Source organism: Charadrius vociferus, unplaced genomic scaffold (genome assembly GCF_000708025.1).
Source record: "Charadrius vociferus isolate BGI_N301 unplaced genomic scaffold, ASM70802v2 scaffold472, whole genome shotgun sequence".
In the NCBI taxonomy this organism is placed as follows: domain Eukaryota; kingdom Metazoa; phylum Chordata; class Aves; order Charadriiformes; family Charadriidae; genus Charadrius; species Charadrius vociferus.
The window spans coordinates 796,158-858,373 of NW_009647735.1; the positions used below are offsets into that span (position 1 = coordinate 796,158).

The 62,216-nt window shown below is 43.2% G+C and overlaps 2 protein-coding genes across 2 annotated transcripts in view; both read left to right on the forward strand.

Annotated features, from left to right (window-relative positions):
• Nucleotides 1-6,147, forward strand: part of LOC104283572 (sodium/hydrogen exchanger 2-like) — a 29,020-nt gene extending 22,873 nt beyond the window's left edge. Inside the window, exons 11-12 of the mRNA XM_009881772.1 lie at nt 3,858-3,924; nt 6,011-6,147. Coding sequence (XP_009880074.1) covers nt 3,858-3,924; nt 6,011-6,147 — 204 coding nt within the window. The remainder of the gene's footprint in view (nt 1-3,857; nt 3,925-6,010) is intronic.
• Nucleotides 6,148-16,011: 9,864 nt separating this feature from the next.
• LOC104283506 (transmembrane protein 182-like) lies at nt 16,012-31,350 on the forward strand. The gene is made up of 5 exons (XM_009881681.1): nt 16,012-16,164; nt 18,248-18,365; nt 20,404-20,502; nt 23,113-23,250; nt 31,121-31,350. Exons 1-5 carry the CDS (start codon nt 16,012-16,014, stop codon nt 31,348-31,350), a joined length of 738 nt encoding a protein of 245 aa, XP_009879983.1.
• The last annotated feature ends 30,866 nt before the right edge of the window (nt 31,351-62,216 follow it).

The following is a 62,216-nucleotide window of genomic DNA, read 5'->3' on the forward strand; positions in this document are numbered from 1 at the left end:
TTATTTATTCTGGAGGTGATTTTTTGTTTTTAAAAGCAGCTACATTTCTGGGCAGACTTGAAGAAAGTAAAACAGAGAGAAGTGTTGCATACCGGATTCCTGAGAGAACCATTTTGAGTCCAAATTTACTGCTGGTGCAGCTCCACATTGGTTCATGTTCTGAAATAGGGGAGAAACAAGGTAAATACAGTGTCTGTGACTGGTGAAGACTTTTTCTGACTTCTGGAAATCAGTGAGAGAAGCTGAGCCAACATTTCCTCGTGGAAAGATGAAATGGTCCAGGAATGGTGCATGAGGAGCAGGCTTGGTCTTTTCAGTTTCTCTCATCCTCTGTAACTTTTGCTGTAGAGGAAAACCCCCACCGTATTTTGCTCCCAAACCCCCAGCTCAGCAGCAGTAATTGCTGAGCCATCCCTAAATTTCACCTGCTTCTCCAAATCTTGAGCTAGAGCACTCTCCGAGTGCAAACTGTGGTCTCTAATCTGGGCAGCAAGGCTCCGTCACTAAGGAGAACAGAACGACCTTTTAAAAAGAAATAATTTATCTTTCTTTATTTAGATAGTAATTTTCCACGACAGCGCAAGGACTCGGGACTGCCGCAGGCTTTCTTCCACTCTGATTTCTTTGTTCAAATACCAGTCATTGAAGAGCTCACCAAGAACGGCAGTAACACACCAAATGCCACTGCTTCTCAGCCCTCCATTCACAGAAAGGTGTTCCGGCTCTTGCAAACAACTTAAAAGATTTAATTTGATCATTTACATGCTGATTGGTACTTACAATTCAAAATAGATAGGCGAGAACATGGCATGTTCCTGTAGAACATTTGGTATAATTAAACTTCAAAAGAACAACATCAAACTCGGGCTGATTTTGAGCACGATGTTACATACTTTAAGGACAGTTGATTGTTAACCCTTGCGCTCCTGCTTTCCTCTTCTCTGCTGCTCCCATTCGGTACGGCGGTGTGTTTGGTAGGAAATTCAGCACCTCTGGGAAGACCACTTCTCCTGTTACTGTGAACGCTCACAGCTGGCCTTTCAGAGGACAGAATATTTTGGGGGGAATTGCAAAAGCAGCAAAATTTGCTCTGTCTCTATACTGGTTTATGGATGGTGGTGAGTGCTCCTATGGATTATGCAAAATGCCAATTGGATGCTGAATACTACGGTCTCATCGGAGTAATTTGTTGGTGCTAATGACGGATCTGTACAGCAGCTACATTTGCTTTGTGCCGGTCTAAGTGAAGTGGATGTAAATACTGAGAGCTGATTCCGGTGACATCTGTAAGGGTGACACCAAGCCCAAGAAGTATCCCTCTGCACCCAAAAGGAAAAGCCAGGCGTGTTTTGTGTGATCAGCAGCTTATCTGCTAACGTTTTGGAATAGCTGCCTCATTTTACTGCAGAGAGAAGTAAAGCAATACCCAAAAATGATGGGATAATGTTCTAAAAGTGCCCTGGAATATTAACATGAGGTGGGAGAGTGGGTGAATGCTGTTACTTCACGCTGTAGGAGGACAGATTACAGAATTTGTCAGCAGAAAGAAGGAACGCTGCTAAAAAGTAGACTTCAACCCATTAAAAGTGGCTCGATATTTTAAATTTTGGGGAATAAATTAAGCCACTCAGATTTAGTTTCATGCCAAGTTGACAAGCAAATGGCATTTTCCTGTTTGAAAAAGAGATGAATGAAAAATATAGCTAGTTAGACCTTGAGATTTTTCTAATTGTCAGATACTCCATCTTTTGTAGTCCCAAAGGGAAGGGTTTGGTCTTCCAGGTTTTGAGTGAGCAAGAAAAAATCAGACGCTGTCATGCATGCCACACATTTTTCTATTCTACATTTCACCACGAGATGGAAGCATTACAACTGTGTTTGCAAACCCAACTGGAAATCAAGGAAACGTGAAACAAACTTCCAGGAAAGGGCCACTGAAACCCCTATGGTGCTGGTGAAACGCCTGCACGTCTTCTATTGCCAGTCTATTTGAAAAAATCTTTGGCGATGCATTCAATCAATTAAGTGCTATCAGCTGAGTGAAGAATTAAAAAATCCCTTTGGTTCAGTAGAAACACTGCTTTTCCTGCTCACTGGCTGTCTGCATACATATTTTTCTTTTTTAGCGAAGTTGGTTAGTCCTTTGCTATTAAAATATGAAGCTGTGGCAGCTCAGTTAGATTCATCTCATAATATATCAGGTGCTGGTTGGTCTTTTCCCACTGTACCAGTCACCACAAAAGAAGGTATGCATGGAAGAACACCTTTCTGTAGGTCTCTGGCTCCACCAGGCTGGGGAGGAGCCAAGAGTGCAGTTCATCTCACCCGATGGACAATCCATCTCCTTCCAAAGTTGGCGCAGACAAATCGGTACCTTCGCCAGGACAGGCACTGGTGTATGGCCAGCACCTGGCTTCAGCCAGGGTGAATCACCTCTTCTCTCTAACCTGGGTGGTTTTAGGTGCCGTGGGGGTCTACTGCACTTTAGGTGTCAGCCTTTGCTTTTACAGCAGTGCTGCGTTAGAAGCCCCTGCCAAGGAGGGGTTGCAGAGTGAATAGGGAAGGTAGAGAACAGAAGTAAGAAAAGAACAATCCTCATCCTTCCTGAGCCAACGGCGCAGGTTAAATGATTTATACCAGGCAGAGAAACCTTGGCAGGACTACGAGGTGACTTCAGATCTGAATTGTAGCCCAGAGGATTAACTCCAAGACTATCTGTTTCCAGCAGAAAGTTCGCCTTCCTCCGCCTAAGGACAAAATTCCTTCCCAAGACTGCTGCTTCCTGGAGCTGTGCATCATGCTGGCTCTGAACGCTGTCTGGATTTTGGGCTTGCCTTATTTTAGGCAAGGGTCCAACACGGAATACGCTGGCAGGGTGGTTTCTGAGACCCAGGATAGCTTTTATTTACCACTGAGCACCCAGAAAATCCTTGCACCTGTAGCCAGGCAACTTCGTTCTCTTTTCTTCTGCCAAAACACGAGTACACTCCCCCAGAAGGAGCTTATTTGGAGCTGCCTGTAAGCCATGTGCGTAAATGACATACTGCCTTTGGTAATTATGTCGGAGCCCTTTCATGGAGCATGCTCTGAGAATCGTTAAATGCCCCTGGGAATGGCTTTCCAGGGAGCCGGGCGCTGCTGCCGGAGCCGGGAAGGCATTGTTATTAAAATGGTCAATAAAAGTGCGAACAAGGGATGGAGGGCATCGGTCCTCGTTAGGGAGGGAGGAGAGCAAACTGAAACAAAACACAAAACCAGGCTGGGAGGTGTCCAGAGTTATTTTGGCAGTCTGGGTTTCTGGACCGAGGTGCCAAATCACAGCTGCACAAGAGACTTATTCCCCGTTTACACAAGCACTGAACAATTCAGGCAGCATTGTGCTACCTGATTTTTTTTATTTTTTTTTTTTTTTTCCTGGAGGGTGGAGGTTAGCACTGGAGTGAAAGGACAGGGAGCTCGTTAGTGCAAGCTTGTTACCTGTCTCCTTGGCCTGCGGCCGAGGTGGGGAGCAGCCAAGGTGAGAAACATCCCTGTCCTGGGGATGGGCTTTGCCTCCCGCACTGCCCCATCCTCCTGCCCCAGGGCTGCTCCTTCCCACCCTGTCTGCTCAGTCACTCCTGGAGAGCTCAGTCCTCTTCCACCAACTTGAAACAAGTCAGCGTTTGTAAATATTTCCTGCCATCTAGCTGGTCTATTTTTAGCAATAGTTCTTTTTGTTTTTCTTGGCAAAAGTAAAACAAATGGAAACGGAGTCCTCGGGGATTGCAAATGGCTTGTTTATGAAGCAGGAGTGTCATTAACAGACTTGCTAGCAATCTTCATAAATGCATTAAAGTACTTTTCTTCCTTAATCACAGAAGGAAGACTCCTATTCAGCGCAGGGCGACTCCAGCACGCAGCCCAGGCTGTGCCGCTCCTTCACGGGTAAGCTGGGCAGCTGGTGGGTGCCGGCCACTTTCCTACCTCCCCTGCTCACCCTGCCCCGTGCCCATGGGATGGCCCAGCAGGTGGCAGGGAGGATGTGCTGAGGTCCATGGCGTGTCTGTTGCAGGGCTGGGATTTGGGAGACAGCTAAGGCAAAGCCTCCTGCCCTCCCTACCTCGCTGCAGGGAGACCTGGGCTGTACGTTGCCCACTGGTGGCTGTAGGCAGGGCGGCAGCAGGCAGGGCAGCAGCAGGCAGGGCGGCAGGGGCATTGCTCCAGCCTGCGGGACAAAGTAGGGCTCCTTAGATGAGCATCATGAGCAATCCAGGAGAGCAGAGAGCCCTCACAGCCCCAGTGCCCCATCTCAGCCCCACCTGAGCCAAGACTCGGCGTGCGCTGGGGTGCACGGCCGGCAGTGAAGGCGCTCCAGGCAGCGGCTGGGGGCAGGTGGTGGTGCTGGGAAACAACGCAGTGAGAAATGTGTCCCAGTTCGGGTGTTTGACCTCCTTATTACCTGTGTGCTGCAAGGAGGCGCGTGAATTTAGGCAGAGTTTTCTTTTCCCCCCTGTCCAGCCAGGTAAGCATTTGACACTGGTACCGTTCTTCATATTCCACCAAGCCCTAAGGTGTTTGACAGTAATTGCAGGTCATTCTGCCTGTGGTGAAGCTAATGCATAAACTAAAACCTTATAAAAATGAATGATACTTGGAAGAATGAAGTTCACGCCCAAATGCTTTCAAAAAATTAAGTTCTTTTTTTTTTTTGGTTGCTAAGTATTTTTAAAATGCGTTTTGAGTGCCCCATTAGCAGCACTGTCTATTCTGAACATCTGTTACTGAAAGATCAGTGGCTCAAGACCTCATGTTTTTGTAAGCCCAAGCTCAGTTTCTAGATAACTGAAAACTTAGTTTTCTCACTTAAGAAAAGTGGTTTAATATGAATGAAGCCTCACACAACATGTAGCTCATCAAAACTGTAAAATGCGTCTTTCAAAATGCAGAGGACAGTGTCTTTTTAGCCTCTGAACCACAATGAGATGTTCAGTGGGAAACGGAGCACTGAGTTTTTACAATACTTGGCACAACACCTTTTAGCACAATCATGACTGTAAAAGTGATGATTGAAAAGATTCAGCGTTTGTTGATCCTGAAAGTAACGTTCCCTCCAGGTATGGGCTGAGTTAGGCTAAGGGGCTGGGTCTAACGGTAACATACAGAATATTTCTTCATTACGTATGTACTGGGAAAATATCTAAGAAGCGAGAAAGTATCATTGTTTCATTTCAATCTTTTTGCGCCCTTCTATTTCTAGTGTTTTCTTCTTTTGTAATTTTCTTCAAACAATTAACTAAAAACTCACTGAGTAAGGAGCCATAGAATAACCAGCATGTTATCTGCACAAAGGTATCTTACTGCAGGTTTGCAGGAGTAGACGGAAGAAACACAGTTGTGTGGCATTTGTGAGTTCATAATATGGACGTCTGCTGGGGATGTAGCTATTTTAATCCACAGTTTATTATAAATGTTTAAACTATGTTCTTCCTGAAGAAAAACATGAGTATAAGCAGAGCAAAGTCATAAAAAGCAGTGTTTCTGGGTGGGTTTTTTTTGCCCCAGGGAAAACGTGAGCACAACGGCGCTGACATACCCTGACGACAGGGCTGAAGGAGGCTGTAACCCTTCCATTGTGACTGCTTAAAAAATAATCACTTCATGTGGCAAAGTGAAATTTTAGGTGCTCCAGCAGGACACCGGCATCTTGAAAAGCTATTTTAAGGTGGTCACTGATGGGAATTATTGTGCTGCATAGTTGCTGGTGGGCACTGACAAAATAATGATTATATTGATCCAGACACGTAATGTATGTCAAAGTACAAAATAGGGTTTAAATTTCCATTCCCCTCCCCCCACCCCCCAGTACTGATCTTTGTCTTCTGTTCTGTAATTAAAAAGTGATCCTTGCAGTGGAATAGCTCATTCCCAATGAGCAAACGGCCACCTCTGTAGCTCTTGGTAGTTCTTTATTCCTGTTGACTCACAAAGGAGAACATTTCTCATGCAAGTTGGTGTTATTCTCTTCCTGCAGCGGGGAACGCAGAAAAGGTTCGGGAAGTGAAACAGAATCGGTCGAAGTCGGTGTGTGTCATCCCACCTCTGCAGCCCAGCGGTACGGCCTGGGGTGAGAAGAAAGGAATGGAGAAAGAGCTGACTTTGGAGATGTAAAAGCACAAGTGATGCTGCTGGTTTCCCATGAGGGATGGGACTGTTTCATGGATGGCTGCTATACATGTAGATAATGTAAATAAGATGCGTACTAAAAAAGGACTGCATGGGCAGGGCAAAATTTCCTAAGTGGTTTGCGTCAAAACATGTGCTCTTATTGCACAACACTGGGTTTTTAACGGGAACCAGGGGAAAAGATGCACAGCTGGGCACTAGCAATGCAAGGTAATGTCTAAGAGAATTTCTAAGAAATGCCTAGGAAAAATTAGTCTGTTCAGCCTAGGAAAATTGCTGAAAATGCCTGCAACTGCAAGTAAGGATGTTTTAGTAAGAAGAGATATCAGGTCTTGTTATTAGTCAGCAGGGATAAACTAACCAGCAGGGAGCATTTAGGTTATATGTTAGGAAAAACTTTGTAATCTCAAGGAGAGTTTTATTAGGTGATGGAACATGCCACCAGGAAGACAGCAGAAACACTGAAAGTTCTCTTCTGCTCCTCAGGAACTGGTGAGTCCTGACTATGAACATTAACCATGTGAAGTCCAAAGTTAAATCATATAGTTAAATAAGGTGTTGTGTCTTACCAGAGGGACTGTCCCACACCTAAACACCTAGACCAGTTCTTTTAATGAAAGCTTATTACAGCTGCAGTAAAAGGGGAAAATATATTCTTACTGATTTTTTCAAGAAATGGTTCACCTCAAGAGATAAAATGAGTAAGCTCCAAATCCAGTGGCAATACCAGGAGAAGAGCGTGTCATCCCTTAAACAGATGGGCAAGCCTTGCCCTGTGGCTGGTTGTTTGCAGCAAAGCTGCAAAGGCTCTCCAAAAAGATCTCTGCTGCCATAGCTGAGAGCTGCAGGGTCAGAGGAGGTTTGAATGTGTCTCCTTAGAAGATGCAGCAGAGAGAGGGACCCAAAACCTTGTTGCTGTGGAGCGCTTCTGCCAGGAAAGGTGCAATCTCCTTTGAAGAGCAGATGCAGGTAAACTCCAGGGGTAGTGCCTGAGGAAGACAGACATCTCCACATTTGGGTAATTTTCTTTGAAACTCCAGGTAAGTGTTCAAGCCTGTGAATTCTTGTCCTTAGCTGAACCCAACAGGCTCAGTTTTAGCATTGCAGACATCAACAGTTTTCCTTCTCTTCCCCTTCCTCTGCATGGAAGGATCCAAGAGCATTTAATCTAAATGAGTGGCCGAAGAGACTCTTTCTGAATTGAAAATAAAAGAAACTGTAAGAATTTGCACACTCCCCATCGTGATATTTTTGGACTTCCAGAGCCAATCTCCTGTGTGCAGAAATACTGCATTAGGAGGCCACTGCCTGGTACACCAGGGCTTTCATTTTAAATTAAAGACACGAAATTGTGTGTATTTGCTTCTACAATGATGTGGAGGTCTCATTTTCATTTGAACAAACTCCTTTACAATGTTCTGACATAAGCTGATGTATTTCATTTTGACTCGAAGGCCACTCTTCACTGCCCCATCACTGGAAGTTCACCACACCACAAATGAAAATTGGACCTTTTAGCCTTATATGTGTAATTTGTGTGTTTGTATACATATATGTACATATTTGCTGATTTTAGTATAGGTCCACTGTCATCTTCAGTTACTTTATTAAAAATTTGGTTTGTTTCTTAGTTTAATCCGTTTTGCGTGGGAGTCATGTGGATTTGTCTGCACTTCGTTTAGACAACTGCCCATCTTTGAAGATGTTGTAATATACATTTACTACATTTCTATCTCAATTAAACATGCTGTGTTGTGAGATCATCTAAGGGTTATTACCTCCTCTGCAACACGCTCACGACGATGTCAGTGGTAGCTGGTGGCAGGCGGGGGTGTCTCTCCGGGTGTCACCGGTCCAGCACAGCGAGCCCGGCGGACCCGCTTTGAACAGTGGCACATTCAGCTCTGCCCCACGCAGCCCTTGCTCAGTGATCACAAGATCACGAGCGATGCACGTGATTGCGAGGGGTGAGAAAAATCGTCTGTTTATTGGTGTAAGCAATTGCATACAGGTGAGAGGAAAAAAATATACTGAATCTGAAGGTCTTTGGCTCTCTGGGGTTGGAACGTGTGCTGTTTACCTGCAGTTTAATGTCCACAGTGTTTAAAATTTCTCCTCAAGTTCTGCACAGTAAATAGCTATAGAAAGATTTACTAAGATGGGTCCTTTTTATTCTGTAGCTAGAGAGCAAAAAGGAAAATAAATCAAGGTGCTTGCCAGGGAATTTTTACTTAAGTTTTTTTAATCAAAGATAGAAACTTTGAGAATCCCTTGGCTAATTGTTGCTTGGTTTTTTTCTGTGTGTTGTTTTTTTGTTTGGGTTTTTTGGGTGCATTTGTTTTGGTTTTTTTTGTAACTTCTGGCTTCTGAGTGGTCTTGCTTTTGCCTGAAATATCTGGATGTCTGTACCATCTTTGTCTTGTACAGCATCCATCATAGTTCTGGGCATTGGGCACTTAAATAATGATATTTTTCAGTTCGAGTTTCCCATCATGTAAAACGAGTTCTCTGCAATATTGTTACTGCCTGCCAAGGACCTTATCAAACAGTGCCTGTTTTGGCATGTGTAGATTTCTTTGTAATACTGTAGTAGACAACAGAAATGGTTGGGAAAATCAGGACACTTCCAGATATCTGATGTGGCAAAAAGAAAAAAAACCACCAAAATATTTTGCTTGCATTTTTTTTCAAATTGTACATTTTCATCTCACTGTAACACAACAAGAGACTTTTTTATGCCGGGATCTCCCAGCTTCTAACAATTCCAGATGTTGCTGGGCTCCAGGTGTGCGGCTCGGTGGCTCGTGGCTGCAGAGGCTGCTCCAGCCAGCACGGCATGCCTGTGCACAGGCACTGGCCTGATCCTGCGCAGATCCCAGCCCATTAATCCCTTTCAACCCTGCTTTGCGGTGCTGGGACCATAAATACCTCTCTGCTGCATTAACAATTTGCTTGATCTGCAGAGAAGACAATATTCTTCGCAGTACATACTTTCCCAATGAGTCACTCTGCCCCAAATTTAACCTTCTAGATACTATGGATTTTTTTTTTAAAGGTTCTTTACAAAATATAATAGCACAGCTAAAGCCTTCATGAAGTATTTTCCAGTTACTTAGTGGCCGAGCCCTCTGACTAGTATGTATTTCAGCCCAGAATACCTTTGATAATCTTTGCCAGTATCCAGTGTTGGTGGTCTTAAAATTCTACAACTGAGTGGAAAACTGTTAAATGCTCAGGCTTCAGAGCATGCCTAATTAATTCTTTGCAGGGTTTTAGTCCTTTAAAAAGTGTTAAAAACACGGATTCAGTGTATCATTGAATATTGCATGGTTCTGTGGAAATAAATTGCATCAGTTTGATTCCTTTAGCAGTTCAGAGAGTTATTGCTCTGTGCTCACTCTGGAAGTTTACAGGAGTCTTTTGAAAGTTAAGGTTAAAATAGGCAAAAGTTGCCAATGATGGGGAGTTGCTCAATGGCAAAGTGAGAGCCCAAAAGCTACATCTGAAAAGTCTGGGCACATAGATCAAGCAGCCGCCTTTACAACTCAGGCTATAAATCTCCCTTGCACTTGCAAGTCCAAAAAGCATTTGTGTTCAGCACGTGGACTTTTTTTTATTTTTTATTTTGACCAGAAAATCATGCTTCTGTTTAGTTTATGTCACAACTGCTTAAGGAGATCAGAATGGTTTAATCCTGGAAAGTACTGGCAACGCTTAAGAAGCAGGTGAGGCAAATAGAGCTTTTTTTTTTCTCTCCCAACATCAAGTCTGGGGGTATTCAACCTTGTAAGAAACATTAAGGATCTTTCAACGTCCAGGCTTCTGTGCTTCTTTCAAGAGACATGTAAATAGTAGAGATGAAAAAGGAGCATGTGATGGAGATGAATGAGTGATTATAATTTTAATGCAGAATTAAAGGGGCAAATGTCAATATGGATATCTATTCCTCTCCCCTCCCACACGGCTTGTACTGGGGAGTTGCTCTTTGCAAAACCATCTGGGGATGTTGGTGATATTTCCAAGGCAAAGCTGGTAGTGCTTGGGTAGCACTTGCGGTCTGGATGGCTTTGCTGTGCTTGCTTCCTTCTTGCTCTGAGGTTTGTGGAAGCAAGAGTAACGACAGATCTGTGAGAGGTACTCATCCCATCTACCTAAGGAAACGTGACGTGGAACATCTTTCAGAGCATGACAGATTGTCAGGGTAAGCTCTAATGCAGAAAGGTATGTGGATCTCCAAAGGGACTCGGGGAAGTCACTGAAAGCAGACCTGAAGTCATGTCTGTTTATAAAATAGAAAAAAATCCCCTGCTTTCAGCATGAGAGAGTGAAAATATGTTGATCTATCTAGCTAGTACGTAATTTTTCAGCAAGCATGGATCAAAACACAAAAAATGCCGATAACTCAGACCATGCTGATGGAGTCTTGGATCAATCAACAGGTAAAACCCTGATTCTGGGAAAAATCCAAGCTGAGTAGCCCCAGCTCCTTGCTAGAGTATGCGTGTTTTGGACACTCACAATTTCAGTTTAAAAGCTTAAGGGCAAAAAAATCATCAGGGTCAATTAGGAAATAAGGGTCATTAAAATGCCCAGGATACGACTTCCCTTTCCTTACAACTAGGTTCTAGTGGTGTTGGTGGTGGCACCCTCATTTGACCTCTCTGGATAAGAGGAACCTGAAGGCAGCTTCCCGCTGGCACCAGAAGAGGTAAGGGAGGAAAGAGACACTTTCCTTGGTAATTAAATGGTATTTTTGTCAGACAATCACATGGGTCATGTTGATGCTCAGTTAATACACCTACCTAGCTGTGGTGTAACACTCCAGAGATCCCAACTCAAGCTACAAAGGACAATCAATACCATCACCAGTTTCTATAGGCTTAGAAAGTGTGGCAGGACACTACTTTTTCGGTTTTGTTTTTTTGTGGGTTTTTTTTTTTTTTTAGGATGGGGTTCCTAAGGCTGTTGCTATAGTGTTCCAGGGGTGTTAGATTAATTCAGGTACCAGCTAGTGATGAGAGGAGACTGTAGACTAGTTTGGGATGATGGTGCCCCTCTCCACACAAACACGCCTCCAGAGGAGCTCCTGGTCTGCCTAACGCCCGTGTATAAGGTAACCTCTTTGACATGTGGAGGCTTGCTTTGTAGGAGGAAACAAGTGTGGTCCTAATCGTTGTTCAGGCCAGCCAAGAGCTGCATCGCCTTCTGGAGGTGCCTCTCAGACCTCATGCTGAGGGGTGGGATGGACTGGGCAGAGCATCTACAGGACGTGGGGCCAGTGGGGTGAGCATTGGTACCAGTCTTGCTGTTCCTGGCTGGGAAATTGTTTCTTTCCTTCTCTAAATTAAAGATCATCTCTGCTGGAAGAGTAAAATCGGAGCTCCTTGAGCCCTCGGTGAGGCTGAGAACCGGAGGGTGAAATCCAGTTATGTTAGGGAAATTGCGAATCTACTATCGATTTCAGGATTTATCCTACAGTACTTTTGCATAACAAAAGGACTTTTATTCCTGTTTTCTCCACATAAGGTTTTCATCCTTATGGCCCCATTTGCGTGCTCTTTATAGGCCTGCCAATAGCAAGTGCTGGATGTTGGATGTTAGTGGAGTGGCCCCAGCTCTGCAGTCTGACCCCCAACACTCTCTACAGCATTCTACACAGGGGCAACATTTCCACCCAGAGTCTAGATGCAAAGGCAACGTCCTAAAGCAGCCCAAGGAAAATAAGATGAAAACATATGGATTAGTTGATAATAATCTAAAAAATCTTTTATTAAAATTTTACTTCAATTTATATATTTAATAATTGTTTTCATTTCTTTGATGGATATCAAAAGGTGTTTTGATCTCCAGAATGGAAAATTTTCTTTGAAAATGTTGAAATTAAACATTCAAAATTAAGAAACACCTTTTTTGAAATTTTTCCAGAGGCACTCACTTATCCCAGCCCTTCCTCAAAAATGATTTGTTTTTTAAACCCCACATTTTCTGATTAGTTAATCAGAAAATCCCCAGCACTTTCTAACTGCAGAGGAAGGGAGGGGGGCTGGAATGATTTATTGGAGGCTTTCTTGCCATTTCTTCTTTATTTTTTCCCCTCTCTTTTCTTCTAGTATGTTTGTGTCCTGTCTATTAACAAGGCTGTCCATTGCATTGTATAAAATCTTTATGAACAAAATACTTGCACAAAAGGAAACCAGATAGCTAATTTACACCGTGAAACCATAATGGGTCGGAATCTTAAATTTGATAAAGATGTTATTTCTGAAGAGTAAAGGAACTATTTTTTTCTATTAGTCTAGTTTGTAAGACTAAAAAGACTTATGAAAAAATGTTCCTATTATAAGAATTTTAATTTCATCTATTTTTTTTTTGCCAAGCAACAGGGAAATAGGGAAGCAAGGGGGCTGCAGAGGGCTGAGCGGGGCTGAAGGGGTTTGCTCCTCTGGCAGCCCCTACAGCTTGCTGACATGAGGTGCTTCACCTTCTGGTCTGGCTGGGCGCAATGGGGTGGATGCCAAATTAAAAAAAATAATCAAGCTGAACAGAAGGAAACATAAGGGGGCTGTAGGCCCTCTCATGCGTTAGCCATCCCCGGCAAGCCTGGGTGCTCCCACCAGGTGCTACTGGAGCAGCTGCCCCATCCCTGTCCCCATGCTGCAGCTGCCCAGGCACGGTCTCATTGTCCACCATGTCCAGGAATTTTTCAGATCCTAATGGTGACTAGCACGTGCGTGGGGTTGTGCCAAGGAGAAGGGAAAGCTCGTTGCATGGACAGTCGTTTTGACCTTGCAAACTCAATTCCTATTCCACAGCCTAAGAATTTGGAAAATGTTTGGCTGGGGACATAGCATCCCATAAGGAGCCAAGGCTGGGCACCAGCACTGCTCTGCCGCAGCCACACAGGGGTTTTTCTGCCAATGAGACCGAGAATTGCTGAGGACACCTTCCAAATGGCAAACAGCGCTAACTTGTGAGTATGCATTAGCATAAATTCAGCAACGCCAAATACAGCTGACTAAAAAGCATATACATAAATGTGGGAGTGTGCATTAATCCCTTTTTTTTTTTAAATACAAAGTGCCCACTTTGCATTTTAATTTTATGTAATTGCAATGCAATCTGCAGAAAAAAAATCCTCACTTCTAGTGTGCAAACCCATGTCTTCACCGAGCTCCTTCAAGCATTGCCAAAGCTCCCCCATCAGTCGTGTTCAGCTTTGAGATATAGATCACAAGAATAGATGGCAACCAATTTTCCTTGTCCCTTCAGACAGGTTTAACCAGTATTACATGTTAGTTAAATGGCAACTGATTGAAATTACACTTATTGAAGATTAATTAGGTGATAGATATATTGCACTTTGTATTTAATCAACCATTTTATGTTCAATACAAAGAGGTCATCTCATTGCAGCAATCATTGCCCATGAAGTAACAAGATGACTGTGAGATGGGTGTGTTATTGCCATACAAAACTACGGAAAAAGAGTGGATATGTTGGGCTGCCCAGGAATGCGCTGGGAGAGGGTTAATACATGTAGGTATGGGACGAGAGAAGGTGGTGGGAGGGTTGGCCAGAAGCACCTACGTGCAAACCCATCACAGTAGCAAGGATTGCTTCCAGCAGAGATGGCAGCTAAACACAGGAGGGTGACTAAGTGGCCAGGGAGGGACAGTGTGTGTTTGTTCATGCCGAATTACAGGGCTGAGGAGGGCTCGTTTCCCAGGTGGCACTGCCAAGAGAGCACAGGAGGAGTGGACAATCCCCATGGGCATGCCAAGGGTTTTGGTGGGAGGCTGTATCATATCAGAATGATTTCTCCTCTCCCTTAGCTAACTAAATAGTTTGCTTGGAAGAAAAGGGACGTTTAAGCAGGCCAGAGACATGATGTATATTTTTACTTCCCTGAAAATGACCTTTGTACTGCAGCTCTCCCATCAGATGTATGTCCACTGCTCCCTGTCTGAAGCCCACGCAATGAGATTTCTACCTGCCGAGAGCAGCGTTCAGCCCTGCCATGAGGACTTTCATCCTGTTATACAAACATTAGAAGTCATTATTCCATTTTTGTGACCAAACAAGATGTAATCCTAACCTTTGAGACAACCCGCAGGCCATGCCCTGCAGCTCGCTGTTGCCTTGCTCGCCCACCAGCTTCCCCACCATGCCAGATGCAACATCTTCTGCCCTCCTTGCGTTCTTGCCCCTTGCAGCCCCACTCTGGCTCTGACTAATGGGGCTGTGGGGACTGTGGCTGAGTTTCAACGCTGTGTGATGGTAAGTCTGCAACCTGTCCGACTTTTCCTTTCTTCACGTATCAGTGTGGGGACTCCTCTGGGCAGGGACCTCTTTCCTGGATCCTATCGGATGCCTCACGTGCTCGCGCTCAGGTTAAACAAACAGCAGCTCTGCCCCTGTGACAGTGAGAATGAGAGGTCTTATCCCAGCCTGCAATATTTAAGAATGAACAAGTAGAGGATAGAAAAAATTATTATAATTTAAAGTCTATTGTGCTCATAGAAGAAGAATGAGCACATTCATCAGTTGATATGCCTCAACAGTTGGCTAGAAGTGTAGTCAAAATTTTACCCAGTTTCCCTAACCAGTGTGTGATTTCTCTGAGATACCCATATGTCACAGTTAACTTTAACTATTAAATTCATTCGGAAATTAATTTGGTCTCACAGAATCCTGTAGGATAAGGAAGTCAGCATCTTCATCTATCCCACTTTTTAGAACAGGTCATGACTTAGGCTAAGGTTAGAAAACCAGAACTGGAATTTTCACTGTAATTTAAATTTCCTCCTCCAGCCTCCTGGCATGTCACAGGAATGCAGTTATTGCCCGACAGAAATTATAATTTTCCTAGTCTGGCATCCCATTCCTGGCAGTGATCTACAGCAGATGCTCCAGCAGAAGACTAAAACATTAGGAACTAAATGGCAGCGAAATTCCATGCGGGATTGTCCTTCTCCCTGTGAGGCAGTTCTTCTACAGCAGGCTTGGGTGGTGGGAGGGGTATGGATGCTATATAGTCCGCTCTTCTGTGGCAGGAGAGAGAACATCCTTCTACAGCTGCATAGCAAGACACTCTACGTATATTGGTATGTACATCCGATTTTAATGCTCCTTGTCTAGCTAGATGTGGACCTGCCTGATTCAAACGTGTTTACATGGATTGATTGCATTACTTCTGAGAGCATCAAGATTTTAAAAGATATTTAAGAGACATCACCAATATTTTAATGTTATTGCTTGGATCTCCGGGGTCACTTTGTGTGAAAGCTGCATTAGTGTTTTACTCAGAGGAAGCAGGAGCTGAAGGAGATGCATGTTCCAGAAGTGCCACTTGGGAGGACACAGCCAAAGGTATCTCACAGCTATGGCTGCAGACGCCATGACGTGGTAAAGATCTTTGAGTTCAGATCTGCTCAAGCCATACACAGCCTTTCTGCTAATCTCATGGGGTTTTGAAAACTCTCGAGTGTCCTGGGCAGTTCTGCATCGTAACCACTTGTGACCTACAGACACTGCCTGACCAGCCAAGGCTATGGGCTCTCCACAGCACTCTTCTGAAATAAGCTGCCATGTGTTTATTTGGAAACCTTCCTGCTCTGTCTCAATAGCTATTTGTCATGTTCCTTAATGCCACAGCTGTTTGGTTACACCAGGTCATCTGCTTTTATTAGTCCTGTTCCTACCACCCACTGAAACTCACACCAGCCAGGAGAAGATTTTTATCCGTGTCCAAAAATAGCACTTCTCTTGTCCCCCTCTTCCAGTGACCCTGGAAACTTCAGTGTTTTTCTTCTTTTCTGATTTCCGATTTTGCTGCCTACCTGCTGCCCCATGAAGGCTGGAGTGGCGGCTCTCGCAGCCGGGATCCTCGGCAGCACTGGCGTGTTGCTCTTTCTCATCGCTTTTGGGACAGATTACTGGCTCCTAGCTACGGAGACCTGTGGCATCTTCGAGGATGGGAATAGCACTCTGCAGACCGGGGAGGTAAACTCTGAAATCTTGTCTTAGTTTGGAAGAATTGTCTTATTAAAATAATTTAAATTTTAAATTTTTCAAGTTTTAAATCTGCTATTTATATTTTAATATTTTTATATACAATATATTATATTTATATTTATATTATAATATTATATATGATAATATTTTATATTTACGCTCATTGAAAGTGACCTGCTAATGTAAAATATCAGCCTGAGCTAACTTTAAAATCCAAACCAGCTTTTGCATAGTATCTAGCATTTTGACTGAAGTAAAGTGTGTCTAGGCAACATTAAGACAGCACCTCTGTAATCTGGCAGGTATGAACATTAGGGAATGAAAGGCAAAAATGTAAGAGCTTTATTTGTTGACAGCATTTGCCTCTAAAGACAAAAGATATCTCCTGATATTTGCCATTAAAAGATTTTTCCCTCTGTAGTTTCTTCATTTAAAAATAGTTCATATTTTTAAAGTGTAGGACTTGGCAATCATTTACATCTGAAGTGATATGACTACAGCACAGACAGAAAACAAAAGCGAACATCAGACGCAGAAGAGAGTAGACAAGAATTTCTGCCCGTCTAACAAGAAGAGGGCTATATGTTTTAAAACTAAGATCTATATAGGATTTTAATTAGCAGGAAATGTAATTTTCAAAGGACAATTTGGTATTTTAGTGCTGACTCTGGTATCGCTTGTTTATAGATCCTTTCAAAAGTTTGATTTTAGCTGTCCTTGCTGTTGTCTAGCTCTTCAATGGAATAATAACCAGATCAGTTCCTTGAGCCACCCACTCTTCAAAAATGTTTTTGTGCCGATCAATGTGGGGTTTCAATTACAAAATGACAGGAAGATCCTTGTTGTGTGCAGACTTTTTGTTACTTCAAAGTTCAATCCAATTAGGTTTGATCTTTTTTTTTTCCCCTCGGTGTGGTGAGTCACACTGGGTAAGCACCATGATGCCAGCAAGAAATACTTTCTTTCATTTCAGAATCCCGTAATCATATGTAGGACACTGTTTGCTTGAGTCATCTTTCCAAATGACTTTCTCTGTTGAAAAAAAAAAAAAAAATGATGGAAAAAGTGCCTGGCAGAAGACACTGTCTTTAATGTTTAAAGCAGCGCAGTGAAGCCCCGGAGACGGCAGTGTCACGGACAGAGGAGTGTCGCTCAGTTTTTGTGCACTTGGGGAATGACAATGTTAATTGTTTTTGTTTGTGCTGTTGTCTTTTAAAGTGGAGAGACTAGAGACGTTGCACTGCATGACAGGAATAAGCATCTCAAACATTTCAGATACGCTCTTGGCCAAACGTTCGTGTGCCTGTCACCAAGGCAGAGGGACTTCAAAAGCGCCAGGCAGAAACAGGAACTTCTCTTACTCTTTCCTCTGAGCTATTTTATTTCTATTTCAGACACAGTTTCTATTATTTCTATTTCAGTCACCAGTTGTGTACAACACGCTGTGTTTTTACCTTCTCTGCCCTTTCTTAAACTGGCAAATCCTGTCCCTTACAGATAAGGATGGTCTCGAGTATCTGCCAAACAGCAATTAAATGTGCTGCAGATGCACTGTCAGCAGCCATCCAGCTGATGAAGTTTGAGGGCTGCATGTTACCACTGTCATAGTTATTTTTTTATCCTGAGAGTAAAAGGAGATTCAGGTCAAAGCTCTGGAAGAGGTCATAACTTGATGCATAAAAACCTCGAGGGGAGGGAAGTATCTTCTAGCACATCCCTGTTGAGTCCCACCTCCTTTCTCCAGCTCACAGGGTCCAATCCTGTGTGAAGTTTCTCCATCCTCCACAAAATATAACTTTATAACAGTTATGTCTGCTTTACCAAATTGTATGTGATAAAGGCAAATTGATTTTGGCCATAGTTTTAATAAGTCTTTTGGTAAATAGTCCATGACTCAAATTTGCAATATCCTTCAGCTGCTTCCATGTTCCCCAGACCCCCCAAAACCAACTCAAACAACAACAAATGAAAACTCCAACAAAAAAATGAAAGCAACAACTGTCTAAGCAAAATATACACACTTTCCACCACGATCATCCCCATATCAGCTTGGGCTTTCATTCCTCTACAGGCTGAAACACTGACAGAGGTCAGGAAGGAGATCCTCACTTTCCATCACGAGGGCTTCTTCTGGCGGTGCTGGTTCTTTGGCGAGGGTCACCCGGAGACCATCTGGACCTTCTGGTACAGTGAGTATGATGCTGCTGCACCACGTTCTCAGCATTCGCTCACAGTTTGCATTGCAAACAAGCACAACAAGGGCTCCCAGGGATGAGGAGACAGTTGTCTGCTTTATTTCATACTTTTTCATTCTCATCGTCTCTCTATCAAAAGCAAACTTGGCTCACCCTTTCAGTGCTCTTTTTTTGACTTGGATTTTCCTCTCAGAGGGTTGTTCACAGAAATGTAGGAACCTCTTGATGCCATTTAATATATCACCTACAAAGTCTTATGGAGCGGTGGCTTCCACCAGCATGGATAACTCTCCCCCCTTATCTCTTGATGTTTGTGTTCAGCTAAGGTCTGCTAAACTTGAGCCCATGCATTGCTCTTCTGTTCGTGTTTTCAGCCATCAGGGTGTTCCCACCTCCCACCGATTTCAGCACGGGGAAGGCTGGATGCGCTGGGGTGTGGTGTCCCTGGGTGCTCAGGACATCTAGCAGAGGGCAGTGGTGGGCCAGAGAGACCTGTAACCAGATGTGTTTATGCTCTTAAGCAAACAAGACTTTATTTTAAGATCTTGCCTGTTTGGCTTTTTAAGGTCATTGAAATTACACTTGTGAATAAACAGAGATGGATGCAAAATATTATTTTTTTTTCTGCAAGCACATTCACTCCTCAAAAAAAAAATTGAAGGAGAAGGTGAAACCTGTTCTGAGAGACCAGTTGGTGCTGACTGGTGGCCCATGTGCAGTGAAGTGTGGGGTCTTGGCCCAGTGAACCAGGTGGTCCCACCAGAAAGAGCAAAGGAGTGAGACCACCCCACAACACGCCTGGCTCCAGCCCTGCTGGCAGCTAAGCCAGCAACCGGCTTGCCTGCATTAGTGCACAGTGGGTGATTAGAGGACAGCCTTTCCCTGGGATGCCACAACCCTAGAGAAGTATTTGGGATAAAAGAAAGAGATTTTTAAATAAGTTCTACGAAGGTTTTAAACACTGCAAGAACCTTGACCCTGCACTTGCTGCTGCTTCGGTCCCCTCAAAGATGCTTACGTGTTTGTGGAGCAGCGTGATCACCTCGCGGAGCATTTGGCTGCAAATAATGCAGGTTCCCACAATAAATTTACTCTGTAGTGATTAAAATTGCGGATGACTCTGCTGCCCCCCTGCTCCTGACCTGTGACTCCTGTAAAATCTTGCAGGAACAGTTGCTGCTACCATTCAACTGAACGATGAGAGATTTTTCACACAGAAATTTTTTGATAAAAAAGAACAGGCTTGAGAGAGGGAGTTTGCTATCTAATTACATTATATAGTAATACATGATATAATATAACGTTACCTCAAGTAAAATGACTCTTTCTGATAACTGGCAAATTTGTATTACTTCTTTAGGTATTTATTATAATAGGATTGATCATGGCAAATTAATTTGCTGCTCTCATGGACGTAATAATTAATTCAATAGGTATTCCATAGTCAATTTAGCATGAACTAATGTCCACCTATTATAAAGTGTTCCTTTGAGCTGGGGAACATATTTAAATAAGTGGCCAACCATTAATTAATTCATTTAACATTCATTCTATTACCGTTAATCATGATAAGCCTCAGTGGTATTAATATTGATGGGGCACTTCCATTCTAATTGTGCTTTCCCTTCTCACAAACTGGAGGTCTTGTAAGGTAGCTTACTCTGGTACCCAAATACCTTTGCCCCTTCCAGGCAGCTGGACACATTTTCTGGAGGAAAACCTCAATGGGAATATTTACACTGATTTGAGTTGCTCCATCTTTCATGATTTATGCCCACCTCAGAGTCAGGTTATGAAGATGTGAAGATGTATGGGTAGCAGTCTCAGATCCTGTTATATCTCCCCTCTCTCATCATTCTTCTTTTTCTTTTTTCTTTCTAACCAGGATTTACTGTCCTTCTTTACTCCCCAGCCTTCTGATTTCAGTGAGGGTTTTGTAGGTTTTGCAGAATAGTACATTGCTGTCTGAATACTGTAACTGTGATTTTGCAGAAAACAAAAGCAAACGGGGATTTCTGTTGTTCTTTTTCAGCCAGCCAAGCGCATCCCAAGTTCTGCATGCATGGCTACCTCTTTCCCATGCCCATTGCTCCTGGACCTTTCCCTCATCCTTCGTATGACACAACCGCAGGTGAGTTTCTTTCCTGCTGCCCCAGCAGCTACTTTCCTAAGCGATCGGGCAGAGATTTACGATGCGTGTAAGTGCTGTGGTTCTCACGTTGTAAATGCACGTGGCCAAGCATGACCAAGACTTTCGGAAAGCTCCTTTACAAAATGGCTTTGCTTAGGTGTTCTCCCATGTCTTCTCTCCTCTGGAGCCAGCCATGCCCAGCCATGAGCCATGCACCCTCCTGCTGGGTGCTCAGCTCCTGCTTCTATGAGCAAGGGAGAATGCTAAATCCTCTCTCTCCCACCTCCTCGCGTGCTGGGAGGAGCTGGAGGCAAAGGGCTTCAGCCCCATGGCCAAATCCAGACCCTGCAGGCAAGCAAGAAAAATAACTTCTGCTGGGCTGCAGGCTTGTGGCAGCCCAGTGCTGACTCGTTTCCAGAGTCTGACTTCCTAGGAGAGCTCTGGTGTTGATTTGTTGCAAGATAAAATAAACAAACACTGGAAAATCAGTTAAAGACCAAATTGTTAGAAGATCCACGTAAGTGACTGGCTTATTTTTAATACACTGAATACGGCACAGTTGGAGGGCTCTCCTTTCAACTGATTCCCTTTTTATTTATGTTTCTCTATATTTTCAGAGTTCTTTAATGAATCAGCTGCTGTTAGGAATTTTAATTTGCTAAATTGGTGGCAGCAGCTAGAATTAATTCAATGATCTTTTTTGAAATGAATTGATTTCTTTAAATAGTGTGCATCACTCTGCGTTGCCTCTGGGGATCCGGGGCAGGCATACTGCACAAACAAACATCTTGACCTTTTCCTTAGCCTTTAGCAGTACCTTTTTTATTTTTATTATTTTTTTTTTTTTTTTACGAGGAATTAATTAAAACCCCCACATTTGTCAGTAGAGGCATGTGAAGCAGAGCAGCTAGTTTCTTTTGCTGTGCTGTGCAAGATTTCTGCCTCGGGCAACACGCCGTAGTGCAAAATGGATATGAGGGACCTGTCGATGGTCGAAAGAGGAGCCCGTCACAGGCTGTGTGCAGCCAGCATGCGGGTCAAGCGGTGGGATTTTTTCTGCTTAGGAGAGGCAGGCATGGCGTCTAGTTTCTGAATGATCTCGCTGATGAACACACTATTTTTTCTGTACTAAATAAAGGGCCCTGGAGGCATCTGTCCCTGCCTATCAGCCCTTGCTATGAAACCCTCTCCAGCTGCCTCCCAGCAATGCCCGTTGGGACGGGTCCCGGGAGGGTGCTGAGGACCGGCTCTGCGCAGGGGCTGCACCCCGGGGTGCTGCGGGGGTCTGTCAGCACCCACCCTGCTACCATCCCCCGGGTGATGAGGGTGTCTCTGCACCCCCATTTGGGGCAGCCAGAGCACTTGGCTCCTCTGCTGCATCAACCCCACTGCAAAGCATTCAGACATCTGCAGAGAGCAGACGCTCCCGTCGTTAACACTCATTTTATTTAGAACAGTCCATCCTCATATGCAAATGATGACAAAACAGGAGGCCGTCCAAGAAGAGGGGTCCTCCAGCTATTACCTGCTCCAGAGATAATTCTGCCTTATCTGCATCCTCTTAGGCTCCCTGAGAGAGACGGGTGACGGGAGGTTAAACATGAAAATGAATTCTGTGGTTTTGGAGAGTTCAAGATACTTATCTCTCCCTAAGTGGCTCTCCTGACAAAATGGTTTCAAATGAGTAAAACGCATCTTCTCTGTATCATTTTTCTTTCAAGTGTGAATCATTTCAGCATTACCCACTTGCTCGTGCTCGGCTTAAATCTGTCTAACTAGGGCTTTGGAAAAACAAGAGGGAGAGCGAGATGCAGCGGTCTGAGGGGATCAGCTAAATCAGGGGGACGGGGGGCAGGGTATCAGAGGGTCTCTGCCTGAAGACCATCACCTTTGGCCAAGGTTTACGGCAGTGACTGGAAGAGACTTGGCTACTGGGAGATTGAAATTAGCAGGCTATGTCCCATCCCATGGGATGTGATGGACCCAAGCATGCTTGGTTCTGGCTGGTGTGGTTGTATGAAGTCGTAGCAAAACCCTCAAATTCAGGGGATGAAGAGGCAGCTGTTCTCTTGTCCTGTTCCCTTACATGGAGTCAAGCAAGGGCATTAATAGGGGAAATCATGAGCTCCCATTTTCTCTGCAGTCCTGCTAACAAAAGCCACCTTTATTTTAAACCAGGAACCTGGCACCTTCCATAAGTGTTAATTAAAATGGCACAAAGATGTGGTCTGATTCCATCTCTCCCAATTTTGCTATTTTCTTTCCTTCCTTGCCAATCTCTTCCATCCCCCACAGGCACAGCGAGGCACGGTGTCCTTTACTCTTGCCCCTTTTTGTGGAGAGCTGCCCTGGCAAACCCTTCCAACCCCTTGTACTCATTCCAACCCCATTATGTAGGGTATGACATTCAACCCGGACTTGCACCAGTTCCAGGCACGCTGTGCCCATGCTGCGGCAGGGAGTTAGCAAAGCAGGAGCTCCAGCTCTGCCGAGCACGAGCAGCATCACAGGTTATTGCTTTTACTGTTGCTGAAGCAGGAATTAAGCACAGATTGAAGAAAACTGCTTTTTCGCTCCTTTCCCCTGACTTTACTCTTTTTGACCGTGCAGTGTACAGAGGCTTCTGGACGGCGTTCATCATGCTGGCCGTGGCCGCCGCGCTGGTGGGAGGGCTGCTGCTGGTGTGCGGTGTGCCCTTCGTCAGCCCCCGCTCCTACAAAGTCGGGGGCGGATTCCTCCTCACCTCGGGTAAGCGGCGGTAAGGGGACACGGCCGAGGCAGGGATGCAGCGTGCCGGGGGAGGGCAGCCGGGGGTGAGGCTCCGCTGGGGGAGATGGGGGCTCTGATGGGGGAGATAGGGGCTCTGATGGGAGCTGCACTGACTTCGAGTAAATGATTTCCCTCTTCTCCCGCTGGAATTAAACCTCTCTGCTCAGACAAGTTTAGCAAGATAGTCCTTAGTCCAAATGGGGCTGAGGTTTGGGATTTTTAATTTTTTTTTCTCTATTCTTCCATGCAACCAAGAGGAACATGGCATAAAATACTTTTATTTTAGTGAAGTCCGTAGCTGCGTTAACCCTGGGCAGCAATCAGCCATGCTCTAGTCCCCTAAGTCAGTCTTTGCATTTGGGCCTCTCCTGTCTCTGCGGTTAACATCTGGTAGAGCTGGAAACCTACTGAGCGATGAAAGGCATACCCGGCGATTCGGAATGGGAGAGCTGGCTTAATAAAACCTGAAAAGATAAAGCAATGGCACAGCAGGAAAATGAATTAAAAAATAGGCATTTATTCATTATTCCCACTACCATTATAAATGATTCCACTGAATTATCACTTGGGCTCTTTCCTTTGCTGTATTTGACAAGGAATAACTGGCTTAACTAGTAGAAATACTTGATTTATAACAGTGATTCAAACTCAGAAAAAAGCCTTTTTTGCAACTCAAGCAGCTAAAGGCTGGAGCTTAGCTGAGCCATGCCAAGCGAAGAACTTTGTTATGAAGTCAGGCCTTTCTGTGAAAAACCGCTGCTTTATTATGGATCCTGCACCAGGTCCTTCTTCCTCATACATGGCATGAATCAAACATGAGCCAGTGTCTTTGCTCCCAGTTTGGGTTTCCAGTGTGCCCAAGTTTTTTGGGGCTGAAAACATTCATGAAAATATTTAACAAGGAAGGTCCCAACATCAACCTTGGAGGAACTCCACCTACACTCCTTCCAATCTTGTCATGCCCTGCTATTTTACCCTTTCCCCTCATTATTTAGCTCCATATCAATTTTATAGCTCCTCTCCTAATTTCTGTCTCCTCCAGATGTACTAATAATTAACCATGTGATGCCAGCTGAGCTGCTTGTTAAAATGAAGCTAGATGACATCTATCTCTTTGTCTAAAAAATCCGTGAGGCACTAAATCAGAGTGGCCCTACCTGCCTCTGCTAATTCGCTTTGCATTTTGTCCAATTTTCTATTTGCCTCCAGGTCTTCAGTTATTGAGGTGAGGCCAGCAAGCCTGTGGGTATCAGTTTATCTCTCTCTTATATAGTTTAATAAGTGCTTGGTTGGGCTTAATTTTTCTAAAGTTAAATTTCATGTGGTTTTACACACATGGATTTCATTTGGGAAAGCAAGAAGTCCTGCTATTGGATCTCCATCAGGTACCAATGCCTTCTACTGAGTAGTGTTGCCCACTTGACTTGTGCGTGTGTTGGAGTCATCTCTTCTTGTGAAACTAGGGCTGCCTATTTGAATCCTCTCAGATGTGATGTTCTGGGTGCGTCAGTTAAATCCCTACTTCTTCAAAACACTCAACTTTCAGCCCAAATGCAAAACTGAGATCAATCACCTTCTGACACTGACCAGACAAACAAAATACCACACAGAGAAAGGTGGCGAGTAATATTGAATCACTGTGTTGCATTTTTTTAATTGTTTTTGCCCTTTATTTGACTACTTCTTGATTAAAAAGCTGGGGCATAGAATTTCACACTTTTTAGGAGAGCTGATTATGCATCACATAAACCTCATGGCATTAGACAAAGATGCTGCTGCTTAAATTGAAGTTTGTATTAAAGCAGTTTCAATCTGAACTGCCATCATTGTTATTAACTGTCATTAGGAGGAACGAGTTCAACTGGAAGAGAATTCCTGCTAAATTTTCAATCTAAATGATAGCTAGGAGAATGCAATATTGTTTCAGTATTTTCAGCAAAGTTTGCTTAGAGGTTCAGCTGATGCTATTTTTTTTCGGGAGGGTTATCCTGAACTCAGACCTCTGGATCCTGCTTGGCACTGGCTTCCTAAGGGATTTGGGTTGCAGCACTTTGTGGTTATTTTCTCGCTATCCCTTTTGAAAATATTGTGCATGATTGTGCTAAGCAGTAGCAACAATAGATTTAATACAGCTTCAACTCCCTGGCTGTCCCTTTCCTTCAGATAGAGGGATGCAGGAGAAAGCGCATCTTGTCTTCTAATCATGGCCTGCCGGGTCAGTGTTAATTAACCTCCCTTGCAGAAATGATGTCTCCTTGAGGAAGTGTGAAAATGCTGGCAATTTGTAGAGTGGGAACGTGGTCTGGCAGTCGGATGGTGAGGTGGGGCACCACGGCTGCAAGATGCCCCAGCCTCTCTGGGCATCCTTTATACGCAACTTTATTCTGTCTATAAACTCCCTCTGCCCCTTTTGGTAGCCACCCATGCTGAGGTCATGAAATCACAGCTATGGTTAATCATTGCAACAGAGTGCAACGTTTGCCACCGAAAGGCTCTAAAGATATTCCCGGTACAAATGCACTCCCAAGCGTGTTTATGACTAACCCGCCTAATGTGATCTTGAGGAGTTACGTGTGCCCCTCTGTCGCCAGGGGGAATTCTGTGCCAAAGAGTGAAGGTTCTTATTGCTCAATTAGATCTCTTTGGGTTTCCTCTCCGAGATGCCTTTTATTTACTGTACTTTCAAGAAGACAAATCCAACTCTCTGCCAGCTATCGTAACAAATGCAGTGCTCAGTGGGTGGCATTTCTGAGAGCCCTTTCAAAGGACCGGAGCCATCCCCCTTGATTTCCTCTGCTGGGTGACTCGGGAAATACAGCCGGAGCCCATCTGACATTTGCTGCTGCCTGTGTTTGCACACCTACCGCCCCAGCTGGGCAGTTATCCTTGCCAGCCGGCTCCCAAAGTGCCCGAATTGCATGAGCAAAGAGCTGGCGTGCTGTTTTCCTTCCAACATTTGCCGTCTCAGACTTAGCTTCAGTGCTTGCAAGGGGGAGGCAGATACTGTGTGGTGACTAATTGCCCCCCTGTTTCAATAGTCAGATGACAATATGATTAATTATCACTACAATGTCACCGAGAGGGCTGGGTGAACGCTGCACTGCAGCTTCTGGAAACTGAATTGCTGAGACAACTTTGCTTGTGCTCCTCAGTTTTCTGTACTTGTGCTCCTCGGTTTTCATTTCCTTTGGGCTTTTCAGAGACCAAGCTTAGAAGCGAGCACAGGCTTCCTCCAGACCTAGGGTAACTGCTGAGCTTGCAGCGCTGCCCTAATACGTCAGGACCAGCTGCATAGCTGTAGGCTTAAGTGAAAAAGTGACCTGAGCTTTACTTGGTGGCTTGCTGTGGGGTCGGGAGGCTGCTCTGGAGGGAATGCGCAGGTAAAGCACGAGTGTACGGTGAGTTTTCAAAGCGAGCAATAAGGATGTGTCCCAGGTAACGTTAAACAACCTAGAGAAGCTTGTTATCAGCTTGCCGTACACTGGGAAGCACAAATACGTGATGAACCACATACGGTCTAGACTTCTTCCAGCCGCTGTGGTCCTGGTGCTGCCTCTCCAGCATCCCCAGTTGTGTGGCACGCACGGGTGTGCTCGCAGTGCCCTGCAGTCACAGGGTCCTTGTGGCCGTGGGCCGTTTCCAGTGGACAAAGGCAACAAAAAGCCTCTCCTTCGCTTTCAGAGCTGTGTCGTGGTGCTGCGAGAGAAGCACAATGTGTGCTCAGACCAACCTGTTCTTCAGCCTGAGCCTACTGCATTTAAAAAAGGGGCAGTTTTGCCAGTCCTATGAGTTAAAGTGCTGAATTTTATGCTCGGATTCCTCTTCCTAAATCATCTCCATTTTGGCAATCTCAGGCTCCCCACATGCAGTAAAGGCTGTTATGGAAGGGCAGCTGAAGGTCACCCCTCCATTTCCTCATTATTAACATCCGTAAGAGGCAACTAGTGAGAAAGGCGAATGAGTCAAAGTTCATTATTCTTGTAATTAGCAGATTACACGAAAGTTCAGCAGCTTCCACAGAATAAGAGTTAAAGATTGAGTTCACTCACCTGTCCCTACAATTAGCAGCTATAAAGGTGTCACAAGGATATAAAGTGAGAGGAAGAAAAACTCCAATTTACTCACAAGGAAGGTGCAGCTCTCCTGGGAGGGGGAGACGGAGCGTTGTGGCTCATTGTCCTGCAGTTTGCAGTGTACGAAGGAGAAAGATTTAATACCCCACTTCAATTTTCTTGCAATTAGCCCCTCCCCAGAAGATGCCGTTGACCTCATCAGCTAGGAGACAGAGTTTCACAGTTAATTTTTTTTCCATACTATGCTAATGAAGGGATGGGAGAAGGGAGAATGAATGAAGAAGGAAAGAGAGAGAAAGAAAGAGATCACTTGGCTAATTTTCCAGGGGTAGAAAGCACGTGGATGCCAACAGGAGCATGGGGATGGTCTGGTCTGATGAAATCTTCACTTACCCTCACCCAGACCCAAAACATGTCCTGCGTCTCAGGCGCATGTGCTGATGCGGGGCTCATTTCTTGGGCAGAAAACTAGATATTTTTTTTTCAGTTTTCCATTTTGCTGCCCAAGGCAGGAAGAAATCTGTCTCTGTACAGAAAAAGCCATTTGGGGCTGGCAGGAAACGAAGATGTCTTTCTGCTGCGGCCGAGACTAAAAGCCCCAAAAAGGAGGTAGTAAAGTGAGATGTGTTCAAAAGACAAAAATCCAAAATAAAATAGCATTTTACAACAAAAATGCCAAACATTTACTTTGGTAATATGGGAGCGAGGCATCCTGATATTCTCGTTATGAAGAGTCTACTAATGTCTAAAAGCCTGACAAATTTAGGTAGGTTCATGAATACTTGCGATTGTTCCAAGTAAGCATTTTTTTGCTGAACAGTTTTCAGTGAGCTGCCCTTTCTGCGCTTCCACTGTCCTTCTTCAGCTGCACCTGCCCTTTTGATTTTCTTTTCTCGCCGAGGAGATGGTGTAAATCCCAGGGACTCCTTGCCACTCTGCTGTAATTATTCCTGGGAAGAAGGCTGCTTACTTTACATTTTCTTGTCATTTTCCCAGAGTGTGAAAATGTACTTAATTTAGATGCCGGGGCTGTGCCATCACCTCCAGTACCTGTTTAATAATAAATCCTTCCATACTGAGACCTGGCGCTTCTCCTGGGGTGAGGGCAGGGACCATTACCCCATCCTTATCTCCCGGTGAGCTCAGGGACAGTGCCACCCACTCACAGGGCTTCTCCGCACGCTCCTCAGTAAGAACTGGTAGGTTTTAATCTGATTTCTTCCATAAATGAGTCTTAGGCCATCTAAACTGTCCTGGGATAATTCAACACAAAACACCTGGTTATTTAAAGAAAAGTAGAATTCAAAAGTGTGCTACCGTACCTGTGTCCTCTGTCCCGCCGGGGCTACGTTTTTATTTGTGTCTCTTACGGTAGGTATTGTAAGTTAATGAAATAGAAATTGATCTTTAAAAGAGCACTTTTCTAGGTTCAGTTGCTACCTAATTAATTTAATTTTAAATTACATCAGTAATAAAGACTTAATTGCCTTCTTATCAATATATTGTATTTTGTAAAGGACATGTGACTATTTAAACATGTAATTGTTTTCTTATAGTAGAATAATTGGTATTTTAAGCATACAACTATCATATTAAGTGTAAAATATTTATTTGTGCACTTAATTTCAAGTGGTATCAAAGTCTCAATGAACATGCAAATGCTACAACAGCTGCTATTTAACTCCTAGCCTGCCTCTCCAGCAAACATAAGGACTTTTCTATGTAAGGGAGAATGGCCTGAAATAACAGGGGGTGGTGATGTAAAGCATATTCATATGGTTACCCCAATTTTTGATTATTAACATTCAATTTGCAGTCTTAGGGTATAACAAGCAGTTTAATAGACATGACAGGTTAGGATGGAGAGCTTCAACTTCTATATAACACATAGTGGGGACTTTGAACCCTCTGTACCTTCATATAAGTCTCGTTTTTGGCTACACAATGTGAAGTGGAGGTTTGTAGCAGCAGATGTGCTTATATCCATTATAAGCAGGAACACAGCTAAACACTGCCGTGTTTTCTCTGACCGGGGTCTCAGTAACCACCATAACTAAGCAGATATATCACTGTCAAGCTTTACCCGCTTCCTTTGCTTAGCATGGGAGTTGGATTTTGTAGAGTATAAGCTGCCAGGAGGAATAATTAAATATAGTACAAGTACCTTTGATTTAAAAATTGCAAGGGGAGAAATTAAATCCAGCAAAAGCCACAACACATCTGCAGAACTGTGTGGTAACTTGTCAACTAAATTAATTTTTAACTGTTCACTCCCACTATAAAAATATTATAATGTGTGATGTATTTCTTTCATATATGTCTGTGTATGTGCCTATATCTATATGTCATAAGGCAACATTTAAAAATAGCAAGCTTCTCGCTGTGAAGTAGCAAGATCAGATATTACTGAAGTGCTTTCAGATCTGTCATCACACCGCCACTATTTAGTTTTAATATATGTTGACTTGAAAATACACTATATTTATTATTTAATGTGACGCAGTAAATAATATTGGGGCCACAGTAGTGTTCGTGCTTCATATGGGGGAGCTAGACCTGCAGCCTCCGACCACCGTCACTTTGAATTATGGGGAAAGGAGGTTCCTATTAAGGCACCGAAGGCTCCAAACCTGCCGGGAGCTGCGCCAGGTCCGGGAGGTGCCTGGTCACCACGTGCTTTTCAGATGTGACCGTGCTCTTCCTGCAAACGCTGACCTTCGACAGGTATGCATTTGGAAACAGGAGATCGTGAGGTCTCACGGGAGAGCTACTATTTGGTCACAGGCATCCTGCAGGGCTTGGGGGGCTCGGAGGAGAGCGGACCCTCTCCAGGCGAGATGCTGACCTTGCTCTCACTGCTTGGGCTTCAGTGTGGCCTCAGCCCTCCTCCCGTCTGGCTCCAGGGGAGGCCCAAGGACGTCTCACTTGCCAATAAAAAGACTTTCTAGCCTCGTGGTATAAGCTGTTTATTATCCATTTAATTATCCTGTTATTTAGTGGACCACTTGAGATTAATATGTCATGGCTACATGCCTTTTCCACTCTATTATGTGTTATTTCTCTGCAAAATAAGATCGTCTGTAATCCTTGCTGTGTGTTTTAATACCTGGTTGCAAAGCTTGGTTTCAGGAAGGGTAACACAAGACGTGGAGGGGAACCGTCACGAGCTGCAGCAGCTGCTCCGGCGTCTGCGTGGGCTCTGCCTGCGCCGGGGCTGGGGTTAGCAGGTTCGGGGCTGGATAATGCTTGCCTTCAGCGGGACTGATCCCCGTATCTTTGCATTTCTCATGGAAATTGGATCTGACAAGACTTGAAAGGGTAGATGTAAAAAAAGACAAAGTAAGTCTTAGCCTCTCCTTCTCACTCATCTCAGGCATATTAAAGTTAAAAAAGGCAAACCAGCCCCCCTTTAAGACAGGAATGCAGAGTTAGCCCCATGCACATCCCTGCTGTGAACATCAGCCGCGTTCATGATGGTTTCTCCATGGCTGTATCCAGCTGTAATGGAGCCCTCAGTAGCGCCGGCGGTGAGAGCAGGAGGTGTCAGTGTGCCCGCGGCTGGGCAGGAGCTGGGCATGGCGGTCTGGGTCTCCCCCACGGTGAGTGGGTTTGGCTTTCGCAGGAACCTGCAGAGTGATGTCATGAATAATAATTCTGCAACACTGAGCTTTGATCCAAAGGACCTGCAAGAGTAGATGGAAATCTGCTGCAATCCTTCCTCAATTTTATTTCTGTTTCATGTGCTGAGAATAACTCATCTTTGTCTTTCTTTCCAGGAGGCTTATTTCTCCTGCTCATATTTCTCTTCGTGATCTGGAAGGAGTTTGCTGCTGATTTGCAGAAGTACATCCTTCTGGAGAGAAGTGAGAAGTGCATGGACGATGTACCTGTGCACGTGCATTACGGGTGGTCCTTCATGTTCGCCGCAGCAGGGGTGCCCCTGGTTTTACTTTCTGGACTCCTCTTCTACCTGGTCGGCAGAGACATTATGAAGTCCCTGGAGTAAGACAAATTTGGAGAAGGCCTTTGAGAAAGTTGGTGATGCTCCTTGTTATGAAACGTACGCAAGTTTTGAGGACTAGGTCGTTTTTGTAGCTATAATTGTCGGCATAGGTGCATGATTACACTCACTTAGATGGAGGCAGGGGGGGAGCACTGAGCATCCAACCACTGTCAGTCCAAAAGCAGCCCCAGCTGAACATCCAGCTCCAGCAGTTTTACGTTTGTGGAGAAATTTAATGTCCGGGTTTTACATTAGGTTTTTTGACCCATTTTCTCTGCAGCCCAAGAAAGAGCCTTCACTGAGAAAAGCAGCTCCCCCCATCTCCCCTGGCTGTCAGCAGAGCCCCGCATCCATATTCAGCAGAGCTGGAGTTTTATAGTGTTCCCAGCATCCTTGTTTCTTGTAAAAGGTAATCGAATCTGGATGTGACGGTGTATGCTATAATGTCTGTTTCTGAAAAGCAATTAAGGATGATTTTTTTTTTTAGCTGGCTCTAATTGACGTCAAAGGACAACCACTTTAATGGGATGTCGGGAAACATGAGAAACTTTTTTTCATTAAAAGCCCTGATTCTGAAGATACAAATGTACCTGGACCTAACCTAACTTTCAATAAGTGAATAAACCAATTTCTGTGGCATGAAACCTAACATGAATTAATTAGTATTTCTTTACAGCACCACATTACTCTGCATTTAATATTTTCCCCGGATGCAATGTTGTGGTGATTCTCAACCCAAAAACTGAAAGATGGTGAGACTTGCAGGTAAGGGAGGGGGAAAAATAGCACTCTTATTTTTAATTTTGCTTGTTATGGTAGACCATGGAATCTTGCTGTATTCTACAGTTGTAGCAGAAGAGTCAGCTCCAAAGAGACAAATTATATACCATTCTGACGCTTTTAAATTCTTGCAATGGCTCAGGTGTGTGTTGGCTGACAGATTGCAGTGGTCCTACGAAGAGTTAAGTGTGCTAATTCTACACCAAACTATCGCAGTATTGAGGTGAAGTAATTTATACTCTATATGCGGAGGTTTGTAAAGACACTTGAGAAATGACAAAGATTTGAGCTTGTCATGTTTTTCAGGCTGGATTTTGATGCTTTGAAGGAGTTTGTTGGAGCCTTGCTTGCTGGAGTAATTTGCATAAATTTTAAATCAAAATTCCTAAAAATGCACACTTTTCTTGTGAATGTCATGGTTTGTGCTAAACACATATCTCCCAAGCTTCATGTCATACTATTGACTCAGTGTAGTTAATTAATAAGGTAATGTAAATCTCTTCTAGAAAGCAGTGAAGATTGTTGGCAGTATAAAAATATTTGTTAATGCTCTTCCTAAAATACTGTTCAAGTCTGGCATTTCTTTCCTTTTGGAGCAAGTTCTAATTATTCTTTTACAAGATTCATGGCATACATAGAGTGAGAAATTGTAATTCCCACATGTAAAGATTAGTTCTTTCATACAAATAACAGGCTTGGTCTACAGTGCTTAAGCAAAATTCCCTTTTCCATTAATAGAAGTTTTGTTTGAATGGAATTGGTATATACAGGTAAAAGTAATGTGGTTTTTTTTTTTTCCCAGGGAATAGGTGTTTCATGACATTTACAAATACACAGATATTTCAGGGTTTTATTTGGCCATTCTAAACTGTTTTTTTTTCACGGTATCTCCTTGGGTTGTGCCTGTGCCCCATCAGTTCTTCAAGTGATAATTTCTCACTATAAATTCCCTTTGAATAATTTTTGTCATTTAATTATCTATTCAGTGTAGAGATGAACACTTATGGTCACAAAGAATAAAAGTATATAATCCAGGAGCAGAAGAGGTCAAGATTTACAGTCACTTGCCTTTCCCTGATCCCATAAAACAATCCAAGCATGCAGAAATGATGATCCCATAAGAGACACCAGGGCAGAAGAATGAGAATGCAGCAAGAAATCCATCAGACTTATTGATATCTATGAAGCTGAGGATCCCTGAAGTTGTGAATATAGAAGTGAGTTTTATATTATAGAATGAAATATTTATTAACTTTCTCCATCTGTTCTTTAAAAAATTTAGTTTAATGTCATCAAGGCATTTATGGAATACATTTAGCTTAATCATGCATTCATGCCTTAGAGAGTAAACCATCCCTGGAGACTTGCTCATTCTGGATCAGCTCTAGAACAAGCAATAGTTTAAAACTCCATCATTCTTTTGAAAAACACATGACTTTGAATCATTCTTGAATGGAGGTATTTTAAAAAAAACACTCTGCTATTGAGCATACTGTAGTAGTCACAATGATAGGGATACAGAGAATAAGATTATAGACTAGCATAACTAAATTAATTACCTCCTCTGTTAAAACACAACATTTGTAGCCACCACGTGTTAACCAAACACATCCTTTTGGTGGACTAAAGAGATTAATTCCTTTGCTCTCAAGTTTCTTGTGGCAAATATAACTCAAGCAGACAAAATTTTGTGTGATAATCATCGTTTCTGGAGGAGAAATTTTTTAAAAAAACAGGCTAATGGACTCAGTGGTTTGAAATTGCAGAAACCACAGTCTCTTTCATCTGTTGAATGTGAAGAAGTTTGATGAAAGGATATTACAGAGTAGTGACAAGGACCTAATTCTGATCCGAGTTTTGTCATTATAAATCATGAGTAATTCCAAAGACTGCAGTAGACCCTTATCACTGTTAAACATCTGTAAGTCAGATCAGAACTGGGACTAATAAATACATTCAAAAATGCATAATTAAAACAGTGATTTCACATCACTCTGATGAATTTTAGTCAAGGATTTCTTCAAGGATGCTTTTCTCACATTAGCATTTGACGTTAGTAAGCAATGAATAATTCCATTTTTTCTTTCCAACATCTGGGACACTTCCTGCTTTATTTGCTACTTACTGAACACTCTGCAGGAAATATTAATGAATCTTGGGTGTTAAAATACAGGCCCTGTGGATCATGCTCAGGGGGCAGTGTTATGTAGCAGAGGCTATGTGTCTTGAGATTAAAAGGCTGGATTTTGGTGAAGTAAGATGTTGGGAGATTTGCCAAACCTGTGGGAGATATGGGGATTTGGGGAAGTTACCCAAAAATCGAGCCCCTACAGCTTCTTCATTCAGCGGTTCCTTCATACCAGGGAGGCAAAAATCAATGTTTTTTCCCTTGGTCAGACCAACTTTTTTGCTGATGAGTCAGAAAACTAGTACCCAAGGAGCCACCAAGGCAAGGAAGGTGCTGGGTGATGGGCAGCGATGCGGAAGAGAGATGGACCAGGAGACCACCATGCCGTGAAAGCATCACTGCCGTGCCCAGCTGCTTTCTCACACCATCAGAGGCATGGAGATTTTTCTCTTTCTTGGTGAGTTATTGGTAAAATTCCATGTTTGGAGAAGTTTGCTGGCTCTTCAGAGCAACCTGCAGGGGAGAACTGGACTGAGCATCAGACTCAGGCTTCCAAAGGAGGAAAGAAATGTGCTTCTTTGTTCATGTGAAATGACCCTGGCAGTTCAATATCTGACCAGGAGGGTGAAAGCACCCTCTGCTGTGGAAAACAAGTTAACTGGAACTTAACTAAAATTCATTCCAGCTAGGTGTATAACAGCCCCTCTGGGATTGCTTGGAGGATGCAGCAGGACTTACAAAACTTTCTACTTTTTCTTTTTGCCAAGAAAAATCCATCTTACCTGGAGAGGTAGTGCTTTCACCTTGGTTAGACATATTTCTACTGCCTTGGTGGACTCGCGTAACAAAACGTGGAGGTCTTTCAGAACAAGTATCTCCATCTGAGCTGCCCCAAGGTTTCCTACATCAACTGAGCATCACCAACACTCAAGGACCACTCATCCTTGCAGCCAGCCTGTGCAATGCAGCAGAAAAGTGAGGTGCTCAGGCTTTACATCCCTATGGAAGGGAAAATATCCAAGGAAGATTCCCATGGCCCCCTCTCCTGGGGCTCCCATTGGGCAGCCCAGCCTTCATCCTGCTGAGTCAGCACCTTCTGAAGTGCCTCTTGTCACTCATCCTGAGCAAATACTGCCCGGGGAAATGCTGGTGGGAGAGGGCACAGATGCAGTGCAGCAAATTAAGACACAAACAAAATCAAAATAAGTAAGAAAATATAAGCTAGCTCCATGCTTTGTGCACTGGGCTGTACATTACCGCAGGATTAAGTCATATCAGCCAGAGTACATTTTACAAGAGTGCACAGCACCTCAATCCTATAATCAATAAGCTGTACATGCTGCAGCACAAAGAGCTCTTATCTGGAATACCGCTTTGAATTTAGTGAATTTATTTAATCCCTGATGCCTGCAGAGCATCAGTCCTGTCTTCTGGGTTAATTTATTTATTCCGGTGATCTATTTTTAGTCCTTAATGTACTTGACATTTGAGAAAGAGATTTTTTTTTCCTACTTGCTAAAAAACATCTGAATTGGAAAAACTTTATTTACAGAAATGTATTTGTTTCCTAATTCATTCCCTAGTCTTTCTCTTGGGAGTCAAAGCCCTGTTATCAATACTAATAACCATACATGGAATGGATCAAGGAACGCTCCTTTTCACCTTGCTTGGCAAAGCCTGTTTGTAAATCAATGCTGCACATTCAGTGATCTTCGCTCTTTCTTCTCATCTTTGTTTTCCCTGTGAATATCCTCTCCTCTTGGAAAAAAAAAAAAATAAAAAAATAGTCACCTATTTTTGAGCTATATCCAAGGTGCTGTGCTGCATCTAGTTTGGGAATTGTCATGAGCGCAGGGGATGCTCTTCTGGAACTTGATCTTTCAAGGCATCATTCCATCACATGAACCCTTGGCTGAACCCAAGAGAACCAGTGGTTTAAGCAGTGTGACTACATAAATGCTTGCTGTTAAAAAGAAATAACAAACAAAAAAATAGTCTACAGCCACTGCTATGATGGTGTCGTAGTGATTATTAGCAGAGCTGTAAAGAATGCACTCTAATTAACCCAACCAGTAGGTACTAAACATTTGGTTATGGAAGAGTAGATTGACACTTTATAAGCTTTAGGGTCTGCAAAGAAGGAAAGAAGTCTTTCCTGACCTTGGCTGACTATATTAATGGTGGCATCATAAAAGTCAGAAAAAATAAAAATAAAGTAGCACAAAGGGCAACTGTGTGAAAAACACAGGGTTAATTATATTTTTCCTCTTCATTTTCCAATATTTCCCTGTGTGGCTTACATTTAAAAAAGTCACAAATGCTAAGAAGAAAGACCCACTTCTAGAATTGGGACATTACCCTCACAAAATGTATTACCGGTCCTCAGAAATATTTTTGTAGAGTCACAGAACACAATTTTTCCATTTCAGATGTTAGAAATCTTTTGTACTTTTCTTCTATTTAAAAAACAGTCCATGGGAGAAGTTGTTCATCAAACCATTCAGAAATGCTGCTCAAATAACATAGGCTGAACGGGCTGCTTTAAGGTCTGAAGCTTTTATTGCTGATTAAACCTCATCAGTTACAGGCTGGAATCATTGCACTGCATGGCGAATAAATGCAGCTCATTCTGAAATAGAGGCATCAATTTTGAATCTGGCCCTGCCAAAAAAGTGGGGGAATTTAACAGTTTAGACAAATCGGGGATCAAATTAATCCTATTGCTTGCTGAGGTGGAGCCTTCACATCAGATCTTTTCTTACGCAGAGATGCTGCCTCTCAGACCACACACCTCGCTTCCAGAATCAAGGTTGTTACTTCGTAAGTCAAATAGCTCCAAAACCCAACCATTAATCAAATTTATTGCATTGCTCTTGCATCATATCCCCAAAATAAATGCAGGGCAGCTATGTCAGCTGCTTTGCAGCTCCCAACTGGGGGTGGGCATCTGCAGCCACTTTGCTCCCGGTGTTTTTGTGCTTTCTTGGCAGCGTTATTTCCTCTAAGCTTTAAAAGAGTGAATCCTGATGCGGGGAGAGGGGAGAGCAAGTGTGTCCTGTAGGCACAACTAAAGAAACTGTTTCAGTCTCTCTGAAGGCCAGCAGATAGTTTCAATTGGATCTTCCGGACAATGCTGACGTGACCCAGGCTGGGGCAAAAGGCACCTTACGGATGCTCTCTGCAAGGCAGTCAGGGGGTTTTCTTCCAATTTTGTTCTGCAAGTCAAGAACTTCTCCATATCGTTCCAGATGCACTGTGAAAATCCATGTTATACTAACACAAACACAGGCACGCACACACTTTACAATTAAATATATATAAAATGACGAGCTTTCTCTGCAGAGAGCCTCTGCCTGTGCCATAAACACTTCAAAGGCTTCAAAGCAGAGGTGCCTGCAGCCAGGGCTGAAGCTGAGAGCAGAAGTGCCGTTTTCAGCTGACACCGGAGGTTTCAGGATCTTAGGGCATGAAACATTTTTCTCTCATTTTAAATTAATTTAATTGGGAAAAAATTGAAGGAGAAATAACTTGAGACATTTTTGAAGGTTTTTTTTTTTTTCTTTTTTAAACTGGAAAATGCCATTTTGAGATTAAACCTGCCTTTGAGTAGATATTTTTAAATGAAAATAACTTCAGCATTTAAGAAGGGACTGCAGAGACCTACTCTTCGCAGCCATTTTGGAGAGGAGGTTTTTTTGGAGAGGACTAATGAGAGTGCTGGCAGCAATGCCATCACTGTTAGTCAAGCGGCGTTTCAGCTCTGGGGCGGGCAGCAGCTCCAGGCTTTATTTCTGGTGCCCCTTCTCTGAGTTAATTCATTGGTTCTGCAGGCAAAAAATAGACATTTGTAGTATTACACGAGCCAAGAGGCTGTCTGCTGGATGGTCGGATTTGTTGTACGTCACAGCGAGGAGATGAGGGCTGATGCAAATGCAGTTTTATAGAGGGATGCAGCGCCCTGTGCCCAGCAGCGCAGCAGCCTCCTGCGCTCGGTGCTGCCCATGTAAGGTTGATATGTACAGAGAAAATTCTGCTTGCTTTTTTTTTTTCTAATGAGAGTGCTGAATGAGTAGAAATACCTTGGTTTTGATAGTCATGGCATGAGAATCTTCTTAAATATCTGCCTATTTAACTGCTGACACAGGTAACCCCTACGCTATAAACATTTCAGCAAAGAATTTACAAGGTTTGGGAGGGCTTTCTGCTTCTCTCTTCTGTTTTTTCAGGTTGCTAGACGCCCAGGGGAGGGATGTGAATAACCTTGGGTTTTGGATGCTTTGTAGTGGGACAGGTAAAGCTCTCCCTAGGACACACAGCTGCTCGAGGATCTCAGCGGGGGCAGTCCCTGTGAAGGAGAGAGCAGAGTGGTTTCCCTGGCCTAGCCAAAAGTAGCTCTTAAAATGAGGAGATGAGCTGTGCAACCTTAAAGCCATCATTTAAATAAAAATATAACCATTACTATAATAGTAAATAAAAGGTTGTGAAAACAAGTGTGTGAGCATCATGGGGTGCAGTGCCTCCCTGACCTGGTCCAGGGCTGCATCCCGCAGTGCCCACCGCAGGGAAATGCCGATCTGGAGCACAGCTTTCCCATTTTTCTCAGCCTGACTGGCAGCCATGTTATCTGTGATTCCATGTGTCCTCCATAACGCTGTGTACACTGCCTTTTAGGCCAAACCCTTGGTTAGGGAAAATTGGTGGAGCGTCACGGCTGCATTGATTTAATTGATTGAGAGTGTCGGGCTCAGCCCAGCATCTTGTCTCCGCTCGCAGGCAATATTAATCAATGCAAAAGATAACAGTGCGTGTTCTAGTAGCAGAAGGAATAAAAAGATTTCTTCTATAGGACTCCAAAGAGTGCCCTTGGAAAACAAAAATTATGAGAGTGTATTTTCTCTTTCTAGCCCTGGGTTTGCCAGTGGGTGCCGAGCTCAGCCCGTGACGGTCCCTCTGGACCAGCTCGCCTGCAGCGCCGCAAGGAGGCTGCTGGAGTTCAAGCAGGTACAGCTGGTTTCCTCTTGATGTGCAGGCTGCCATAGATTTGGGATTTTATCCACTGAATTTTATTATTTTTATCCATCAATGCTATGGAAAATCATGGCTGGGTCTCCAGCCAAGGCAGTCACTGAAAAACGGTAGCAAAGACATAAAATCCTATGGTTAGTGGATTTTTGTTTTTCACTTTAACAAAACTAGACTGTGTCCTAGGGTGCAAGGATGATATTGTCCATTATAAATTGATATCCATGATAAAAGGACCCATAAAGCCTGGGGAAGGCCTTTTTCGGGAGGCAGGGCTGCTGCAGCAAGCCTTCCGAAACACCTGGAATAACTTGCTCTCCTGCAGCAGCTCGCCAGCCCAGAGCCACGAAAGGATTGGTGTTTCCTTCCCAGTAATGAGCAATGCACAGATGGGTTCAGTCTTCTAAAATCAAATCAGACTAAAGAGTCTTCTCTCCCTCCCTCCTTCCTAAGGTATCAGTGTACTCCTAGTTTATGCTAGCAATAAACCATTATCTTGGTGCTGCCTGATGTTGCTTTATCTGCCACGGCTTGAGAACATCCAGGAAGGCACGTATCGCCTCGGCTCTATCTTTTGCATTCACTGTTTTAATGGTGAGTAAATACACAAGGAGCTTTCATCTTCCTAAGTCTTGCACACACAACCGGAGCTGTGCGGGGGCTGGTCAAGGGGAATTTGGCCATCGCTTTCCTGTGGGCACAGAAGTGATGGGGAGCTGCCTTTGGGATGGAGAGTTTGGGAACAGCCTCAGCGGGAGCAGGTCTTTGTGCCTTTCTTCACCTGAACGTGGTTCTGACCTAAATTAAATGCAAAAGTAGAACTCAGGGCAAAAGCTGAATCACTCACTTAATTTAGCAGTGAAATCATAAGCGAAGCACTACAGTACCTGGTGAAGGGTGCAGTGATTTCTAATTATGGATTATACAGCTAATCAGTACCAATCAACATTTTATGATCTTGACTTAATATTTAATATAATGTTAATTATAATTGCTTTTGCCACAAACTGTGTCAAATACTAGGTGTGATTTCCACTCCCGACATGCCTCACGGTGCTGGGTGGGCTCTGGGATGAGGACTGCTGTAGGAGGGAGCATCTTTCCCCAAAATCCCACCCAGCAGCACAAGCCCACCTCCCTTCTCGCCTTCCTGCTCCATCTGCCTTGAGTTGTGATGCTAATTAAGCGGTGGTGAGTCTCAGTGTTATTAGAAAGGAGTTTTTATCTCACATAAGTACCTTCCAGCTACAAACAGCGGAAGTTCATTTAATTAAAAATAATTTTAGTGTAAGTTAATGTGAGCACAGTTCAATGACTCTGAAATATTTTAATTTTTTTCTCTCTCTTTTTCTTTCAAAGTGTAACAAGAGGCTGCACAAAAATTCCAGATAATCTGGATGATGCATTCAGGCCATTTCTGTGCATTTCAACCCCCACATTTGCCTGCTCTAATTTCCTCTCCTTTCCCCTTAAAATGCGGGGCTCTGGCATTGCAGAAGCTGGAAGGTTTTGGTCAATGAAAACATGAGATTTTAAAGCTTTTTTTTTTTTCTACATTGCTCTTTGTTTCATCCTTTTATGACCTAGAAAGATACAGAGTTCTTACCATCCCCAATGACCATTTACTTTGTGATTTTCAACATCCCTGGGAGAGATGTCTCAGGAGGAGCGCTGCTTGCTCAAAGCACTTCCAAAATTTTGCAGCAAGGGACTTAGGCAAAACACATCACCTCCAGAAATCCCTTCTGACTCTGAACCTTCCACTGCCACACTGGGTAAATCAGAAGCACTTCTGAAATTGAGTCCCTCACTAAAACAGAACAAGGAAAACCGAGCGAGATATTTTATAGGAGACAGTGCTTGGGCACAGGGACATTGTTTTTTTAAAGAGGAGGATGCTTTTCTTCCATATTACTTAATCAAAGCTTTTAGTTTGTTTTAAAGTACTACTCTTTTGATATGAAGCTCATGAGATATACAACACTGAAGCTTTGCAAGAGCAAAATCCCATAACAGCCAAACCGACCTGCCACTCGCATCTCATTACAGAGAAAATTGATGCAGGTGAGTGAAACGCTCCTGTACCATTACAGATCTCAGCCCGGGGTACGTAACATGGCTACAGGGAGCTGCTGCTCTGAGCTCCGACTCTGACATATACTCTCCCCCTTATCGTAGCATGGTCAACCTTAAAGTCAAGCACCAGAAGACATATTTGGGGGCTTAATGCCATGCCTTGCTGTGCCAGACTCCCCAAGCAGCTGCAGAGCATCATCAGGGACATTAGGGCACAGCAAGAGCCATGGGAATGGGTAGGTTCTGGTGCAGAGCTTTTTTCAGCCTCAGTGTCTTTTCTTGCCCTTCTCTCCTTCCACTGCATACAGGTGCCCACACCTGTACAGTGTCCTTGAAGCCTGTATTCCAAATATTTACTAGCAGGGCAGCCTGTATTCCAAATATTTACTAGCAGGGCTGAGTGATTAAGTTGAAGTGAATAATCCTTCCAGTGAATTTCACTTCTTTTTCAGTGTACAATTTTCTTTGATGGATTCTTTATTCTCGATTGTTTGCTGAATAGCTGTAGATGGTTGGTAAGCATTTCAATGCAATTATTTAATGGTCAAACGTTGAGCTCTGCTGGGTAAGTACAACTGTTCCCATGAGTTGTGTTGACGCTTTCCCCTGACTGCTCTCTAAGCAGATGTGTGGCGTGGGCTGATGGGGGCACCAGGTTCCAGGCTGGCAGCAGATCAGGCAGATGGCCCTCTGGTTTATTTTCAAGGTTTTTGTGGTAGTTTGAGACTGAGAAACTTCACTCAGGACTTGCTTTCAGGGCAGGACCCAGGGCTGGGGGTTGGCAGCATCGTCACTCTGCTCAGGAGCATGCCTGCCAGCGGCACGGTGGCCAGAATGTCACTACAAGCAAATGCAGAAACACGTAAAAATAGTGAAGACAGCATCACACCACCATTCCCGTGATTGTTTCTTGCTCACCCTCAGGGCTTCGCCCAGCTCTAGCTGTTACCCAGTAAAAGAGGTTTCTGTCCTTATGTGCCTTTGTGCCTTTTCAAGTCCTTTTTCCAGCTCTAACCTAACATCTGCACATGAGAATAGCACAATGTCCTCAGCTCCATCGTGCACAGACCACCTAAGACCCTTGTCACAGGCCTGACAGACATCAGCTTTTGGTCTATATTGAACTTCATTTTTAAAAAACTAAAAAGTAGAACTAAGGAGAATCCAGAATGTTTAATGAAATAGCTAACTCCTAGCTAGGCAATTTTTAAATATCCTAAATACTCTAAAAATATCAGAAGTACGCTGGTGGTCCAGACACCTGATTTATAACCGACATTTTCCCAAAATCCATTTCTAACTGGGCTTGGGCTCTGGCCCCCCCACTTCGCCTTGTCCCAGGGTCTCCCCTGGGGATGAGTCAGAGTCTCCCCTGGGGATTCTCTCCCCTTGCAATTAATCAAACATCAGCTTCTGCTTAAAAAAATAGATGTGTTTGATTCATGGTGGTGTGCCTGCTTACCCCAAACTTGCAGTGAAGGGGAGAAGCGCAGAGGCAAAGGGGGCTTCGCCAGAGCGCAGCGAATACACAGCCCAGTGTCAGCAGCTGGAGCTGGTGGTTTTGGCCATCCGGCACTACCAGGGCCTGTGCAGAGAAAGGCAGCTGTAGGCAGGAGAGGAAGGAGCACTGTGTGTTAACAGGAGGGGGGACAAGCGGGGGTACGAGCACAGGAGCCGTCTTTGGGCTGCAGCCCCCATGAATCAGCCACGATGTCCTCAGCAGCTGGGATGATGTTACACCCACAGCCTCAATGCTGCAACTCCTGGTGAAGTTAAGCACTGACCATGTAAAGCAGCTCTTGAAAGTTTTTATTTATGCTTTATGGCGTGAAAGCACCTGAAAGAAAATCTGTCTTAAAAAATAAAAAAAAAAAAAAAAAGAAAACAAGTAGCCATCCAGGCTGATTCCTACAGGGATAGACCCCGCTCGGGCAGCAGCCTGCAGCCTCACCAGCTCTGGTGGGTCAAGTCCTTCCCCTCCATCCTGAAGCCTGTTACACGGGTTTGACCTCCAGCCTCCTGATTTGGGAAAACAAAGCTTGAGACAGGAGACAAGGTCTTATAGCTAATAGCGAAGCCCATTGACTTTCAAATGTAATCTGTTTTTTTTTCTTATATAAATCTATTGTGTTGCATCCTTGTTTACTTTCTCTGAGCCCCCATTAACTTAAGTTAATATTACCATAAAGGAAATTAATTCCACACACCCCACACACATGGAAACACCCCCCCATCAGAGTAACTTAACATCACTCACGTGCTAATGTAAAGTAATTATACCACCATAATACCTCTGGTACCACTACATCAGGGACTCATAGGTAAAGTCCTTTCATCCATTAAAGATCTTATAACCTCTCGTTACATATGTAGTTACATATGAAGTCTTATTCCCAGAAAAGATTAATTAAAGCCTATAATTCCGGTATGAGCTGAATGCAGTGAGGGTCAGGCAGGAATTTCTGCCGTGCACAGCCCCTGACACTTTACTTAAGTAAAAATTAACCTCCCAGAAGGACTCAGAAGCCCAACCTTTCCTTTTGAAAGCGGATATTTACCAAACCTCCACCCTCTGTCCCCCCAGTTGTACAGCAGAGACCTTAAAAACCCATCTAAAACCCTTGTTCAAGACCGGGAGCCCACCCTGGTGACCTGCAGGGACATGTCATGGAGGGGTGGCATTTTTGCACCTATGTGTAATAATTCCTGAGTCTGACTGGGCAATTAGGGGAGAGAGGGCCTTTTCTCCCTTAAGGAGTATAAGCTCCCTTAAGGAGTATAAGCTGAGACTATCTGAATCCAGCTGTCCCGGCACTGAATTTTTAAAAGCAGATGTCGTGGCTGTGCCCACCACCCTCCTGTTCCAGCCCAGCAAGAGGAGCAGCGTGCAGCGATAGCTGGGCTCTTCCGCTGGAGGAGGGAGTTTGTCTGAGCATCTTTAACGGGCTCACCTATTTGCTGAAATTATTCAATCAGTGAAAAGGGCTAACGAACGTCAGATGCAAACAGCTGAGTGCTTCTTTTAACACATTCTCCCTCAAATAATGTTACTGCAAGGAAGGTGGACTCATAGACCAACCGTAACTGATATGTGGAAGCTGTTTCAGTGGGAAGTGTCCCACTTATTTATTTATTTCTGCGGCATCAGAAACGGAGGGGAATGTTCTAATAAACAAGAGAGTCCTCAGAAATATCTATACACACAGGCACACACGCACACGCATTTAATATAAAATAGCAGAGTCGGAGGAGACCACCAACCTTCAAGTTCGGTTTTTGCCATCTTTCCTGCGTGCTGGTGGTGGAGGGAATGTGCAGCGCCTGTGATAAGCGCGGCGGTGCGGTATGCCATCAGTGCTACCTAAAAGCAAATGAAACTGGCATAAATAATTGTGCTGTAGAAAGCCTTTCTGTTGCACCTTGCCTATCACTGACAATTTACATATCTTAGGAAAACCTTTGTCAGCTTCTGTCATTTCTGCACTATTATGTGCCTTTCTGGATAATTACCAGTTAATGTGAAAAAGCAGATGGAAAAAACCTTGAAATTTCTGATAGAGAATCCTCAAACCTCTCCCCTTATCTGTGCACAGCAGCTTCCTGATTTCAAAAGAAGTTTGAAAACCTTTGTTAAAAATGTCCCTGATTCCCAGTTTGAATGAACCAAATGACATTCAGCTAAAATTATTCAGCTTTTTCCACAATTAAATTCCATTATCGTGAACTGCCAAAGTAAAATGGAAGGTCTCTTAACTAATGTGTCGGTTGTTTGCTTGTATTTTTCGTTGTGCGTATTGTATAAAGCTGTGTGAAGTAGAAGGAGGATAAACAATAACTGTAATTTTGCATCAATGAGTGGGGCATTTTTAGACCCTTCATTATGGGAATGCACTGGGGTTGGTGGGTTTTCTCTCTTCCTTCCCCCCCAACCCCCCCCTTTTTTTTTCTTTCAGTTAATTCCTTTTCCTGCAAAACCCCACTGAGACTGATTGGATATTTCACCAAACTTAAGGAGCGATGACGGTTTGGTTTTTAGTCCCTGAAATGATTTCTTTATGCAGTCTCTGCATACCGTGAGTGCTTGGCATCGGGCAAGTGCACGCGCTTCTCCTCTCCCTCTAATGAAGAGGCAGCGTAGCAGTACACAGGGGAAATAATTTCATTTAAAAGATACCATTCCCACAAGCGGGGAAATTGTCCTCATGTTTTCTCAGTTGGCTTTTCCCCTGTTCTTCTCGAAGATTTAAAATGAAGCTGCCTGTGAGCAAGGCAGCACAGTTTGCTCCTGTGCAGGATGGAGTAAAGCACAAATAACCCCTAAAGCCACGGGGCAGCTGAACCCACTGTCCTGCCCCCGGCTCTGATGCCTGTGGGGAAGTTATTTCTGTGAGTTTCCATTCGAAAAAGCATTGGGAGGGGAGAGAGGAGAGCAGGGAGATGTCAGCCTGGCAGGGCAATGGCACCAAAGAGGGTAAGAGAAATGGGACAATGAAAAGCCACAAGGACAGTTACGTTCCTGCTGGGACACTTGCTCTCCCACGCAACTGTGGCATTGCACCAGGAGCACAGAAGAACACATCCCTATTGCACAGGCAGGTTTGCCTTCACACCAAGCCCACTGCAGAGGAATCACTCCTTTGCTATTATGAACAGAAAAACACATAAATAGTTTAATATGAACCCCATTTGTTTAAACATACACCAAAGTCTCCCCTTTTTTTAAAAAAAATAATAATGTTACTCCTTATTGGGTGATCTGAGCAAAAACTGTTCTCAAACTGAACAGATTTCAGATTTCAGTTTGCCCTGACCTTGTGGTTACTCACCGGAGGCAGAGGTTTGCACAGTTGAAGGTGTAAGAACATGTATGCTACAATGAAGAAAAACCTATTTCCCTTAGAGAGTACAGAGAATGAAAGCAAAGACGCATTAGTGAGGATCACTGTAACAGGAGACAAAGTAACTCAGTATCATGATGTTGTATCAGAAAGCTCCATAGGCAAAGGCTGCATAGCTCCCTGGCTGTCCTGCTGGCTTACGATGATGGTTCTTCTCTTCCCAACTGGCATTTAGAATCTACACCCCCTAGAATGACATTTCAGATACTGATTAAAATCATCGTCTTTTATGGTGGAGAAAGTTTGTTCTTCAAAGTAGAAAAGATTAAAAAAAATGCTGTTGCAAACAGTGATGAAAAACAGATGAATAAAAACAACCAAAAAAGGTTTTAATTCCATTATTTTCAATTAGCTCTTTAATTTGATTTAAGTCATTTACACTTGTTGCTTGTTTTACATCTCTTATTGTCCAGCATTTTATTTCACACATCTAACAGTATTAAATCAAACTGTTTTCTCGTCTTTGCCTTCTTTTGAAGCTTCTTGAAAGTCTAAAGCAGTCTTAAAAAAACAGATATTAAAAGCAAACTTTCATCTCTCTGCAGGTTATTTGTAATCAGACCTTTCTCATCAAGGGCTCGTTTCATATGTGTTTGGGATCTGGGAATTATTAAAACTGTCAATCCATCTTGTTAAAAATGTTACCCAGGCTCCAGTGTTTTGAAACTGCAGCATCACGCTTGAATTCATCAGCTGGAGTAGGAGATGTGGTGCTCCTGGTTGTAGCTACTTGCACATAGTGATGATGCAACAAGTCTATATGGGCTTTTATTTACATGATACCATACTCGATGTTGCAAACTCCTATTTATTCATGGCTTGGTTCTGAATGGGTGGCGGCTCATGCAGAGGACTGGGAGATAAAATAATCTATTATTAAAGGGACAATATTGCTTCCCCATTGTAAATGAACAGATCTTGCTGTGCATTTTGGAGAAACTCATCACAGCTCCACAGCTGAGCTACTTTCTCATCTCATCTAGAAGGTAACTAGCATGCTGTTCCCAAGAAGAGCTTTATAAATTTCCAGGTTAGCATCTCAGGGGCTTCTTTAAAAAAAAAAAAAAAGAAAAAAGATTCAGTTAGGTCTGATGCAGCTTATCATTTAGACCTTTTATTTTCTTCTTATTTTCTTTTGCCTTTAATTTTGGCCATCTTCTTTCCCCATATACCCTACTCACTTTTCTCAGTCCCATATTTATTTTCTCACTGGTATTTGAATGTTCTCACCTACTGCTCACAATGGAATGACTTTTTTTAGAGATGGTGTTTCTTTATTGAGATTTTGACTGATTAATGCCTTCCTTGAACCTCTGATTCTCACATCAACCCTAACCTTGGTCTCTTAACCTCTCATCATCCCTTAAAGACTTGTAAAAGTTTTGGGTTTTTTATCAGTGTTCCCATTTTTCATCCCAACATGCTCAACAAAGGATGAACAAAGTTCACCCTTCCGGTTTCATTTCCTATGCATTTTTATAGCGCTTTGTTTTATCTGTAGCACCCATTTCCCACTATTTTACCCAGCCACATTACATCAGCAGGCATTATTGCACTGCAGCGCCTGGCTCACAACCCTCCACAGTGCTGGCTGGGACCCGCTGGGGGGTGTGCGGCAGCAGCAGTCTGCCCAAGACTGTTCTTTTTCTTCCTGGCTCTGAGTTATACGGAGAAGAAACATATGTGTTTAGGACTTGCTCAGAAAGGAAGTCTTTTCTTTCTAAGCACCTTGCAAACTATGCATCTGGATTTTTGCACCTGCAGCTGGAAAGCTCAGAGGTGCAGGCACTCATTTTTTGATTATCATTTTGCACATCTAAGTGAAAACACCCATTTTTCAGGTTGTAGAAGAGAAGTTCCTTCTAAAAAAAGTGAGTGCAAGAGAGTTAAGCAAAGCTGAGAATTTGCTGAAAGAAAGTTTATCATTGCAAGTGCCTGCATGTTCCCACACAATAAGATACAGAGATTTACCTTCAATAACCATCAAAAATAATGTTTTCACTCTGAGTCAGGACAGGAGCCTGACCATTGGGAAGAAGAAGCAGCAAAGCTGCTGGTGTCAGGGACGAGCTTGGAAAGTGCTAAGTTACTTTTTCTTTTCCCTTTCAGAACTAAAAGGTTTCTCAGAAGACTTCATTCACATACAGACTAGGGGTCCCTCTGCCGTGGCTGTTTTAAATATACTCAGTCAGATGGAATTAACATAACAGCTTTAATGAGCTTGATTGGCTTCATCATTACAATTTCTGTTCAAATCTTCTGCTCCTACACGTGACTCCCTTTGCCACTTACAGATCCCACCAAAATAGCCCCTGCCATTTACATGCCGCTCCCACTCAATGAGCGGTTACCTTCACCTGTGCACTTAAGATACCAGCAAATATATTCTCTAGCTCAAGCATGCTAACGAGAATATCAAAAAACTATGTCAAAAAAACCCAACCTCGTCAAGGTCTTCCTTTTGGCTCAGGGATACCGTATACATAGGGTTAGGGTAACTCCAAGAGTTTTGAAGTCCTGCAGATGGATGTGGTGATTTAAAGTAAATAAATGAATAGTTAGATAGAAATCAAGATGCCAAAGTCTCCACACCTGCTGATTCAAGCCAGACAAGCTGCAGTCCGATAGATCCAAGTTCCCTACCAAGCCCTTGGTCCTGTTGGTAAATATTTGGAACCCACCCTGTGACACCCAGCTCCCACTGCAGAGCACAGCCCCAGGGAAAATCACCTGAGCTTGATGCAGCCAGATGTCACCAGAATGAAAAAAGCTTTGAACTTGGAGAACGCTGATCCTATTTTGAATATACAATTCAATGGTAAAAATCTCTTCACCAGTAACTGCTGCTTACCTTTTCTCTCTGCTCCATTATACAGTGAAAAACCCCGTGCTCTTCTAACACCTTGTCGACCAGTATCTGCAAGTCAGGATGCTTCCAGAGCAGGAGCCCTTCCAGGCTCTCAGCAATGCCCGTGGGTATGGTGGTTTCCAGACTATTATGCCAGTCTTTACCAACAGTAAACTGAAGTAAATTTGCATGCAAACACAAATGAAGACAGAACGTGCAGTCTTATTAGTCTTCAGCATAAATTGATTCTGTTATCCTTCTCTGGAACGCCTCAGCGGCTTAACGATGTTCATGCAGGTTGTCTCACACTGCATGCCAGGACATTATCCCCACTACTAGGATTGATTTTCAAAGTATCAAGTAACGCGGATAGAGGGCATCTGCAGGACCCAGTCTGCCTTCTGTATCATCAAATTTTACCAAAATGCCCTGAAAAGTAATTAAATACTTCAAGTTTTCACCACTGTGACACATCAATACTTGAAGGTAGAGTGAGGCAAAACGCCCTGCCCCGGGACAAGCATGGCAAATCGCTAGGTTGAAAATGACAATAAACCTTCCCTAGCAAACCAGCATTGGGATTCACATTTGTGAGTGCCTGCAAATAAGAAAGTTTTCAGTGGGGTTTTAAAATTTTTCAATTTCAAATAATGCAGGTTTTTGTCTAATTATCTGTCAAGAAGGTGGAGGCACATCATAAACACAGTCATGCTGCCCTGCTCGCATCCGGCTGTGAAGCTGGGGAGGGTTTGGAGAAGGTCAGGCACAAAGTCTCACTTTGATGGAAACATCGAAAAATTCGCCTTTGCCCCCAAGGTTAAGCTTACCAGCAGCAGCCAGAGTAGGTACTTTTCTCCTCTTGTGTCTCTCTTAGGAGGAGGTGTCCCACCCAGGGAGATATTCCCCAGTGGGTGGACATCCCACTGCAACACTCCTGCACAAAGGAGAAACCTTTCAAAGCAAAGACATCTTTATCTCAAAGGCAGCATTCCCTCTTTGATCTCCCATGAATCAGGCCAGCTTTGCTCTCCTCAATGCCTCCTTAAACAGCACCTCTCTCCAAATAGGAAAAGACTGAATAGATGCAAGACTTGGGTGTTTTAAGAAACACTTTTACCTAGCAAGAGCAAAACTGGGTAGTTTACATGGTGGGAAGAAACCCTCACGTGCCCACCTCCAGACCCTTTAATTCTCCCAGATCACGCAATTGAATTTTTTTAGGTTCTTTTTGCATGATGGGAGGAACATTTTAGCAACCTCAGAACCCGCTGTGCTCCTGCAGAGGATGGGGAAACTGTGTGCTGTCACAGTGGGTTCACCAAAGTTAATTCCACCACAAGCAACGCATAGATGTTACCTTCTCCTGAGACACCCCCGGTCCTTCTGTTTCATTACTGCTCCATCCATAAAAGGGCTCCGATTAAAACTGTGGCCTGTTGTTTGATGAACCAGGAATCCATGCATCCTGTAATTTTCTTTCCTTCATCCTCTTTCCCTGTGTTTATATGTCATATTCAGTAAAGTCTCTCTTTTATTGAACATCTGTTTGGTACATAGCAAGCTTATTCAAACTCGGCAGGAAAGCACCTTTACTCCAAAATAAATTAAAACTATGTATGTGCCTCTGGCCAATAGATCATTGGATGGGAGTCATGAATGTACATTTGTGGATATTTGATGGGAAGTTTATCATTTAAATGATGAAAATACAGTACTTCAACATATGGATCATTCAGAGCTACTCTCTTTCCTTTCCAGTTGAAGAATCATTGTGCATTTAGAGGAATTAGACAAAATTAAGAATTTAAACTGGGCTGCTAGTAAAAGCCATTATCAAAGAGTGGAAATGCAAAAGCAAGATGCAGGGATGCAGTTTGACAAAAGCAAGATGCAGGGATGCAGTCTGACAAAAGCAAGATGCAGGGATGCAGTCTGACAAAAGCAAGATGCAGGGATGCAGTTTGACTTTGAGATGTATGCGGATTAAACCAGTTTACTTTTAGGAGGTGTAAACAATGAGAAAAGTGGTGTAATAAATGAGCAAAGAGGGAATTAAAAAGAGAATGAAAATAGAGATTAAAGTATAGAGAACCCCTCTGCAAGTACACTAACGACCAAATAAAGTTGGGATCTTAACATTTTGTGTCTTCTCCACTGTTTTATTCTGATTATTGAGATAGGTCCAAGCGGCCTCTTTAGTGACCTGGAGTGGACCATTGCCATAGCTCTAAAAGGATTTTTTCACCCTTTTCACACACCATCTATGATAATTTCCATAATGAGAGATGTTTTCTGCTCTGGAGAGGTATGCTAGCACGGGAGTCTTTCCACTGCTCTCAAAAGCATATCCTAATTCCTGAGGCAATTTAGCAGCAGAAAACTCTTAACGCAATTGTCAGGAAATAAACACAAGTATGTTGAACTCCAAAAAGTGGCTTAGAGTAATCAAGGAATTCAAGATCATGCTGCTGCTTGATCTCCAGTAATTAAGACACCATTCAGTATCTGACAGCGCGAAAAGATCTGCCACTCTTTATCTGACCAGTTCATATCACTGCCATCATCATGTCGTTGAAAGAGAAAACACATACTACAAATTCTAAAGCAGACATAAGTAGAATTTCCCTGAGACTGAAAGATATTCTCTGGCCTGAATTTTCTGTTGCCCACACTGTGCAGACATCAAATCTAGACTAACTGAAATTATTCAATAAAACATGTCCTCTTAGAATTAGTTCCCCAATATTTCTCACAAAACCCCTGTAATATGGGATTTCTGAACTACATTTTTCAGCTCCATTTAAAACATAAATTATTACCTTGTGTTCCTTTAGTGACCTTAGTCCATTAAAGAAGCAAGATCACTGCAGAGTGTGTCTAGTAAGTATAAATAAATACTTATATATGTAAGTATAAATTAAACTGCTACCATGGAAAGAGAGGTAACGGTACAATGGGTTCATAAAATCACACATCTGCACCAGGAACAGAGCTGGTAATGACAGAAAACGTATCGGAGAAAGAAGTGGAAAATACATGTTGCATTACAGCACAATAAAGAGAGAAATGCATTTTCTAAAAGACGATACGTTAAGTAAGATTTTTGACTTTTTTATATTCGAGTACTTCAGCCCTTCCATGAGTTTTCCTCCCTGCGGTACCCCAGCCCAGCAGGACGGGATGCTAATGGGTGCAGGGAGACAAGCTGGGGGGCCCAGCACCTCCATCCTGCTCCCAGGCTGCAGTTTCAATAACTCCCATCAAGTTTTTGCAACAAAACAAGAGTTTTTACTGGCAAAGTACTGCAATCTCAGGCCACATTTCATTAAAGCTCCACTGTAAATTTGTGTTTGTTCCTCGAATACAGCTCTGCTGCAGCTGGGACCATGGAAAGCTGCCTCCCTGGCACCGCTTTCAGCTTTCGGGTGGGATTTATTGTCAGAGGCACACAAAAGCTACTTCCAGCCTTTTAAAGAAGACCTTGTCTGATAGTCATCTCCGCTGTAATCACTTGCCTGAGAGCAATCACACCTCTGTGGGGCAGACACTTAACAATCTATTATATCGTAATTAAGTTTGGCCATGTTTACACTGCTTGATGATGATGCATAAAGATTAATTTACCTTTCCAGCCCCGTTGCAAGAATGTACTGCCACAGTACCCCATTAAAAATGGAAATAGCAATAAAGTCTCCAATTATTTTATATTGCCTTAAGTCTATCAGAATTCATTATTTTATGCACTGTTACTTTAATTTATTGGTTTATCATCTAGTAATGTAGTAGCAGCTATCACAAGTCATTCTATATGTTTTTAAGTGTGGTGATAGCATCTTTTATGGAGAAACAAGCCACAGTAACACCTTGTTTACAGATTGTCAATTTAAGGAGGCCAAAAAAAGCCAAAGAATTGCTTTTGACTGAAAAAAATCTTGCAGAGAGGCAACTAAAATTGGGTTCCCCTGACTGTCATTGGAGCTTAAAATTAGACAAGCCTGAGCTCTTCAGTGTGACCCTGATGCAATGAAGTGCAATCAGGATGAAGACAGAAACACGAATGTGCAGGTTGATCTTTACACTCTGATTTTCTTGAAATATTGATTAGAGATTTGAATATTAATTAAAGATCTTGGCTCTGTTTCATCAGAAGACTGAAATTTGTAACTAGATTTTGAGCACATTCATTTTCTCATTGATTTTAGAGGGTTTGCAGTTTGCAAGTTGTGCATGGGTTACTTGCTTAACCAAGCGCTGTGGCCAGAAAAGGTGACAGTCGCATCTGCTCTTGGGGGCTCCTGAAGGAAGCGCTGTGCCAGATGAACCCTCCAGCCTGGAACAAAAAAAAGTTCACCTTGGTGCAGTTACAGTGCTAGGAAGATCTTACTAATGTTTCAGCTTTTTGAAAAGTGGAAGAAACTGCGCCTGGATCTCTCTTCCCTCCCACCCATGGGGTTTTGTGAGTCTTGAGCTCTTTTCATTTCTGGTCTGGGACATCTCAGCAGGGTCTAGCAGGTCTTAGCTCGGAAGCTCCAGGAGCCATGGAAGAATGGAGGCTGTGGACCTTTTTCATTGCCCCAGCTGGGAGAGGATCTGCCCTCTTAAGTACAGAAGTCTAAATTTGCCTGAGGCACCTTCAAAATACCTTGGGGTAAAGGAGTACTACCAAGTCCACTGCCATGGTCCCATGTATCTAAGTGATAATGATGAACGCACCCAGGAGCCATGGTCACCCCAGCTGTACCAAACCTTCAGACAGAAAGGACAAAATCCTTAGAGAGAAAGGACCACCTTTAGCTCATTTGGATTCTCAGTGGTTGTTCCCCTCCTGCTCTCATCTCCCACATGACAGCACTTTTGCTTCTTCCTCCTGTGATTTCAGGATCATTTGCTGGGGTAGCTTGGAGAAATGGTTCAAAAATTGTAACTTCCGAGCCCTCCAGTTGCTCTCCCATAAAGCTGACATTTACTCCACACCATTTTGTGTGCTTTCCAAGGGAGACAGCTTCCTAGCTTCATCCCACTTCTGAAAAATCTGATTAACAATTATGTTGAGTGTCGTAATGGTGATTGGCAAAGTCTCGAAGAAAGGAGAAAAAAACACATGACACACAATGCAGACTGATTATGAAGCAACATTGACATCACACATCCAAACTTCATTATCCAGCCACGACCTCACCACCCGCGCCCATCCAAGTTCAAGGACTCATATTAATACAGTTTGGGAAACTGTGACTGATTGTACTGAAATATCATTAAGCTTTGTAAAGAAGTAGAGGTTGTTTCCATGCTCATGTTCTCCACCTTGAGTGGAAGTCTGGTTCAGAGGAGCCCAGCTCCTTTACATTAGTGGCATGAAACAAATGGTGACTATACTGATGTTAGCACTCCTGTAGGAACAGGTTTCTTTCTCCTGTCCATAACCATTTACCTTGTGCTTATGCGCACAGTTCTCCTTCTGGAAAAGGAGGGGGAAAGCTTAAGATTTAGTGCCCTTCCAAGGCTGAAGCAATGAGGGTGAACAGCTCAGGGCTGGCTGGGCAGAGGAGGCAGACACAGCAGGGATGGCAATCAGGGATGGCTGTCGTGCCAAGAAAATGGAGAAAGGGAGATGTCCACAGTTCAAGGAGGACATTAGCAGGAAGATATCCTAAGTACAGAACAAACAGTTATCTTGACTTCAACCTCTATTATTTACCTGTGTGAAAAACAGGAGTTGAAGTCAAGGTGAGTGTTTCCATGGGACTGAGGAGAGAGAGATATATATTATATACACATATATTTTTATATGTATGTTATCTGTCCAATAGAACATACACAAGGGCTGCTTTACATATTTTTAGGGGGATGCTCCCTACAGCCATCCCTTTTTTGCCCAGGGATGCCAGCAGGAGATTTCAGAGCAGGTCAGGTTATTTCAGAAGAAAACATCCTAACAAACAGCCCATGTTTCCACGCACATTATCCTTGGTGGTTTATGGAGTCATAAGCAGCAGAACACAGGCAATAAACTTTTTGACCATTTGTCACAGGTTTTATGAGCAAGTGCTGCCAAACGCTCGGTCGGCTCAGGCTTCCCCATGGAGTGCACCTAACCAGAGCCAGAGGCTCTGCAGAGCCATGGGCATCACTTACTCCAGCATGGAGAGCACCTGGCACCTCACCACAAGCTGGAAACCATGAAAGATACCTCTTTTTATCCAGTCCATGCTTTTTTCCCCAATAAGGCAGAGCCTTGGCTGCCCATTGAGTGCAAGAAGGCACCCAGAGCTTCAGAGTCACAAGGTGGAAACCTGTCTGATCCCACAGGTCCCACAGCATCACTGGATAAATATTGGTGGGATCATCTCAGTGTTTCTGTGCTCTCACCCATCTGCAAGAGGTGGGTGATGGTTTGGCAGCACATCCCTGCACTGTGATTATAACGGGGACCTGCCATTGCATAATGAGCGGGGTGATGGAGGAAATACAAAATGCCATCCACGATATGCACAGTGGGGTAATAAATCCAAGGTGAAATAGTAAATCTCCAAGGAGTTACAGAAATCCAGATAGATACTCTGTTGGAGGTGCATTTATTCTGGAGCGCTACAAGGTTTTTCTCTTATCTGTAATTTTATAGATCTGTGCAGCTGCAGCAGTCCTTGGATGGGCACATATTTGAAAATACTATAAATTTCACCTCCTGTTTATTTCAGATTCATTGGCACTCTCTGTCTTTACTATCTCCTGGTATTTTATGCCTCAGTACTTGAAGAAAAAATGCTTTGTTTGCACTAGATCTAATATGAAAACTCTCTCTGACATTTAAACTTTAGTATCAGTTTGCCTACAGTGTTAATATCACTGAAACTGCTTATATGGATTAAATTGCCTACAGTATATAATGCCAAAATATGAACATAGCGCATTTACTGATTCAAACCCTTGAAAGAATTATTACCATTAAAGTATTTAAGGTCACCTTTACAAATGCAATAAATCAGGTGGATGTCAAACAGAGACCATTTAAAGCTCCCAGACTGGAGTATTCCACTGGGAAAACAATGGCTGATTCGTTGTCACATGGAGAGAGAGGTTTGGGGACAACCCTGATGCTCACACCCCTCTGGATATGTAGGACCAGGGGGACATGACCACTCTGCAAGGTGGTTCTCACCCAAACCCTGCTGCTGTTGTGCAAATTCTCAGCCCAGTTCCACCAGCTCCGAAGGTCTTGCAGGAGGAAAGAGCAGCAAAACCTCATTTTTGTCATTAAAGTCAGATGCAGCAGCTTGGTGTGCCCTCAGGAACCAGAACTGATGAGTAAGAAGATGCCGTTTTCATGCAGTCACTTTTCTGCACAGAACAGCCTATTCATGCTGCGGGTCCGGTTCCACAAAAACCCTTATTGAGGTCAACCCAATTTACTGATAATTGAAGTCAGTGGAAAGTTTTGCTTCAGTGAGAACGGGCAAATCAAACCTATCAGACAATTCTTTCTATAAAAATCGCCCTTTATTATGCTTTCATCTTAAATATTAGGATTCAGCAAATTTCCTGAGAACAACCACTGTGTAAAACTTTAATCTTTTGGGAATGGATTGGGACTGTAATTGCAAAAACCAACATCCTCCTCCTGCACCACATTCCTTCTCTCTGAATGTCAGCATTTACTAGCACGTTATAAATGGAGGATAAATTTGCATTTGGTTATTACTCATACTTCTATTTGTTTCCAGGTGACTGTTTTTAATATTTAGCACAACACCCCTATCTACAGTGGCCCATCATAATTTACAGCATGAGGAGACAGGCTAATGCTCATCATCATTTTCTGAGGCAGACTAGTACGCTTAAAGATACGACTTTCTTTTTAAATTCCACATAAGCAGTTAAATGTAATAATTGATCAATACCTCATCTATAAAAAGCATGCCAATGTTAATTGGTGGGAGGTGTCTCAGAGCTTTACAAACCAACCGTCAGTGATTATTTAACGTGCTCTGCAGGCACGTTATTTTAGGAGGACTTATGTATAGTCATACCAAAAAGAAAAAAAAAAAGCTGCAGGAATTTTTGAAGAGAGGCCTTATAGCTTAAATGCATAATTCCTTACTTGTGCTGTTGGCAGTTTCATTATGCATGCAGCAGAGCGCAGCAGTCCGCATTGCCGACTGTCCCGGGCGTTCCTGCTCCGCTTGACAGGCGATTACTTTCTTCTTCCTGCTGCTGATAACATCTGTAATGGGGGCAATTAAACTAACAGTGCTTATTAAGGACGGGCACTCCTGTTAGTAGGCATTTCCAAGCCACCTTGCTACTGCAGCTCCATGAGCAGAGATGCTGAAGGCTGTTACCACACACCTTCTTCATTTTGCACTGTAATGCTAGAGGGCATTCCCTCCATTATTGCCAGTAAAATATTCTTAAAATTCATATTTTTGTCTGGAAAGGGGAGTGGGCAACCCACCTTTACTGCATTGTGGGTTTCCAACCCCAGGTGCCTATTCCCTATCTTCGAGGGATGCAACTAGTGACTGGTGGCCCCTTCCCTGTAGTCCCATCTCCTTCCCCTCCTGCTAACCCAGGCTCCCACAGCTCTCCTGGATGCACTGTTGGCTCCTGCTTTTCCAAAGGGAGCAAAGTTTTCTGGTCTGCTCATAATCTTTCGGAAAACCCGGTGCTTGACTCCGTGTGCTCTATCTGCCATCTCCCAGGCTGGTTTAGGTCCAAATCACGGGGCCAGGTGCTGTAAAAGTGGGCAGTAAGAGACATCGCTGCCATGACTGCTCACGGACCAGATGGTAAAAAATAAAGAAGGACAGATGAAACTACAGTGAAGTGGGATGGTTTTCCCAAAGGGTCTTTCAGATGAAGATGAGCATTTTGCACTGGCTATTAGGAGACACCTTAACTGGTTATAAAATACTCTTCAGTGAAGGTAACCTGGCTTTTGCTCTCAAACTTGGGGACTTCATTTAGGCACACAATCTATTTTCTGCATCTTCAAAGAGACTGATTTTTGGGAGCTCTTGACACACCCTGTTCCCATTGACCATGAGCAGAAACTTGGACTGCACTTGGGGAAATCGGGCAACAATGTTTGCACTCTTCCTTCCAGTTTTCTCATACAAAGATCCAGAATTTCCTAGAAAATACTGTAAACAAGCACAATGAGCAGCTCCTGAGCTTCAGCAGATGCTTTGCAGCAGGAACGGAAGCCAAGTCCAACTGAGCCTTTGCATCTCTGGACTTTTGACTGCTCTATCTGTTAGATTTAACACTTGGCTAACGCATTTGATAATCGAGTGTGTTAATATTTTGCAAGAGTGACTGACAAGCAGATTGTTGTCAAATCAAGAATCCATCAAGCTGAGGATATTGAAGTTGACAGAGCCCAATAATTTACAGCTTTCTCCTTCAGCTTCTCATAATTTACGTTCCAGCCACTGAAGGGAAACCTGCAGCCAAAGAAAATGGATGGACTCATCATCCAGACATGACACCCCTGAAACTTTAAATTGCTCTTTTATACACATGTTGCAAAGAGGAATGATCAATGGGAACTTGTAAACTCCTCATTTACAGGAACCCTGGCGAAGTTGCTTGTAACCTGTCTATTCCTGTACTTTGCTGGGACTTGCTGGTGTGCTCTGAATAGTTTCCATTTAACATTTTCCTTAACGATAGTGCAAATACTGAATCTAAGATATTAGTTTATACTGCTACAGAGTCTTAGTCCCAAGTGGGTGACATTTTGGCAAAAACACAAGACACCGAGTCACTCCAGTTCACCCACCTCTGTTTGGCTGTGTGGTCTCATCAAATGGAACAACCCAGATGCTTATGTTCAGGCTTGGGCTTATGTTTCTTACTAAAGTAATGCCTTGACAAATTGTTTGAAAGTTTCTCTATGGCATATCAGGACCCCTAAATGGTCTTCATCAACCAAATATATATGGAAGCGGTTTCCTTTCAAATACCCTAATGCAGACCCATAATCATGGAAACACCATGTTGTAAAAGATAAATCCTCCTTTCCTTCCTAAGAAAATCAAGAGTTGTTTGTATATACAGAAAAAACCCAGAAAACTTCCAGGTACAAAATATGATTCCTGGGACATAACAGTTTACTAAAGGCAGGACAGGGCAGGGGGTGATGTTTCCCAACTGAGTAAAGTCAATTTTTAAAGGCATTATGTGCATATTGGTTTTAGAATTTGTGTACCCAAATTCATCACTATTGTCTGCAGATTTGTTTGAGCTCTGGCGAGAAACCTATCTCAAGCTCCAAAGCAAAACAGTGTTGACACCGGGAAAGAATTGGAGTTGGTGGAAACGCAGCCAGGCTCTACCCAAAGCCTCCATCAGCTTTGGAGAGAGGCTCCGGCAGGACTGCTGGGGGAAGGGTGGGGGAACTCGCTGCAGTTCCAGAAACGCAACCAGAGCCTAAAGAAAAGTACCACTGAAAATATTTTCCTAAGAATGGAAGCCCAGAGAGAGGCAGAAAAATCACTCATCTGCTTCAGCTGTAAAATAAAGAGAAGGGAATAAAGGCTTTGCTTTGCTTGCCAGCCCTCAGCTTGGCAAAGTGCTTTAGTACATGCAAAACTGTGCATTCATGTAAATATACCTATTGACTCTAATAGGACTATGTGCACATTTAAATAACCTGAGGCTGAAGTTCTTTGCTGAACTGAGCTTTAATATGCATTTAGGTTTGTTCCTGCTGCTTGGGGCTTGCATCAAGGTGTCTGTATTCGTGCTCATCGCATACAACCGAATGAACCTGTTGAAATGGGATGTTTTGAGAGTTGACCCTGTTTTAACTGTGCTATTCACTCATTGGCTCTGTGGTAAAATTATAATTTATTTCTTGTGACTTTTCTATCCTTGTGAAAATGACATAGCATATAAAGGCCAGCTCATCACACGGAAGAAAAGGATTCTTACTGTCCAAACATGTAAATCAGCAGAAATAATAAATAAAAAAACCATTTCTCTGAAAAGGCGGAATCACTTCCAGTCTGCCAGTACAACCCTGTACCCATATGGGCACAGTATATTATGAAAACAAAAGCAGGAGTTTGGAAATAACATGAATGCACTTGGAAATAGCAGATAGTTAACCCTTATTTCAATGAGCAATTTCCATTTTACTGTGGTGATCTACACCAACAGCCAAACTGAATCCAGTTGACCTCAAACTTATAAAGTTGTCCATTTAAAACATATTTTTCATAAACACTACCTCACATTTTTGCAGTACTTCAAAAGAAATAAATGCTTTTTTAAAAAAAAAAAAAATTTTTAGAGAGCAACTGAGGTGAACCTGCGTCCAAAACATGGTAAGCTTCAAATCAAATACCGCAGTTCTAAGAAATCCATTAACCATTCACATCTAAAACTCATTCTTCAATGCTTTGCCCTATAATGCACATTGTTGTCAATTTTTGTCTTATTTACCCCCTGCTAATAGCTGGGCTCAATTCCAAGAAACTTAAGACAATTGTGGAGAGATGCAGATCTAACATTTTTCAAGTTGACAGCCAATAGTTCTGAGCATTTAATTCCCGAGACAGAAGAATCTCCAAATCCTGCTTTTGTAATTCACCCAGGAAAACACATCAGAGCCAAACCGTGTCTACGCAGCCTGAGTAAAAATGTTATTGTTTGATCCAAATTGTATCTTTCTTGGCAGATTTGTAGGGATTGATCCTGGCTGACGCTGGTATTTTAATACGAAGCTGAGTACTCAACAGTTCTTGATAAATTAGCATCTGTATCGTAACCGTAGGCATTCTGTCCTCAGCAGTATATCTTAGGTAAAGGTTCATTTAATTTAGCCCTTGTTAAAGTTTAAACAGCTATGCCAAATTCCACCAGACTTGGCATGTGTGACATGACTAATGACTCTGCTAAACTTTGAGTCAAAAGCTTCAGTTTTGAAATGCATCATCTTTATGTATTTGCCCCTGAGCAGCAGCACAGAGTAAAAAATAAATAAATAAAATCGTTCCATTTACTCAGGTTTGAAATTTAAGCAGCTAAACACAACTCTAAAAGTTGTACAATATTTATGCATGAATTTGATTAGTGGCTTATGCTCAAAGCAGAAAGCACAGAGGGTCAAGGATACAGGCGGCACTAGGGATCTTCCTCCTCCCTCTAAGAAGATAACAACATTGCAATAGCCCCAAAGCGTTTGCTCAGATACTCTGTGCTGCGGTACAAAGCACGTGTCTTGGGGCTGAGCATCAGCCAGCACGGATCAGGGTGGGTTTGCCTGAACCCTTTTGCATCGTCCTTCTGCTCGTCTTGCAGGTTCTCCTGTAGGTCTTGAGCCACCCATTCTGGTTCAATGCAATTTAAATGGAATTATTCATCTTTCTTCCCAAGCCTGATGGGACACATGAGTACCTAACCATTGTGGAAAACACCACCACACTCTCTGCCTTTTGATCCTTTACCTCGTATTTATGCAACACTGACTTTATATTCACTTGCGAATCTTCCTGTATGTAAGCCTCCAGGCTATGTTTAAGTCTCCAATTTTTTATTCTGCACAACACTGCTAATACTTGGCCTTCTCTGTTCAGCTGTACAGTAAACTATTTTGTGTCTTGATAGGACCTCCAGAAGCCACCCAGGCCAGTCTTCTGCTCGCAGCTGGTCCAGCCAGAGCAGGCTGCTGAGGAACAGATCCAGTCAAGCTCTGAATTTTTCCATCTCACCCAGTTCAATGTCAGGAATCCAAGAGTTCCAAAAATTTTTCTTTTTTGGAACAGCTCCATAAAAAATTTACACAGGTCAGGTTTATGATGTGCAGGCAATTAATATTTTCCTTGGTATTTTCTTCTACAATGCTAATTACATCGCTGTATTTCATTCCATACTGAAGCTGTATTAATTTTGCATGCTTTACTCCTTGTACAATTTAGTATCTAGAGAGACTGAGCAGGGTTTTTTTTCTGTGTTTATGCAGGTCCATGCTTGTCTGAAACATCTGTGCAGTGCTGTTATCATGTTTGCAAACACAGAAGTTTAGTGTCTCCTGGAGGAGTATCAAACTCTATCTTCCATTCCTATCATATGGTAAAAATGAAATATTTTGAAAATTTAACTAAATTAGGGA

What these genes read in the sequence shown, in the direction of transcription:
- LOC104283506 (XM_009881681.1), top strand. Translation starts at nt 16,012, where the DNA reads ATGAAGGCTGGAGTGGCGGCTCTCGCAGCCGGGATCCTCGGCAGCACT. An exon ending in GCACTCTGCAGACCGGGGAG is followed by an intron (nt 16,165 to 18,247) that starts GTAAACTCTGAA and finishes ATTCCTCTACAG; the next exon opens with GCTGAAACACTGACAGAGGT. An exon ending in CATCTGGACCTTCTGGTACA is followed by an intron (nt 18,366 to 20,403) that starts GTGAGTATGATG and finishes GTTCTTTTTCAG; the next exon opens with CCAGCCAAGCGCATCCCAAG.